This window comes from Balaenoptera ricei, chromosome 1 (assembly GCF_028023285.1).
Source record: "Balaenoptera ricei isolate mBalRic1 chromosome 1, mBalRic1.hap2, whole genome shotgun sequence".
In the NCBI taxonomy this organism is placed as follows: Eukaryota; Metazoa; Chordata; class Mammalia; order Artiodactyla; family Balaenopteridae; genus Balaenoptera; species Balaenoptera ricei.
In genome coordinates this window covers 111,919,511-111,983,800 of record NC_082639.1, presented here as the reverse complement: position 1 = coordinate 111,983,800, position 64,290 = coordinate 111,919,511, and the positions used below count along the sequence as shown (strand labels likewise).

The 64,290-nt window shown below is 48.4% G+C and overlaps 3 protein-coding genes across 4 annotated transcripts; 1 reads left to right on the top strand and 2 right to left on the bottom strand.

Annotated features, from left to right (window-relative positions):
• Nucleotides 1-9,741: 9,741 nt before the first annotated feature.
• On the bottom strand, nucleotides 9,742-16,088 carry SLC27A3 (solute carrier family 27 member 3). The gene is made up of 10 exons (XM_059932182.1): nucleotides 15,294-16,088; nucleotides 14,727-14,936; nucleotides 14,225-14,383; nucleotides 13,525-13,649; nucleotides 13,055-13,249; nucleotides 12,858-12,948; nucleotides 12,550-12,748; nucleotides 12,204-12,301; nucleotides 11,948-12,078; nucleotides 9,742-11,628 (listed from the first exon to the last, which is right to left on the bottom strand). The coding sequence occupies exons 1-10, from the start codon at nucleotides 15,940-15,942 to the stop codon at nucleotides 11,452-11,454; spliced, it is 2,034 nt and encodes a 677-aa protein (XP_059788165.1). The 5' UTR covers nucleotides 15,943-16,088; the 3' UTR covers nucleotides 9,742-11,451.
• Nucleotides 16,089-17,376: 1,288 nt separating this feature from the next.
• Nucleotides 17,377-55,501, bottom strand: INTS3 (integrator complex subunit 3). Of its 2 annotated transcripts, XM_059932168.1 has the most exons (30): nucleotides 54,754-55,501; nucleotides 47,164-47,247; nucleotides 46,095-46,178; nucleotides 39,618-39,731; nucleotides 39,337-39,421; nucleotides 37,917-37,983; nucleotides 35,136-35,280; nucleotides 33,915-34,044; nucleotides 32,533-32,630; nucleotides 31,162-31,353; nucleotides 30,114-30,201; nucleotides 29,526-29,605; nucleotides 28,975-29,066; nucleotides 28,524-28,630; nucleotides 27,655-27,774; nucleotides 27,146-27,275; nucleotides 26,627-26,681; nucleotides 26,309-26,412; nucleotides 25,735-25,779; nucleotides 25,396-25,515; nucleotides 23,655-23,808; nucleotides 22,535-22,603; nucleotides 21,587-21,662; nucleotides 21,032-21,145; nucleotides 20,593-20,641; nucleotides 19,346-19,513; nucleotides 18,909-19,009; nucleotides 18,719-18,791; nucleotides 18,358-18,514; nucleotides 17,377-18,241 (listed from the first exon to the last, which is right to left on the bottom strand). In XM_059932168.1, the coding sequence occupies exons 1-30, from the start codon at nucleotides 54,910-54,912 to the stop codon at nucleotides 18,164-18,166; spliced, it is 3,138 nt and encodes a 1,045-aa protein (XP_059788151.1). In that variant the 5' UTR covers nucleotides 54,913-55,501; the 3' UTR covers nucleotides 17,377-18,163. The 2 variants fall into 2 exon arrangements, with proteins under 2 accessions (XP_059788151.1, XP_059788141.1); XM_059932158.1 differs by having other exon boundaries at nucleotides 18,719-19,009.
• Nucleotides 55,502-60,082: 4,581 nt separating this feature from the next.
• LOC132371026 (tubulin alpha-1B chain-like) lies at nucleotides 60,083-61,497 on the top strand. Its single transcript, XM_059932147.1, has one exon. The coding sequence runs from the start codon at nucleotides 60,107-60,109 to the stop codon at nucleotides 61,457-61,459; it is 1,353 nt and encodes a 450-aa protein (XP_059788130.1). The 5' UTR covers nucleotides 60,083-60,106; the 3' UTR covers nucleotides 61,460-61,497.
• The last annotated feature ends 2,793 nt before the right edge of the window (nucleotides 61,498-64,290 follow it).

The following is a 64,290-nucleotide window of genomic DNA, read 5'->3' as shown; positions in this document are numbered from 1 at the left end:
AACCACTTTGGAAGCTTTTTTTTTTTTTTTTTTTTTTTGTCCAGATGGGGTATGCTTCCACCCATCCTGAGACAGGGTCTAAACACTAGCAGGTATCTGAAGTTTTCTGCAGCTCAAAGCAGTCAAGTCTATTGGCCAGTCCTTGGTGGGGCAGGTTTCTCTGCGTTGGGTCCCTGTCTGGGGAGGTCTAACAGCAGTCTTTGGGTTATTTTTAGCACAAATCATGCAATTCTGAGTGACTCGCTGAATGGTCTTTTGTAGGTTAGGCCCCATTGCATAGTTTTGACTCCACTGTAAGGTGGCATCTCTCCCATAATGGGTACCATTAGGAATGTGCTGCAGCACAGTGTCCAAGAGTGCCCGAGGGATCAAAACAGTTCCTTGTGCGCTACATTTCCAGCCAGGCGAGGTGTGATCAGAATGAAACCCTACTCTTTGGTCCTCTCTTTGTCCTTTTCTGAATACACCAGCTGGTATTATGACAAGTCAATCTGTGGGAGAAGTGATCCTATCATGGCTCGATAACCACCTTCCTTTGCTGCCTTCTTTGCAGCTTGGCCAGCTAACCAGTTGCCTTTTACATGGTGAGGGACATCAAGGTGAGGTCCCCTCGTTGGCCTTCTGGAGGTTGTAAGAACGAACGATTTTGTACTTCTCAGGAGACTCCAGTGACTGGGATGGATTGAGAGGTTTTCTGTGCCGCTTTGGCACTCACCACAGAGTATGCTGTACCTGTATTTATCAGAAAGTCAATCAGCTCATTCCCCACTGTCAATTTTACCTGGGGCTCCTGTGGTGAAATTGGAATTGGGTGCCTCAAGTTCAACGGTGCCTCAAGTCCAAGGGAGCCCCTGGGCCACTTCATTAAATCAGGGTGTTTCTCTCTTTCCACCTTATTGTTGCAGGAAGGGGGACCCCCTTCCACGGTCTGAGAGTGGGTGCTTGTCTAACACTCGGAGATGAATTGTCCGAGGAGACACACGTGCTGACAAAGCAAGAGACTTTATTGGGAAGGGGCGCTGGGGCGGAGAGCAGCAGGGGAAGGGAACCCAGGAGGGCTGTTCTGCCACGTGGCTCGCAGTCTCGGGTGTTATGGTGATGGGGTTAGTCTCCAGGTTGTCTCTGGCCATTCATCTTGCTTGGCCCATATTTGGCCTGACTCAGGGTCCTTCCTCGTGCGGCACGCATCTCTCAGCCAAGATGGATTCCAGCGAGAAGGATCCTGGGACGTTGGTAGGACAATATTATGGACTGGCATCTCTTCCCTACTTTTGGCCCCTACCGAATTCTCCCAGTTAGTTTTTGGGGGCAGCACCATATTCCTTATCGGAACCTCCTGTTGTAAGACAAGTTGTTATCATACATCGTGCCTGACCAAGGCAGGCAGCTTTGGTCAATGGTTCCCTAGCAATATGAGAGGCTCCAGTTTTTTTATTGTTTTTCTTATGTTTTAGCCTAGGGCAATCTTTTTTCCAATGTCCTTCCTCCTTACAGTAAGCATATTGTTCCTTCCCCAGTGGTGGCTCACCTCTCTTTGGGTTACTTGCTTTCCAGGAATCCAATGCTGCTGTCAGAAAAGTGGTGTTACATTTTGCATCTTCTTTCTTCTATCATTGTTCCCTGTTGATGCTACCAACTGAGAAGGTACATTGGGAATGAACCCATCTAGGGACTTCCCTGGCGGTCTAGTGGTTAAGACACTGCGCTTCCACTGCAGGGGGCATGGGTTTGATCCCCGGTCAGGGAACTAAGATCCCACATGGCCACACGGCCAAAAAATAGAAAAAAAAAAATGCACCACCTAATTTTTGCAACTTTCTCCGATATCTGAGGTGCTTTGCCCAGAAAGGGATAAATTTACCATTCTAGTATTTTCAGGGGCCTCAGGATCTGCAACAGTGTAACATCTGTAGAGCTGGTAACTATTCATTTGTTTTTTGCTGAATTTCTTGAATTTTGTTCAAACTCTTGCTTTGGTTCCCCTTTCAAAGTCCTGCCAAGATGCATGTATGGTAGTGCTCTAATAAGGGCATTCCTCCCTCATTGGGGTCCCGATTTGGTTCAGCTGTGGGTACTGCCGAGTGGGCTTCAGGTGTACCATTTGGGTCTGTTAGGTGGAGCTGGTACGCTTCTTACCTGGCCATACCAGTGACCATTCTCCTTTCATCTAGAGGATCCTCCCTATAAGAAGGGTCACCAATTAGACAAGTCTGAGGTGGAGAAAGCCCATAGAAACATAGCCAGCTGGCCATTTGCATTTAGATCCCCTAAATAACTGCGTAAGGGAAATTGTCCTGCTCTGGGAGTGGCTCTTTTTTTTTTTTTTTTAAGTTCAAACGCATTTTTATTTATTTATTTATTTATTTTTGGCTGTGTTGGGTCTTCGTTTCTGTGCGAGGGCTTTCTCTAGTTGTGGCAAGTGGGGGCCACTCTTCATCGCAGTGCGCGGGCCTCTCACTATCGCCGCCTGTCTTGTTGCAGAGCACAGGCTCCAGACGCGCAGGCTCAGTAATTGTGGCTCACGGGCCTAGTTGCTTCGCGGCAGTGGAATCTTCCTGGACCAGGGCTCGAACCCGTGTCCCCCGCATTGGCAGGCAGATTCTCAACCACTGCGCCACCAGGGAAGCCCTGGGAGTGGCTCTTGGCCCCAACTGGGTGCCTGGTCGGGTCTTAGATGGTGATACCAAACCAGGTCCCTGTGCCCCAGGAACTAAACACAGGATTTTCTAATTGAACCCTGTAAGGAGGGGGAGACAGTCTGACTGCTTCCTGAGCCCCAGCGTTGGGAATTGGGGCTGGATAGGAATGGGAGGCGGTGGAAGGGGTGGACGTATTGGCATAACAGCTGGAGCCACTGGGACAGCCAGCTTGGCCGGAGGTTGGAGCAACATACCCTCACCCTCATTCCCTTTCTTTTCTTCCTGTATGACAGATTTTCCCTTGGGTTTCTTTTACCATAAAGTGACAACTGTCTGACTTTTTCTCACCCTGATGTAACAGCACAAATGCTTGCACAAAGAAGATTTCATTATTCTTCCCCACTTCTTCACAGAATAGGTATAGAGCCATTCAAAGACCACCGTAAAACCATAAATAGCAATCGATCATCTCTAACCATTAGAAGGATACCTTTTGCCTTGGCATCCACCAGCCGCACTGGGTTCTGGGGTGGGGCTTTTGGTGATTTTAGAAACCAAGTGGAACCTTTGTCTTCTCCCTGGGAATGTCCTTTCCTCCACTGACATCAGTCTGTAAGTGGAGAAATGGTACCAAAACAAAATGAAATGAAAACCCCAAAGAATAGAAAACCCTAAATAAACCCTCAAGTTTGGTCTTGGGGTTTTACATATCACAAGAACCATCAACTCAACCCCCATGTAATGTGACACCTCGGAGAGCTGTTGGATCCAGACCAACAACACAGGAGACCACAAACAACGTAATTAACACAGCAAAGGTGACAGTACATGGTGCACAGGGTCCCAAGGTAAACCTGCCTAAACCCCTTGTGGAGATGCTAACAGGTACTACGGCTACATTGTTGCAATAAAATATCATCTTCCTCTCAGTCATGGCTTCACAGCTGTCATCAGGTCACTTATCCAAAATGCGCCCCAGAGGACTTTCTTTACAGATAGTTGAAACATTCCCCAATTTTTAAAGACAGAAATACAAGACAAACAGAACCCAAGTGGCAGGACTTCCGTGGTGGCACAGTTGTTAAGAATCCGCCTGCCAGTGCAGGGGACACGGGTTCAAGCCCTGTTCCAGGAAGATCCCACATGCCACAGAGCAACTAAGCCCGTGCGCCACAACTAGAGAAAGCCTGTGCTCAGCAACGAAGACCCAATGCAGCCAAAAACCAAAAAACAAAAAAAACCAAATGGCGCACACATGTGCTAGCATCCAGATTAACAAACGAACCGGTTCCAAATTGGGTAAAAAAACCCAGCAATTATTTCCTCTAACAGGGTACCCCACTCGAATACAAAACAAACTGGCTTATTCCAGAGAAAAAAAGCCCCAAACAGAGGTAATCAAGTTCCAGCTGCACACCAGAGCGAGCGACTTACCCTACCGTATTGAGCCCGTCGTCTCCCAGATGTTGATTCTTTGCTCCAACTGCCAAGTGCTGGGGCAGCCAGTGCCATTTTGGGGAACTTTGTGGGGAAGATCCTCAGGACAAGTGGTCCTGGTAGCTGCTAGGGCCTTACCCGAAAATTCCCCAACTGGGTTGGCTGGCCACTAGCAGCAAGGGTCCTAGATGGTTTCACCAAAATTTTTTACCAAGTCCAAGCTCATACTGCTTGCCGAATGACAGGCCAATCAATTGAGAGATGTGTTGCTGGGACAAGTAACAGCGACTTTATTCGGAAAGCCGGCAGACCGAGAAGATGGCGGGTTAACTTCCCAAAGAACCACCTTCCCTGAATTAGAATTCAGGATTCTTTTATACTAATAGGGGAGGGAGTAATGTCCTGGTTCCAGGATGTGTTAATTTCTCTCTTCTTGAAGCCATTCCCAGGTGGGCCTGGTCAGGATGTTTTCTGTGAGCTAATCAAAGGTATTTTAGCTTAATTCTCTTTTCCTGGAAGGCAGGGTTCCCAGAGATGGGCCATTATGTATAATCTAAGCTTATAGGCAACATCCCTTTAGTGGTTAACTTGTAATAGAATACAGTTTCTTCCCTATTATAGTAACAATAATTTCTTAATATCACCTAATAACTAGTCCATAATAAAACTTCCCCAATTGTTTCAAAAATGTCTTTTTACTCTTTTTTTTTTTTTTTTCAGTCGGAACAAGGTCCATACGCTACGCTACATTTGGTTATGTCTTAAGGATCTAATTGAGGCAAGCCCGGCCCCCACTCCGCCTCTCTCATATATCATTGAGTTGTTGAAGAGACTATTTAAAATTTCCAGTAGAAGTACCTGTATTCTGAATCTGTTTGATTTCTTTGGTGTTATTATATATGTTCCTCTGTAAATGGATGTTGGCCCTAGAGGCTTGGTTAGCTTCAGGCTCCACTTTTAAGAAAGAAAACCGGGCTTCCCTGGTGGCGCAGTGGTTGAGAATCTGCTTGCCAATGCAGGGCACACGGGTTCGAGCCCTGGTCTGGGAAGATCCCACATGCCGCAGAGCAACTAGGCCCGTGAGCCACAACTACTGAGCCTGCGCGTCTGGAGTCTGTGCTCCGCAACAAGAGAAGCCGTGATAGTGAGAGGCCCGCGCACCGCGATGAAGAGTGGCCCCCACTTGCCGCAACTAGAGAAAGCCCTCGCACAGAAACGAAGACCCAACACAGCCAAAAATAAAATAATAAATAAAATTTAAAAAAAAAAAAAAAAAAAGAAAGAAAACCTTATAGGCAGTGCTGTGTGCTGCATACTGCATCTCTTCGGGAGGCAAGCATTGCCTCGTGGTTCCACTTTTAGTGATTCTAAGATTGAGTGCTGGTGGGACTTCCCTGGTGGCGCAGTGGTTGGGAATCTGCCTGCCAGTACAGGGAACACAGGTTTGAGCCCTGGTCCGGGAATATCCCACATGCCGCGGAGCAACTAAGCCTGTGCGCCACAACTACTGAGCCTGCGCTCTAGAGCCTGCGAGCCACAACTACTGAAGCCCACGTGCCTGGAGCCCATGCTCTGCAATGAGAGAAGCCACCGCGATGAGAAGCACGTGCACTGCAACGAGGAGTGGCCCCCCGCTCGCCGCAACTGGAGAGAGCCCACACGCAACAGCGAAGACCCAACGCAGCCAAGAATGAATGAATGAATAAATAAATAAATAAGACTGAGTGTGGGCTTCCCTGGTGGCGCAGTGGTTGAGAATCTGCCTGCTAATGCAGGGGACACGGGTTCGAGCCCTGGTCTGGGAAGATCCCACATGCCGCGGAGCAACTGGGCCCGTGAGCCACAATTAGTGAGTCTGCGCGTCTGGAGCCTGTGCTCCGCAACAAGAGAGGCCGCGATGGTGGGCCCGCGCACCGCGATGAAGAGTGGCCCCCACTTGCCGCAGCTGGAGAAAGCCCTCGCACAGAAACGAAGACCCAACACAGACAAAAATAATAAATAAATAAATAAAAATTAAAAAAAAAAACAAAAACTTAAACTTTAAAAAAAAAAAAAAAGATTGAGTGGTGGCTTCAGGTGGTGACATCCTGATCGCTCCCTTGTAAAATTCCCCATCAGCCTTTCATCTGATAGTTTTATTCATTGATGATAATTCCCTGCCTCAATTTCATTAGGGGTTGCAAAATGGTAATTTTCCAGTTCTATAATTCCTTTCTCACTCATTAACTGGAGTTCTTTTGTAAAGAACTTTCCCTCAACAACTAGGACAATTTGGTAACCCTGAAGTACAATTCATGCAGGAAAGGAGGGACAAATGCTTAGTTCTTTCCTTTAATTGCCAGTATTCAGAGTAAGGAGTTGGTGCTCTACCCAACGTGTTTCTCTCCCCCTCTAGCCCTTTATCCTCCTAGCCCCTTTTAGTATCACTCTGAATGGCTACATTTTGTATGTTCAATGTTTCAAGGGCCTTCATTAATCTTTTTGACAGTTCAGATTGCCCTATCTTAGGCAATGGGAGCTCGGTGTCCTTTTGCTGTTACCCCATTTCTTGATATCTTTGCTTTCCAGCACAAGATGCCCCAGTGCTCATCCTGAGTATTTCCTGCCGACCTGGAACCAACCTTTCCTCCAAGGACCTGGATGCTGGGAGATCTCACTGTTGTCAAACTGCCCGTTGCTTCTAGGCTTTTTCAGTGACATTATAAGATTTTTACTTCACTTATTTTATTTTATACTTATATCTTCTTTTCTCTTTCTCTGGAAACAGTGACTCCTAACGTTTATTATTATACAATATGCCATAGTTTCAAATAACACCAATTCTACTAACATGTACACTACCAAATGAAATGTAACATATCTTTACATCTTTTTTTGTCCTTAGGGAAAAACTAACTCTTGCAATATTCTCCCTGTATAAAAAAATAGACAAACTGTACTTCATCAAAATTTAAAATCTTTGTGTTTCAAAGGACACCATCAAGGAAGCAAAAAAACAAACCACAGAATGAGAGAAAATATTTGCAAACCATATATCAGATAGGGAATTTGAGTCCAGTATATTAAAAAAAAACAAAACAAAAACAAAAAACAAAACAAAACCCTCTCACAACTCAACAGTAAAAAGGCAAATAACACAATTAAAAAACAAGGAAATAATTTGGAAAGACATTTCTCCAAAGAAAATATTCAAATGGCCAATAAGCACATGAAAAGATGTTCAACATTATTAGTCCTCAGGGAAATGCAAATCAAAACCACAATAAGATACCATATCACACCCACCGTGACTGCTACAGTCAAAAGACAATAAAAAGTGTTAGTGAAGATGTAGAGGGACTTCCCTGGTGGTCCAGTGAGTGGGACTCCGCACTCCCAATGCAGGGGGCCCGGGTTCCATCCCTGGTCGGGGAACTGGATCCCACATGCATGCCGCAACTGAGAGTCCGCATGCCGCAACTGAGACCCGGCACAGCCAAAATAAATAAGTAAATACATATTTTTTTAAAAAATGTAGAAAAATTGGAACCCTCATACATTGCTGGTGGGAATGTAAAATTGTGCAGCCACTGTGGAAAATAGTTTGGTAGTTCCTCTCAAAGTCAAACACAGAGTTTCTATAAGACCCAGCAATTCCATTTCTAGGTATACACACAAAAGAATTGAAAATATTTTGTCCACACAAAGACTTGTACACAAATGTTTATAGCAGTACTGTTCAAATAGCCAAAAAGTGGAAACAGCCCAAATTTCATCAACTGATGAATGGATAAACAAATTGTGGTATATACATCCAAGAGAATATTATTAGGCCATAAGAAGGAAAGAAGTACTGATAAATGCCACAACGGGGATGAACCTACCTCGAAAATATTACGCTAAGTGAAAGCCACTAGGTACACAAAAGGTCACATATATGACTCCGTTTATATGAAATGTTCAGAATAGATAAATCCATAGAGACAGAATGCAGACTGGTGGTTGCCAGGAACTGGGTGACGGAGGAATGCTAATGGGTAGGGATTTCTTTGGGGGTGATGAAAATGTTCTAAATTAGATAGTGGCTATGGTTGCACAAACCTATGAATACAACTTTACTCTTTAAAAGGGTGAATTTTATGGCACTTGCATTATAGCTCAATAAAAAAAAAAAAAGTTTCCGCATTTGTTCCCTAGAGGCCCAAAGAGGAGAACTTTAGTTACCTTGACCCTGCCCCTCCATTCTTAATTTTACCGGGAGCTCGGGGCGGCGGCAGTGCGCAGGCGCCTTTCTGCGTCGGAAGGCGCGGAGGGGCTCGCCCCGCCCATGCAGGATGACTCCTCCCATTCCCCGGCCTGCCCCGCCTCCCTCTCGCGCGGGGACGTGGGCTGCGGCGAGTCCGCCGGCGCCAATCCCTGCTTGCTGCCCAGGTTCGGTTTCCCCGAGTGTGCTTAGCCGCCACCTGGAGCCTGCCAGCGCGTGGGCGCTCGGGAATGAGCAGGAGTGGGGGCGCGTTACTGCCTTTCCCCGCATAATCGGTTCAGGCAGCGCCCAGTCTTGGGAGCTTTCTGCCAAGCCCTACAAGGAGCGGTCACCAAGCATCGCCGGGCGGCCCCTCCTGACACTCCCTGTCCCTGCGCGCGGGGAAAACTGCAGCCCAGCGGCGGGGTAGGGATGAGGCCCTAGAACAGGAGTGGGCAGTCTTTCTGTCAAGGGCCACATGGTAAATATTTTATGCTTTTCAGGCCATATGGTCTCTGTCACAACTACTCAACTCTGTTTCTGTAGTACAGAAGCAGCCATAGACAGTATATAAAGGAATGCCCGTGGCCTGTTCCAATAGAACTACTCATGGACTCTGAAGTCTGGATCCCATACATGTGATGAAATAGTCTTGATTTCTTCAGCCATGTAAAAATATAAAAACCATTCTTAGCCACCGGCTGTAAAAAAGACAGCGTGGTTTGCCTACGTCAGTGCCCTTTTACAGGTTCCCGGTATTTGTCAAGGACACGTGGCCTAAGTAGCCCGGGGAATCCACAGACGCAAAGCCGAGACCATTGCCTTGGTCTGAGGATGGGGTGAGACAGTTCTCTGATTCCACCACCCTCCCACTCCAGCGTCCAACGTCTCAGGGACAAGACTCATCAGAAAGGGAACTCACCACCTGAGGACCAGCCTATTTGATCTTGGCAAATTTCTCATAATTCCATTTTATTTTATTTCACTGGACTTTTTTTGGGGGGGGTAGGAAAACTTAATTCTTTTAAAGTGCATTTTACTTTATTTTTAATTGTGGTAAACAGAAAACCTAATTCTTTTGGATCCAGACTGTGTGTTCTTGCAGCTGTCAATTTCTAGCACTAGTTATATAGCCTCTGTGACAAAGCTGGTTCAAAGAGCTGCGACTCTGTCTGGAGGGCAGCGTGCCAGGCCCAGCCACCTGGATCGGCCCATTGGAACAGAAGCCCCTCCTCTCACTGTCCTTGCTAAAGTGCAGCTGCACAAAAGCAGGCATCATACAGGGACAGCTGATATATTACACTCAGTATTTGTGTGTTTGCAGAGGGAGACGTGGGGACAGGATTTAGGCCAGTGCTATTCAGTAGAAATATAATGTGGCTGATGTGTAATTCTACATTTTCTAGTAGCCAAATTTACAAAAGTAATAATAAACAAGTGATATTCATCTTAATATATTTTATTTAACCCAATACGTCCAAAATAGTATTTCAACATGTAAGCAATATAAACAATTATTAATGAAATATTTTATTTTATTTTATCTTTTATTTTTTGGCTGAGTGGCTTGCGGTAACTTAGTTCCCCAACCAGGGATTGAGAACCTGGGCCCCAGCAGTGAAAGTGCCGAGTCCTAACCACTGGACCGCCAGGGAATTCCCTGAAATTTATTTTATTTTTGGTGCTAAGTCTTTAAAACCCGGTGTGCATTTCACACTCACGGCACATCTCGCTGCAGACCAGCCACATTTCAAGCGCTCACTGGGCACATGCAGCTGGCGGCTACCATATTGTACAGCACAGATTTCGACCAAATGAAACAGGGATTGTGTGTGCCTCTAGTCTGTTGGTGACTCTGAACTGCGTTTGTTGGTGGAGGGTGGGACAAGGTGTATGTTTTGGAACAGGAGGGTTAGCCATAAGGACCCAAAATTGGTGATGGGGTGCATCCCTAGACTTCTCAGGTTGGGGAGAGGGGTTGGAAGGGGAAAGATAACCCAAGGGAACATAGTAGAATTTTTTGAGGACCCACAGCTTAAAACAGGGGGAAGGGGTTTTAGTTCTAAGACAAGCAGCAGTTTCAGCATTGAGAGCTTTTAGATGATTAACTTTTTTTTTTTTTTTTACCTATCTTGAATCATAGTTTTATTTATTTATTTAAAAAATTTTTTTCTTTTTCTTTTTGGCCACGCAGCTTTCGGGATCTCAGTTCCCCAACCAGGGATTGAACCCAGGCCACAGCAGTGAAAGCGCAAATCCTAACCACTAGACCACCAGGGAACTCCCTGATGATTAACTTTTTTGACGCCTCATTTAGGGGCCAAGGACAGGCCTTTTTCCTTTTGATTCCCCCATCCCTCTGCCACCACGTGCATACATGCACTCTGAGCCCTGCTCCAAGAGGGGCCTCAGTCAAAGTCTACCCAGAACCTGAGGGGCCCCACCCTGGGCTGCTACTTCTGGGAATATAGGACTAAGCGTGGGTAACATCGGGAACATTTGAGTTGGGGGGCTGAGTGGCCACACCCTTCCCCCTCACTGGCTGGCTTATCAAAGCCAGCCAGTGAGGGGAGAGGGAGGTTCCTTTAACCCAAAATCAAACCTCTGTTTTGCCCGGTTGAGACCCTTCCCCAGGCCCCAACCACATGTGAGTCTGTGGAGATGTTTTGGCTGCCCACAGGGGTAGCATTTGTGCCTCTGTCCACTTCGGCCATTTGAACCAATCCCTTGGGTCCTCCGGCTCCCCAGAGAGAGCAGTGGAGGCCCTGCACTCAGGGAGTGAAACTAGGACAGGATATCCACAAGCACAGACAGACATCAGTCATCAGGGGTTTTCCAAGGACAAGGATCACACGGGGTCACCTGAGAGGAAAAACACTGAGGTCCAGACACTGAGCTCAGGTCACGTGGTCAGGGCAGGAGCGCCTGTGGCTCCGGGCAGGAGAAAATGTCTGTGGGAAAAGCAGTTCCACAGACAGACAGGGAAGCGAATATTGTAGATGAGAAAGACAGAGCCAAATGGGCTCTGGCCACATTTATTACAAAATAAAGATTACAAACCTGGTATAGAAGAGATCCCTGACAGCGGCTGATACACCTGCAATAACCCCACCCCACAAAGTCCCTCCCTCAGGCGCACTGGTGTGGAGGCTCTCAGATGCGAAGGCCCCCGGCCAGGAGGGCACTGTACCGGGCAGGTGTGAGAGGCAGGTAGGCGCCCCCAGCCTGGTCCAGAATGTAGAGGGGGTCGGACAACGCGCTTGGGTCAAAGCCCTCCTTTGCCATCCGAACCTTCTGCTGCTTGAAGGTCTCTGTGGTGGCCAGTGACTCCTGGGGAGGGGGAGGGGTCAAAGGGGGCTGAAGGAAGGGGTATTCTGCCCCAGTGGCTGGGGGGAATCGCCTGAGTTTCGTTAAGGGGCAGGTCTGGGGGAAAGGGGGATGAGGTCAGGGTTTAGGGGAGGGGGTGAAATGGAAGAGAAGGGGCCAGGCCTGGAGGATGAAGGGGGTGAAAAGCATGTGTCTGGGAAGGAACTGTTCTTTCTCTTCACAGAGTGTATTACGTGGGGGTCCCTTTGTGGGGTTTGGGAGCCACTGACTGCTGCAGATATACGGGGTGAGGTAAAGGGTCAGGGCAGGAGCGGCTGGTTACCTGAAGCCTTAGGAATCGAGGCCGGGCATAAGGTGGCAAGTTCTCAGAAACATGGACGTAGAGCTGCACAAGGTCCAAAGAGTGGGGGGGACGCAGAACCAGGGCTGCCATCCCAGCCCTGCCTTCGTGCCCTGGTAGGTGTGGGGGGCAGGGTCAGCCGTGGTAGCTGACCACCACGAGGCCTCATGCTCCCTGCGCCCAAGTAATACCACTTCAGGGTGGTGGGCCGGGTCCCCCCCGCCCCATGGCTGGGCACCTGGCACAGTGACTCCGTAGACGTTCACCTCCTGAAGAAAATCCAGGGCCTCCAAGGCCTCAGCCACCTCGGTCGTGGCCACATTCTCCCCCTTCCACCTGCCAGAGAGCAGAAATTGGAAACTGGGAGTCAGGGGTCAGGGCCTAATGAGCTTGGTGGGGAGAGAAAGAGGTCAGGGATGAGAGCAAGGTGCCAGAATGTCTTGGGGAAGATGTGTTTAGGAGGTTGGAGATGAGAGGTTAGGTGAGAAGCTGGGTTGGGGCAGATTAGGGAGTGGAGGTTTAGAGGGTTTGGGTCACAGAGACGGGATGCCCAGGAGAGAAATCAGAAAGTTAGGGGCGGATACCTGAACGTGTCTCCAGTACGATCGTGGAAGCGAAGAAAGCCTTGGTCATCGCAAACCAACAGGTCCCCAGTGTTGAAGAAAACATCCCCAGGCTGGAAGACATCCTTCAGCAGCTTTCCCCGGGCCAGCTCTGGCCCCCCAGCATAGCCCAGGAATGGTGACTGCTGGTTCACGGGGGCCACCAGCAACCCTGGCTCACCTGGTAGAGTCACTGGGGTCAGGGGGGGGCCGCCGCCCACCACACTCTCCAAGTCCAATCCTCTGCCAGCCAGCTCCACCACCCCTACCCACCCCGCCTGGACACAAACCTGGAGATGTGGCCACACAGAGCCCCTGGGTGTTCCGAATCGGCTCCCCTGTGGTGACATCATAGCGAATCAAAGAGAAGGGGAAGACATGCTGGGGGAAGGGAGACCCAGGCACTGGGTCATTTCAGTTGCACGAGCCCCCTCCCCAGCAGCCCCCCGACGTTCCACAGTTTCTCCAGTTTCCTCCTGTAACTCACCCTGTAAAGCCAGGAGGCGCGCCCCACAGCACCCCGCTGTCCTGTGTAGTTGAAAGTGGCCACGTTGCCCTCTGTCAGTCCATATGTCTCCAGCACCTGCAGGGGCCCGAAGCGCCGCACAAAGCGCTCCCAGGTGTCTGGCCGCAGCCCGCTGCCCACCACCAGCCGGACCTTATGTCCATGTTCTGCCTTGTTCTGAGACAAGTGGGGAGAGGGGCAGGGGCTTCAACACCAAGATGCCAGCTCCCCCAGGTGCAGCCCTGTTTCCCTCTCTCCTTGCACCACTTCCACTGTGACCTCCTTGAGGTGCCCTAAGCACCAGAATCCTACCAGCCCAGGCTCCTTACCCTCCCCTTCCATTTTCTTCTTGCTTCCTCTCCCTCCAACTCCCAGACAACCGTTTCAGTGTCCCCTGCCAACTGCCCATCTCCCTGCCTTCGTGGCTCTGCCCAGGATCTGTGCCCACGCACCGGGGGCTGGTTGACGAGGTATCGGCATAACTCCCCGATGTACTGGAACACAGTCACCCCGTGCTGCTGGCAGTCCTCCCAGAACTGACCAGCTGAGAACTTGGACTTCAGCACCACTGTGGCCCCTGCCAGAATCGGAGAGGGCGAGGAGGAAGGAAGGAGGTGAGGTTAAGAGCTGGGGGGTGGGGGGGTGAGGAGTCGTGACCCCCTCCTTCTCAGGCATCAGCCTTCACTGTACTGTAGTTCCCCGGAAAGGCCTGGCTGTGACAGTCACACTTTCCAAAGGCCAAGTTGGCCCCCATCATTTCCCACCTGTGATTTGGAGAGGTAAATGCCCTCTCCCTACTTCCCATCCCCAAGCAGTCCATCGTCCGAACACTGCCCCCAAGTCCCAACCCTCTTCTCCATTTGCCTCTTCCTGGGCTGACACTCACGGCCCTCCCCTCCCCTGGCGCCCGGAGTTCTGTGAACTGCATGGCCGCCCTAGTTGCTCAGCCTGTAGGTCTGTGCAGGTGACGCTTCTCCACTGAACCAGGAGTTCCTGGAGAGGAGGCCCTGCCTCCTTCCTCTGGATTCTCTACCCTCAAGGACTCAGGAAACATCCCCAGGTGAGCACACCACAGTAGGTACTTAATAAATGTTTGCTGGCATAAACATCTGCCAGAGGGCTGAATGGGGGGTTGGGGTGGGGGAGACTGACCAATGCCCAAGCATCCCACGATGCCCAACAGGGAGCCAGACATGTGGTAGAGTGGGAGGGCGAGGTAGATCACATCCTCCTGGTGGGCGCCACACAGCTGGTAGAATCCTTGGCATTGCAGGACCTTCAGATGACTGATCCGAGCAGCCTTGGGGAGGCCTGGGGGATGGGGGAGGGGGAGATCAGGGGAAAGGTCTGAGCTCCAAGCCTTGTCTCCCCCTTTGCCCCTGTTGGGTTTCCCATAGAAAGCGGCAGAGGCAAGGCTGAAACTAAGAAGAAGGCAGGCCAGGCCGTCCTAGAAATGTGGTAAGTTCGGGGAGGTGGACAATGAAGAGGGGTGGGAGGGTTGGCGAGACAGGAAATATGGCCGCTGGGATCAGCCTCCTCTCTGGGGGCTTTGGAGGAGTGGCCTATGAGCTGAGGAGGTCACAGTTCCTGTTCCCAGGCCCCTGCCTTCCTTGTCCTTAGTTTCTGGGAGGTAAATATCGTGTCCAGCCCTCACCTGTGGTGCCAGAGGTGAAGATATACAGGCACGTGTCCATTATGTTCTGGGGGGCAGACAGGTACCCGGGCACTGGCCCATCCGCTTCAGCCGAGGCCTCAGCCAGAAAATCGGTGATTCCAGCAGGATGGGTTTCAGAGCCCGCAGCCCACAGGTGGAGCCCCATGGCTCTCAGGGCCGGCAGGTCAGGCTCCAGGGACTCCAGGAACTCTGGATGGGGCGGGAAAGCATAGCTCCACCGCTCTACCGCTACCAGAAGCCTTCCCCACACTTTACCCCATTTGTTCCCCCACCCCCACCTCGCAGAGCTCCCGAGTGAGGCTGAAGAGTACGGTACGGACGTGCCATCATGTGTCTGGGACCTGGAGCCCAAGTCTTTGGAAATCCTTGGGAAACCAGAGACCCAGCTTTATCCCTTCGCGAACCCAGAGACTCGGCTCCTCACCCTTTCCGAACCCCAGGGAGACAGTGCGGCCTCCTTCCCAGCCCACTCCTTCTTTGCGCCCCTCCGACACGCCCCTTTCTGTGGCTGGCCCCGCCCCCGTCGGTCGAGCGCTCCAGCCTTACCTGGTGCCAGCACGAGCGCGCGGGCGCCGCAGCTGCGGAGACAGTGCAGTAGGGGACCCCGGCGCAGAGCGGTGGGCACAAAGGCCGCACGCAGGCCGGCCTTGGCCAGCCCGAACCAGAGCCACAGGAACTCTGGGCAGGCGGGGAGCAACAGCGCCACGGTGGCCCCAGGTGCCAGAGGGGTCGCGCCATCCCCTTCCCGCACGGGCCGCGCCGCTCCGCTTCCGGCCGCCGCGTCTCGTACGCCGTGCACCGCCCGCTCGCCTTCCCCGGCGGCCCCCGCGCCGCTGTCGCCGCCGCCGGGTCCCCCGTCCCAGCCTCGCGCGCGCAAAAAGGCGCGCGCAGCCCGGTTGCTCTGGCGCTCGGCCTCCGCATAGCTAAAGCGCTGCGCGCCGTGAATGAGAAAGGTGTGCGCGGGGCGCTGCCGGGCCATCTGCGCCAGGCGCCAGGCCAGGCTGCAGCCCCCCTCGGGACCTTCCGGGTCGGCGGCAGCCGCGGCCAGGGCGCGCGCTCGAAGGGCCCGTTTGCAGCGTAGGGCGCGCACCGTGAAGGCCAAGTCTGCCGCGAGCCAGCGCAACTGCGGCCATAGGCGCAGCTTCAGCAGCAGCAGCGGCAGTAGCAGCAGGGGTAGCAGCAGGAGGGCGGCCATCGTGCCCGCTTCCTCGACTCGGCACCGTCTGGCCCCAGCCGCTCGCAGACTGCCCAGATACTCCCTTTTGAAAACCTGGGGCCGCTGGTTCTAGTGCTTAGACCTCTCCTTCCCGGGAGCGCGCGCGCTGGCACACGCCTCTTCCCACCCAGCCCCCCACCCCACCCCCCGCCACCGCCTCCCCACGGGCGGAGAGCAGAGGCCCGGGAGGAGTGCTAGTGGGGGCGGCCCCGCACGCCCGGCCCTCCCCACAGCTACGCTCCGCCCTAGGCGCGCTCCCTCCCGGACGACTCGCAGCCCGCACCCTACCAGGTCCTGGGCGGTGCTCACGCCTTCCCTCAGTCCCAGGATCGGGTCCGTTTTAGGTTTTCTCCTCAAGGGAGGTCTAGACATCTGGCTGGACTTTGGACCCCCGGCCAGAGAGCCAGGGCACTAGGATCCAAGTCCATCTTTCCCTTTCTTCCCATTTTCACCCGTGACAGGAGGGTGGCACTGCTCTCCCAAAAGAGACTGAAGAACTCGGCCCCTTGCCCACATGGTGCTGCACGTCCCGGCACGAAAGCCGGAGCCATGCCCTCCCTCCAGCCGCCAGCAGCAGCAGCAACCCCAGAGGGGTGGGAGCCGAGAGTGAAGTAGGGGAAAGGTGGAGGCCCAGACAGCCAGATTTCTGGAGGGGCCACGGCGGAAGCCCCTCCCTTTGGGCAAAGGTACAATAACTGGGGCCAGCCAGCTAATGCTTTCCATCCTAGTTTTAATTGGGGCAGAGAAAACTGGGGAACGAGCGAGGAAGGAAAAAAGAAGGCCTCCGGCAGTTTAAAGGAAGAAGTAGCGGCTTTGAGGGAAGGGAGGACCTGGATTCTGTAAAAGACAAATTTGCAGGCTGAACAGGAGGAGCTGTCTGCAGTCGGCCAAACTTCACTCCTCTCTCCTCAGCCTGCCCCTCACAACCTCCCAGGACAGCAGGGGAACAAAAGCATAGCCAAGGAGCTCTTTTCTGCTGGTACACATGGATGGGCAAGTGGCCAGACTGTGGAAGAGAGTTCTTTTTCCCAGGTATCTGAACTCTCTCCCTCACCCCCAAGCATTTAGTCCTCCAGTAGTTGGTAAGCACCAGAGTATGACAAATACCAGCTTTTGGAAGCCTCTGGTTTCTTGAGAGATGGGTAAAGACAAACAGCCTTTTGGGAGGTGGTGCCAGCATCAATTTCTGCCTGGACAGGTCAGTGCCTGGCCTGCACAGCCAGTAGCAGCAAGGATGGGGGCGTAGCAGCAAGAAGGATGGGGGGGGGGGTAAAGCCAAGCCTTCTGCTCCAGACAAAGAAGGGGGTGGGCAGGAAGAGAGAAGGGGAAGCTGTGAAGGGGGGGGGGTGCCCATTGAATCAAGACCACCTGTACGTGCACAGGGTAAGTGGGGGCAGCAACTCCGGCACAAAAGAGGTTCTGGCTTGTTTTATTGTCATTTAAAAACAACTTTTAAAATGCGATTATCTCTGCCAAAAAAAAAAAAAAGAAAAGACAGACAGAATCAAGGAAATGTGACCATTTGACAGTTCTGTGGAACATGTCTCTGGGACTCCCTGGACTCTGGCCCGACTTGAGGCGCCAGCTTCAGGCCAGCACAAGCCTCCAGGTGGGGCTGTGGCCTCCCTCTCAGGTTCCTTCCTGAACACTTGTGGCATCTGGCCCGTGGAGAGGAAAAGGCGACTTGACCATGTCACAGATTAAATGCCCACTTCATACTAGTGTATGGAGGGCAACTATAAAATGCCTGTTCAGAGCAAATCAAGACCTGAAGGGGGAAGTTGGAAGGGGCACCCACACAGTTTTCACTCTCATCCTAGCCTCTCTGGCCAGCTGCCCCTCTGCCATTTCTCTTCTCTACTGAAATAGTTTTGGGGGAAGCTGGGGGAGGGGGCAGGAGGCTGAAGACTTCCACCACAGTCCAGGTTTTGTACAGCCTCTGGTTTCAGTGGGAACCCCAGTATCAGTGGGAGCAGCAGTGTGATGCAGCTGGAGGCCCCAGAGAGGAGGGAGGAGGGACTGGGGGCTGCACGGCAGCTTCTCAGCCTGCGCTGAAGGAGGCAGCTCGTCCTTCTCCCAGGGTGAGCTCTGGGATGGGGACAGGGTGTTTCCCCTACGATCTCCCCAGCCCCTATTAACCTCTGATTCACCAAGGAGGGGAGGGCAGTCCAACTGGGGGTGGAATGGGGAACACAGGGCCTCAGTCACTGTCAGACCCCACTGCAGAGGACCCCTTCCGTTTCCGCTTGGTGGGCTTTGGTTTTGTGTCTTCTTCCTCCTGGAAGAGATGGAGGGGAGGGAATCACTAGCCTGGGCAGCGGCTGGCCCCAACTCTACCTGCACCCCAACTCTCCTTTTCCTCCTGTGCATGGCTTGCATGGCCAGGGGTCTCACCGAGGCACTGCTGGAGCCTGACTCTTCCTCAGCATTGGGGGGCTGTGTGGCATTCTTTCGACTTCGGGGGCTGGACAAAGCTGCTTTTCGCCGGCTCTTGGGTGGCTTGGTGGAAGAATCCTCATATTCCTCGGCCAGGGAGAAGAGATCGCTGAACCTGAGGGAGAGAACAGGCTCTCAGAGGGTGGGGGTCCTGGCCCCGTGGCCATCCTCCCACCCTTTTCTCTGCCCCCATGCCAGGGTCTCCATTTGTTCTCAACTCCATGGTCTTGCTGGTCACTAAGTTTGTGTCCCCAGCAGGCCACCCTCACCCAGGCCTTCTCCCACTACTTCCCAAGGCCCAAAGTGCAAGGAGCCTCACTTCATCTTGTGTGCTTCGTCACAGCTCGCCTGGACGTGCTGCAGAGCCTGCAGAATGGGGGTCTGGCTGAAAACTAGAGGGAGAACAGGGAAGGAGGAACAGTGAGGTGTCTGAGAGCTGCCCCACTCGGATCCACGGGTGGTGTGAGCCAGGGCAGTGCCATGCACTCGGAGAGGGCAGGAAAGCATACAGTTCTGCTTGGTGTTGGTCAGGTTGAGACGCAGGTTGTCCAAGTGCTCTAGGATCTGCTCCAGAGTCAGCTGGGCCAGCTTGCTGCTGGAACTCCTCAGGCTGCAGGGAAGTCACAAGAGCCAGAGACTGAGCCTGGGGTGATGGCTGCAGGTGAATGAGACACCCTCCCCCACTGGGGTCCCTGCTTAAGGCGGCAGCAGCCCATACAGAGAAGGGGACAGGAGGGCTAGGAGGGCCGGGCAGGGTAAGGGAGGTGTGGCTGGAACAGGGACCAAAGACAGGGCACTAGGAAAGGAGGGGAAGGGGCCACAGTGGTCCTGCACGCCAGGTAGCTTCACACCACTAGATGTCGCCCACAAGCCAGGCAGGGACCAAACTGGATGGCCCTGGTGCCGGCCTGTGGACAGCGGGCAGCCCTGGCATGGAGGGTCCCACCTCTGCCTCTTGCGCGGGAGGCTGTTGTTCTTGATGAGCAGGGACTTGATGTGCTCAGCCAGCAGCTCGTCATGCTTCATGCACCAGTGCCTCAGGATGCTGGTGGTGAACTGGTCGTCTGGGTGGCAGGGCCGGCTCAGCACCATCTTCACCATCTCCTCGCTGGGCCTGGGGGGCAAGGGGAGTGGAGCGCCCTGCTGACACAGCTGGCCACAGGAACCCCTGAGGCTCTCCCACCGGCTTTTCCCCCAAACCTCGGCCTCCCCATCCCTGCGCCACCCCCAACTTGCAGTAGCTTCCTACTCTCACATCCCTCTCCTTCTTCTCTTTGGGCCAAGGAATGCCTAGTTTCATCCTCTGCAGAAGCCAGGAGACAAGAAGTGAGACTCTTCAGTTTCTGTGACAGTAGAAGGTGCGTGTGTGCGCGTGCACGTGTTGGCAGGGAGGCCCACTGAGTCTCCCGCACTTTGCCCAGGACACTCAGGAAGTGGGCCAGGGAGGCAGGAGGACAAGCGTGTGGTGTGTGCGTGCTCCTCAACCCCTGCCCGACTAGGTGGGTGGGCCACCCTGGTGTCTAGCCCGAGGAAGGTACAGGGGAGGCGGCGGGAAGCCACAGCCCCCACGCAGCCCTCCAACCTTCCTGCCTCCTTTAGGAAGCGCTGGACCATTTCTACTTTCCCAGCCAAGAGAGGAGAAAAGGTGGAAGGAAGGCAAGAAGGTAGGAAGGAAAAGATATACAGCTGTGGCCCCATTTATCTGGGGCTTTTGGAAAAGTGCCTGTGATGGAGGGAGGGGCCTCTGCCTTCTCGCCCTCTCCGCCCCACCCCTGGCAGGGAGCACGGGGGTCCAGCTGGCTCTGCTCTCCGCAGGTTGAGCGAGAGGATGGTGTCTGACCCCTATACTCTGACCCTTCCTCCTCTTGGATTAGCCGTATGGTGGCCTCAGGAGCACGGGGGAGGGGGGCAGGAGCCACCGGGGATTAGAACTGCTGTGGCAGCAGGAAACAGGGATGTCCGGTCCCCACCTCTGAGGGCAGCTCCTGGTGGGCAGGGGGGTAAAGTCGAGAGGAAGCCCAGATCCCAAGGGAGCTGCTTATTTGTAAATCACTTTGGGGGAAGGGTAGAATAAGCAGATGTCAACAATAGGAAAAAACACGGCCAAAGGAGCAGGACAGGAGTCCTTTACATGGCAGCATCTCTTGGTATGTTGAGATTGAGGACTAAAGAGCCCCCGAGGGCGGAACTCACTTCTCTCTTCGGAGTTGAAGCAGTAGGCAGGACAGGGCCTCTGGGTGCTCTGTGGGGGAGGGTAGAGGCTGTTCAGAGGAATGCAAAATTCCAGCAAGAAATCCTGGCACCTCTCCCACCCCCCAACCAACAGCCACTGCAAGGAGCAAAGATAATCTTCAACAAGAAACCAGGAAGAACAATCCCCTAACCCACTCCTCTAAAATCCCGAGCCACCTGAGCCCCAGTCTAGCACCTGGCTCAGAGGAGGCCTGCAGGATACACCTAAAGAGCAGACGCGACTGACAGGGAGCCTGCCTTTTCGCACTTGGCACTTTGGTGGGAAGGGGAACGGTGGATCTGGGCTCATCTAGAAAGAAGCCCAGAGGCCTAAGCCTTGCAGCAGCTGGACTGGGAGTGCCCTCTCCCTGCCGTGTTCCACACCCACAACCCGACTCACCTTTGTACTTGAGGTGCTGCAGGATGGGGATTATGGTCTCCAGGGGGATGTTGTGGGCCAGGAAGAGCTGCCAGGCACAGTACTGCTCAAAGGTTTCCCAGTCCAGGCTCTGGACTGAGGAGACAGAGAAGAGATACTCTCATTCATATTCTCAATCTCCCTCTCTCTCTCTCTCTCACACACACACACACACAGACACACACACACAAAGACAGGGCTAATCCACTGACTATCAGCACCCCAGGCAGGGATGGTATAGGGGTGGAGACAGTGATCCTAAGACTACAGAAACTCTCCCTTTCACACAAAGCATAGTTCCAAAGTCTTCATACAGCTTCTGTATTCCCATCAGCCTTGAGGCTGGAGGGCCAAGGGACTTTTACAGAGCAAAAAACAGATCCAGACAGACATTGCCTGAGGCCACACGGCAGGGTGGAATGACATTCTATCTCATTCTCAGCCCCAGAACCAGCTTTCCTGTTACTAGAAAATACACAGGGCTGCCACCCCTCTCTCTTCTCCCTGGGCACCTCAGGGCGTTGCGTGCTCACTTACTGAGTATATTGAGGACTGAGTCTTTTCGAAACATGACCAGGTTCCCCATCATCACATGGCAGACCAGCTCCTGGAGCTAAGGGGGAGGAGGAAGAAGGCAGAACCCATTGGTTCTAAAAGAGGCCAGGAAGCTAGTATGGAAGCAGAAGCAGGAGGGCTCATTCAGGGAAAAAACCAGAGGAAGTGAAAACCTAGTCAAAGGAATGGGGAGGAAATGGCACATGACGGATGCCAGGGGCTTTGAAGGATGAAGGGGACTGGCAAAGGAGTAACTGGCTTCAGTGATAAACACAGGCCTATTCGGAGCAAAAACAGTTAAGAAAAACTACCCCTTGTGTCCTGATGGCAGAGGGAGAACAGGCAGCTCCTCTACTTGGATGTAGTCTGGGCCTCTGAGCCATCCCAGTCTGTGCTGAGGGAAGGGCCGTGGGGGGCGGGATTACAGGTGTGGGTAGGAGAAAAGCAAAGGAGGAAGGGCTCTTGAGTGCTACGCTTCCCCTTCTATGAAGGGGGCAAACGAGTGGAGAGAAGGAGCAGAAACGGGACCCCAGTTGAGGCCTGAGAAGGGACACAGGCCAAGCTACAGCCTCGTAGGGACCTATGCATGATAGAAAGGTCAAATAGAGATGGTCTGACCATTTTCATTCTGAGCCAAGGGGAAGACCGACTGAGAGCTTAAAAATGCAATCCCCTCGGCTTCCCTGAAGAACGGGGGTGCCCAAAAATATGGAGAATAAGGGGAACTCCAGCAACACTGGCATGGCCCCAGCTCGCCTCCCAGGGGCTCCGCTTTCCTTCCCAGCCCCCAGGGCCTAAGGTGCACACAGCTGCAGCCAGGAGCAGGGTGCCTGAGAACACAGGCTCCCTGTCTGCAGGCCGAGGGGGAGGCAGAACCCCGTTTCCCCAGGCCTGCCCCCAGGCCTCTCGGGATGACAGCTCTGTGTTCACCTGTGCTGAGTCAATAACAGCCACAATCATGTTCAGCAGCTCCCCACTCCGCAAGGTCTCATCTGGAAACTGGAGGAAAAAGAGGGAAAGTAGGGCAAAAGTCCAAAATGCACCCCTCAGCGTTCACCTCATAATTCTTCGCCTCTCCCTACCACATGCTCAGGGGATGCTGGGCTAGCCAGACATGGGGTCCTAATATAAATCCCTAAACAAAGATCCAATAGTTATGAAGCTGGGAATTTAATCCTTACAGAACCCAAGTTTTTAAATCTGAGTGTGCACACAGTGCGTGTGTGTGTGTGTGTGTGTGTGTAAGGAAAGGAATGGGGAGCCATCTAGAGACAAAGCTAGAGCTGAAAGGGACTGGACATGGTGGTTAGTTAGCCCTGTGTGGAGTGGTGACAGAATTAGCATTTGCATCTCTGGCAGCAAAGAAATCAAGTCTATACTGACCCTTGCCAAAGACGAGGTGTAGAGAGTGTGTATATTTGGGGAGCATGCAGGGTATGGGGTAGGCAGGGTCCCTTCTGGAGAGGCCAGTTCACCAGGGAGGGAGCTGGGCATCTGCACCCCTCCTCCCTCCAGTTTTTGGCTGACTCACTCTTCCTCCTGTTATGCCCTGATTTCCCTGTTCCTGGTAACTTTCACCAAGAGGAGGAAGCGCTGATACCTCCTCCTATGTCCCAATTCCTAGAGGAGACTCTTCGTGAACCAGGGAAATGAAAGGTGAGTCTCCACTACAGAGGCCCCGGTCTTTGAGAACCATTAGAGAGATCGGAGGGTGAGCCATCAGATGGCGAGAGGGCTTTGGATACGTGAACATGGATCTGGTCGGGGGCCCTGTCCTGGGTCCAGAGGATGGGGCCAAAGCAGAGGAGACAAGTGTATAATCCCAGACCCCAACTCACACAACAAGAATTCTAGGGGTTTTAGACATTTTTCAAGTTGATAAAGAGAGGTAGAAGGAGGGGACGGCTGTGGTGTGGGAGGAAAGGGCCTACCGAGGCCAGCAGGGATGGGGAGAGGAGGGTCAGGGTTGTGTGCCGTGAGATAATGCAGTCTCCCGTGAGCCCGCCGGCACTGCTGCCCCATCCCCGTGGATACGGATAGAGGTGCTGACCTCTGTGTAGATGGAGGGTGTGAGGTGGCACAGCAGTCGCACGTCGTCCTCCTGGCAGGCCTTCATGTCCATCATTAAGCAGGTGTGCAGGTCGCCCAGCTGGGTGGCCTGGGCAAATGACTCGTACAGGTTCATCTTCCCTGCGGCGGCTTTGCTGCAAGACCAGTTGGGCCTCAGCCAGCAGCCTGACCCCAGCCCCCAGTCTCAAACATCTCCTAAGTAGACCCTCACTCTAGAATCCCTTTGCTGCCCAAGATGCCTTGGGCTAATCTGTCTCATGGCGCCCCCCTGCCTTCCCCCCAAGGACTTGGTGACTTATGGGAATTAGGAGACACTCTTCTTTCTCCCCATCTTTCCCCAGTGTTCCAGACAGGGCTCAGACCATAATTAGTGAAGAAGCTACTATCTGGTGAGAGTAAAGAACAAGAGAGAGAGGGCTCAGGTCAGGTTAGAGAAAGCTTTCTCTCTTGCTCTTCGGGCTCTGAGCAATGAGGGCAATAACACATAGCGACCCCGAGACCCCTACCTCACACCATATACAAAAAACTTAACTCAAAATGGGTCACAGGCCTAAATGTAAGAACTGAAACTACACAACTCTTAGAAAAAAACATAGGAGTAAAGCACAAGTGACAAAAGAAAAAAGAAAGTGGACTTGATCAACATTTAAAACTTTTCTGTTTCAAAGGATACCATCAAGAAACTGAACAGACAACCCATGGAATGGGAGAAAATATTTGCATACCATATATCTGATAAGGGACATGTATCCAGAATATTTGAAGAACTCTTAAAAATCCACAAGAAAAAGACAAATACCCAATTAAAAAATAGAGATTCAAACAGAAATTTTTCCAAAGAAAATATGCAAATGGCCAATAAGCGCATGAAAAGATACTCAACATCATTAGCCATCAGGGAAATGCAAATCAAAACAAGGATGAGATACCACTTCACACCCATTAGGCTGGCTATAGTCAAAAGCCAACAAGTGTTGGGGTGCATGTGGAGAAATTAGAACTCTCACACACTGCTGGTGGGAACATAGAATGGTTGTGTCACTTTGGAAGACAGTTTGGCAGTTTCTCACAAATTTAAAAATAGAGTTACCATTGGACTCAGCAATTCTATATACTCAGGAAAATTGAAGACATCTGTCCATGCAAAAAGTTGTACATGAATGTTCACAGCAGCTCTATTCACAACAGACAAAAAAGTGGAAACAACCCAAATGTCCATCAACAACTGAATGGGTAAATAAACTGTGGTATATCCATACAGTGGATTATTTAGCCATAAGAAGGAATGAAGTACGGATACACGCTACAACAGGGATAAACCTTGAAAACGTTAGGCTAAGTGAAAAAAGCCAGTCATGAAAAATCAAACACTGTATGATTCCATTTATATGAACTATCCAGAATAAGTAAATCTATAGAGACAGAAAAGCAGATCAGCGTTGCATGGGCTGGGTGAAAGGGAGAATGGGAAAGTGACTGCTAATGGGTATGGGGTTTCTTCTTGCGGTGATGACAACGTTCTAAATTAGACAGTAGTAACAGTTGTGCATCTTTGTCAATATACTAAAAACCACTGAATTATACACGTTAAAGCTGTTATTAACACACACACACAGAAGGACCTGGTGATGACAGGAAAGGGGGATGGGAATGAGGTATGGTAGGACAGAGGCTCTCCAGGATGCTTCCCGGCACCTTCTTAAACGTGGGGACACACCCACCTGGCCCTTAGGTAGTAAAGCAGGTGGTAGCCAATCTTGGGCTGCTTCTGATACAGCTCAGAGAGAAGGTCCAGAAGCAGAGAGAAGCTGCTGTTGTCTTCCTGCATCTGGCATAGGTTCCTGGAGTGGGAGATGGGAGTACAGAGGACAGCTTTACCTAGGGGAGACTCTCCTATGGCACTTCAGGGGGCATGGCTATCTGTGCCCACTGCATACCCCTCCTCCTGGAGAGGGAGTCCCATTAGCCCAGGACAGAAGCATAAGCGTGCTGACAGGGAGGATGGATGGCAGAGCAGCATCTCCTACAGCTGGACCTAAACATGAGGTAGAGAGGCTTACCTAAATATTAGGTAGAGAGGCTTCCCCACAGATTCCTCCAGGGACCTACAAGAGGAGGGTGATATATGAGAGTCCGTGTGAGGGGAGGAAGGGTGGCTTGCAGGCAGATATTATGGAGAACCAGCTTGAGGCTAGATGCCAGCCTGCTCCTTTCCTAACCAACGTTAAACTTCCCACTGACCCAGAGGCTTTGCTCACAGAGAAGTCAGGTTCCTAACACTGAGCCACAATCTGGTTGTTGTCATTGCAAGTGAGATTCTTGCCCTTCAGGGAGGTTCCAGGCAAGGGTCCGATCCCACCCGAAGCAGCAAAGGCGGGGGCTGCTGGGTGCAGCAGCAGGGGCAGGACGCGCACGAGGGGTGCCAGTCCACTGCCCCAGTACGCTCGCTGTTCGGCAGGCAAAAATAAATCCTCGTTTAAATGAATCAGTATGTGTGAGAATAAAAACAAGTGAAGAGATTATTCTTCCCAAGTCCTCAGCAAGGTGCCTCTAGGACTTGGGTCATCCTTCTAGTTCCCGGAGGCCGGGGGGTGGGGGTGGGGTTGGGGAGCAGTCAGGAAAGATGAGCCTTACTCCTCAGTGATCTCCTCGGGCAGCACCTCCCCTCGGAAGTGGCCCTTGAAGAGCTCCTGTAGGCAGGAAGCGAGGACAGACAGCTGCTCCGAGTCAAAGTCTTCCTGGGTGGTAAGACAAGGAGGGACTATCACCACCCAGGCCCAAGCCTCACTGCCCCCACTACCCAGAGCTTTCTCCCTCCAGGATCAGCCGGCCCCTCCCCCATCAGAGGGGGACCCATCTCGAGTAGGGGAAGGAGGCAGTCAGATGCCTGCGGGGCTTTCAGCTGGGCAGGCTGGGCTGCTTCCTCCCTTAAGGGGGTGGGTTCCTCCTCACCTCCAGGACCTGGTCCACGATTTCCTGCATGACCTCACACTGGGCCTCTGTATCACTGCAGTGCAGAAGGGAGAGGAAATCTCAGGGACGTAAATGATAGCAGAGGGCAGGACACACACCCAGAACAGCGTGCTCAAGCACACTCCGGTGCACAGAGACAAAACAAAGGAGCTCTGTGGGAATCAGGGCTGTGGCTGAGGAGGCCTCAGGGCAGAATCTGCTGCTCTCTAGGCAGAGGCCAAAGACAAGGGAAATCCCCAGAGCCCTGCTTCAGGTCCCAGAGGCTCTTCTACTCAGAACCTTGGAGTGAGAGCCCGGGATGCTGGGGCACACGGCTGCCCCCTCCCAGCCCACACCCCCCAACCAACACTGCAGAAGGCATCTCCCACGCAGCTTCAACCACCCCTCCACACACCCCCACCATGTCCCCTCCAAACCCACCACTCTGCCACCCCACTAAGCTCCAGGAAGAAGCCCAGGGCTGGACCTCCGGAGGTTGAGAGCAGGGCCGGCACCCACCTGCCCTTCTGAAGCTGGAGCACTTTGTCCCTCAGGGACTCATCCAGCTGGTCAAGGTAAGGGGTGATATCGACTGGCTCTTCCACCACTGTCTCCTTGATTGGGTGGAAGCGAAACTCTCTCTTCTTTCCTGAAGAGAGTGATTTAGGAAAGAAGTCACTTGGCCCAGACACGAGAAGCAGAGACAGCCCCCTGAACAGTGTGGCCCTCCTGACATGCGCCTCGTGTGCACCATTCACTCAGAGCTGTGAGTGCCTGAAGCACTTCCCTGAGCGTGTGCGTGTTCTAGCCTCAGGAAGCAAGAGAGGGCAGGGACCACTTCTCCTTTTTACCCTCCTGCTGCAGTGCCAAGTGCAGGGTTCTGCACCTTGGAGTCTCATCCAGGAATCCTGTTAACAAAACTAACTCGGAGAGGCAAAGATGACAGAGAGACCGCAGAGAGGCTGCTCCTGCCAACCAGTCCTCTCGGGATTGACACAAGCCTGAACTACCTTTGCTGCCAGCCTCACCTTTGCTGTTGAGATCCTCCTCATCGTCACTAAAGGCTGCCTCTGCGTTGTCATAGCAACTCTCATCCTTGTCTGACATGTGGTTGTCCATCTCCATGGAAACTGGCTCCTCAATTTTGACTTGGGAGTAAAGAAAGACAAGGCATTTGATGGCCTCCTCTGTCCCATGCTCCTGGGAAAGGGAGACTAAAGGACAAGTGGGAGGATAAGGAGTTCATGACCTAAATGGAATATGAATTCCGGAAGGACAGGCGTCTTGTCCTCAACCCTCCAGGGCTTTTGGTGGGGATTTTGCTAGGAAAGAGAGCAGCACAGAACCTGACTCCTCTATGCTCAGCTGAGGATCAGCGAGTAGATAAGACCAGGCACAGTCCCAAGTGCTCTTTAATTTAAAAGTAAGTTGGGAAACTCTGCTTGGCTTAAGGAAGGGGTGTGTGTGTGTGTGTGTGTGTGTGTGTGTGTGTGTGTGCAACTGGAAGCAAGATTTGAGACCCAATATGACAACCTCTCATCAGAGGCCAGGACCTGGGAAGAGAGAAGAGATGGGCAACGCTTAAGTGAGATAAATGCACATTCCATTCCAGTAGGTAGAAGGCCTTCTACCTACTGAGGAGAGGTTAGTAAGAGAAAAAAACAGGAGTTAAGAGAGCTCAGTGAAAAGCAGATAAGATTAGATGGAGAGGGAGAACCAAGGAAGATGACACAAAAATGAATAAAAGAAAAAACTAGGGAAAGAAAAATTGAATGGGACAGTGTCACAGGGTAGAGCATTGCACAGGGATGACATCCTAAACAAGGGCTCTAGTCTGAGCACCCTGGATGTCTCCATCCCTCTTTTGAAACAGGTGATGGAATGGATGGGTCTGTACCTTCCACAGGTGGGCTGGGAGAACTGCAGAACTCAGGAAACTTCTCCCTCAGCATGGCCCGCAGCTCCTTATCCAATTTAGGGTTGTCAAATAGGGGAGCCAGATGCCTAATGCGGAACATGAATGAAGGTCAGTATCAGAGCTCCTCACTTCTAACGCAACATGGAGTTAAGCAAATAGGTTTAAGCCCAACTGGTACAATTGGGCCATACTCAGATCCTTGGGAAGGGTCACCAGGGCACAGGGAAGGCATGTGAAGCCCTCTGCAAGAGAGAAATTCCTCTAAGAGTCAAGAGGACGTATGTCTAGCAGTCTGTGGTGGAGCCAGTACTTTTTATACCTCTTGAGGGAAAGGGTCAGCAGTGGTACAGCAATATCTGGATGTGCCCGACCTAGTGAAAAACGAGAAAACAACCCATTTCCCTGCCCCACAGACACATAAAGTCCTTACGCCAGGACCCGTTTCTCCACAATGTGATTGAGGGAGGAAAAGACACCCTGCCGCACATGGCCCTCCAATGGTGGATAGAAGTTGGGAATGATCTGGAAGGGAAGAAGAGGAGCAGCAAATGAGCACAGGACTTTCCATCCAGAGTGTTCTGCTGAACTAGATCTAAAAAGCTGCTTTGGTTTTAATCAGGAGACACTGGGAAGTATGGCTGCAGAAAGGACTGGAGTGTTCCTGATTGTCCTGTGCTGCTAAAATGGGAAACTCTTACTCAACCTGGCTGCTCCTCAAGGAGACCAGATTTTACCTTAAGTCATCATCCTTGAAGCTGAGAAACCCAGTGGAGACATGGAAAGATTCAACTGGAGACAGTGGGAATGAGGAAAAGAAGCATTCACTAACTTGGGAGATAGGACCCACGGCCATGACCCACTTCTGCTCCCACGGTCAAGGGGCACTGGGAAGACCTCTGCACTGACCAACAAGGTTAGAAGGGACACACACTTAACTCTGCTCAGGCAGCATGGGGAGAAAAAAAGGGCTATGGCACTTACACGGCACATGAAGTCCAGGAGTGTGGCAGTGATGGCTGGGTGGGGCTTCATAGAGTGATGCATGACCAGGATGGCTGGCTCTGGAGAATGTGCAATTAAAGGTCCCCCCACATCAGACAGTCTATTTCCAGCTCCATAAAATGAGGTATCAATATGTATGAATGGCTCCAGAGAAAGCTATGTCTATCCCCGCCCCCCTCATCCTGCTGAGCAGACCCCAAAGCAGACAACCCCCAAAACAGCTCATAGCCCTCATCTCCCTTCTTGTCCCTAGCACTCAGCTTGGAGGAGGGAGGCAGGAGGAGACGAGGAGCAGGAGATAGCACAGCCTCTTCCTCGGCCTGGGCCCTCCCCACTCAAGTCCAAGCCTAAGGCTATGGGGCGAAGGAAGGGGGTGGAATGATCGCTTAGCCTCATCAAAGCAATTTTCCTTTTAGGTCAAGGGAGCAGTGATGAGGAACAACGGAACTGCTCCCAGATAAGCTGCCTCCACACCACGCCGCCCTGAGATTTATGGCCGCTATCACTGAGACAAGGCAGCAGGGCCTGGGGGATGGGGAGTGGCGCTGCCTGGTCCCGGTCACATACCTATGTTCATAATGCTGTCCTTGTCTGGGCTAAAGAACAGCCAGTCGTAAAACAAAGCCAGCTTGGCATTAGAGGCAGCGACATTTGACTGGAAAAAAAAGAGGAAAAAAGAGGGCTAGTTTCATCAACCAGCTCCCTTTCCTGCAGAAGCCCAAGGCAGATTCCAGGGCCCACGTGACTGCTCCATCCATGAAATTCAGTTTCTAGTGAGACAGGGTGGACCTCCCGCAGGATTGAAGGCACCCAAATCTGTAAATGAGTATGAGTACCCTGTGGTCTCACCAACCAACGGCCTGGGTTCTCACGCATTCAGGGGAACACATCCTTGATCCCACAGGGAGAACAGCTGGGCCTGGGGGGGCGGTCCCCTGATCACCCCGGAGCTGAGACACTCAGACTAGCCCCTCGGCTGCCTGTGCTGAGCTCCCCAGGCACATTCCTGAAGGAAAGACCCTTAGGCATAGCTTGTTATATCTGAATCAGCACATTCCAAGGACCCGGTCAGACGGGGGAGGGGGAACTCTGTCAGAAGAGGTCAGAGGGCAGCTAGATGCCAGAGAACAAGTTTCCCACCCCGGGCACAGGGAGGAAACGCTGGGAAGGAAATGGCTCCACTGCGGATTCACTATGTTTGGAGAAGGGAAGTATCCAGAGCTGATGCCAAAAGGCATGGAAGCGAGGGTCTAAGGAAAACAAGACCTGAATCTGAGTCAGGAACAATTCAGAGGAATAATCACATGTGGTTTCTGGAAGTTGATAGGAAAGACAGGGCTGCCTCAGAAACCCAGGCTTGGAGATTGGCAGTAAAGGTGTAGATGAACCTGTTCAACCCTAAACCCACATGGGAAATAAAAAGTGTAAGTAAACTTCTAGAGACACTAAGGGAGGCGGGGCAACGGCTGAGACACTCAGGAGGAAGAGAGCGAAAGAACGGTCCTTAGCGGTCGGGTGGCCCAGACGGTCAGGAAGAAGCATGGAAGTGTGAGACACAAGGGAAAGAGGGGCCCTTCACCACCCAACAGCCTCCACCCCACGCCCAGCCCCTCACCGTGCATGTTGTCAGGAGCCAGCCAATGATGGCCCATCGGGGCAAGATATCTGAACTCAGCACTTCATTAGAAGGGTGGACAACCCCACAGATGTAGCGAATGAGGTCACAGCGCAGAGACTGACTGTCTGGGGTTGACAGGTACTGGCGCTGGAACCAATCCTGGTATCGCTTTTGTTGACCAAACCGCACCTGGGGGAAGGGGACGTTAGAAAGAAAAACTGGGAAGGGAGGGTGGGGTCTCTGGACAGAGGGAAATGAGCACCATTCAACTCTAGGCTTGACCTAGACCTCAATTTCTTCCCACAACTTATTCATTAATTTGTATTGTCTCTCAAGTCTCCCTGCCTTTGGGAAGACATCCTGATTTAAATCTTCCTTGATTTAAAAAAAAAATGTTGTCTCCTCAGCACTGACTGAAAGCTTCCTGAGGCTGAATGACCTAACAGGATCATTATCCAAAGCATACAGACTCTCCAAACCTTCTTGCATCAAGTCCTTCCCCTAAACAGACTCTAAGTGGATACAAGTAGCAACCCTAAGGGGAAAGATCTAGATTTCCTCTTCTATTCCCAATTCAACCAAAATAGAGAGCAGAAAGGTTAAAAAAAAAAGCAAAAAAACACTAAACCAACACCGTCCAATAGAACTTTCTGCAATACAACTTTCTAGATGGTGGCGATTGAGCACTTAAAATGTAGCTACTCCAACTGAGGTATTGAATTTTAAATTTTATTTAGTTTTAACTAATTTAAATTGCAACATGTGGCTAGTGGCTACCACATGCGACAGCCCAGATCTAGACAGTTCTCCTGGATGACGTGGGAAACCGTAAGTTGGCTAGAGCAGTGGTTCCCTAACACCAGACTGGCTGCAGAGGCACTGCTGCCTGGAAAGTCTGTTACAAATACAGATTCCACAAGTAGATTCTCTGGGAGAGTAAGATCCAGGAAGATGTATTCTTAACATGCTCCTCAAGCAATGCTGCCATAATTCAGCCATGTTTGGAAACCAAAAGGCCGTACCTCTCTTCCTGAGAGGTCATGGTTCACCCAGAGGAACCGTGAGTTTAATTTCCCAGAATGAGCACTCTCACTCTACCCTTTTATAGCACATTTCACACTTGTAAATTACATTATTTGTACACAAGTATTGGTTTAATGACCCCTTTAGATAGACTGAAAGCTTCACAAGAACTGGAATTGTGTGCCTTACTCAACACTATATCCCCAGTTCTTAGCTCCATGCCCAATCACACACTTGACCACCCCTCCACCCGGCAGTAACCAATGGTAAGACATCTACAGGCTGAAGGAAGAAGCCTAGGCCAGCACCTGCAGCTTCTCTTCCTGCTGCAGTAGGTTAGCTTACCCGGGATGTCATGAAGAGGAGCTTAGTCTCCATGTCTGGAGTTAAACGACATGCTAGGAATTTTCGAGATGTTCTTGACTGAAGAAGCTGTAGGATACCTGAACCAAGTGTGCAAGGGAAGAGAAAAGAGAAGACTGAGGACCAGAAGGAATAGAAAGCAGGTGGGCAACCTGAGCCAGGTACTGATGGCCAGTGGTCTTGCTCATGGGGAAATTCTAAGACATGACCAAGAGGTCGAGCACAGGTATAAGTTGGGGTTCTAACCAGCACCTGAATGATCTGCTCTAACCAACCACCATCCCCAGGACCAAGATATATTCATTCTTTTCTTCTACTGGCCATCCAGAGCCCCCTACTCATATTATTCCAGTTGGCAACATGTGGGAAAGTTAGGGAAAAATATGAGGAACCCTAGCCTCTCTTCCTGCTCCTGACGGTCCCATCACTGGCTCCTGGGATCAATGTGGGTTGTGGCATAAGCACGAGCTCTGGAGTCAGACAGACCTGGATCCAAATCCTGCCTCTGACACTTACTAGCTGTGTGGCCTTGGGCAAATTACTTAATCTCCTTGAACCTCATTTTCTTTACCTGTAAACATGGAAAGTAAAATATCCATCTTACAGGGGTGTCCTGAGGATTAAATGAGTTAACATACATGAGCCTAGCACACAGTAGGCACTCAAAACAACTCAATACATGTTCAATATAAGAGCAGTACAACATAAGGTAAAACCGGGGCTTTCTTCTCCTTTCCTGACTACTGCACTCATGTTATGTGTGCACATGTACGCGCACACACGTGCGTGTTGGACGCGGGGTGGGGAGCAAAGCTGCACAGTCACTGTTTAGACCGTGAGGACCCTGGGAAGGGGAAGGGAAATGTAAAGGGCCTTGCTGGCAGAGGCACACAGAGACTCTTTTCCTCCCCCAAAGAGGATTTTGGCCAAGCTGGATCCTTGGAATTCAGAGGCATGACTGCTCCTGGGGAGGAGCCTTCGCTTACAGGACAAATTCCAGCCCCTCTGCTGACTCAGTCTCACAAGCTGACCTCTGACACCCCTGACAGACTCAGTGAAGCTGGCAACTGGTCATCAGCTCCCCTCTTGAGCCAAAGAGCTGCCGGGACAGGAGGAGGAGGAGGGTCACAGTTCTCTGTCTCACTTTCTCTTGAATGACAGCTGGAGCCTGCCAAGTAGGGGCTGTCTGGGAGGGAAGCACCTGAACTGTTCTGTGTGCCCTGCCGTTCCTACACCCAGCTGTGCTTGGCAGAGACTGCCCAGTCCCAAGCTTCCTCAATCTGACTGCCAACGTTCTCCTGTCCACCAACCTCTGCCCTCTTGACGCCACCTCTCAAGGACAGGCTGTCCCAACCCTTGCTTACCTGTGAACTGAGGACTCAAGGCCTGAGGGTTATGGATAATATCTTTCCAAAGCAGTTCAAATTCTGGTATCCTGGCAACATTCTGAAGTAGCCTTACGAGGTCTCGGCCAATCATCAAACATTCCATGAACTAGATGGGGTGGATGGCAGGAAACAGGAAAGAGAATAGAAACATGGATTGTTTACCTGTTGCAGGGAGGAAGGAACAACATGTTCTACGGAGGGGAGGAAAGAGGGTCGAAGGGGTTATACGATTTTTTCTGGAACCAAGGGTTGGCTCCAAGCTGTTCAGGGGAAGACAGCTGAAGTGGAGGACTGATAGCAAGGATGAGAGGTTATTGGAAACTGCGGAAGCCCTGCTGGTTTTCACATTAATCCGTTGCCCTGTCCTCCGAGAATTGTTTCACTCCAGGTCAAGGGATACTAAGACTCAAAAAGGCTAGGGCTGGCAAGTTGAGCCCCAGACATCTTACCCCAGAACTTGCTTGGTCCAACAGAACATTCTATGGTAATGGAAATGATCTCTATCTGTGCTGTCCAAAAGGACACCCATTAGCCACAGGTGGCTAATGAGCACTTGAAATGTGGCTAATTCAACTAAGGAACTGAATTACAAATTTTTATCTAATTTCAATTAATTTTTTTTTTTTTAGGCCACGCTGTGTGGCATGCAGGATCTTAGTTCCCTGACCAGGGAATGAACTACGCCCCTGCATTGGGAGAACAGAGTCTTAACCACTAGACCACCAGGGAAGGCCCTAATTTCAATTCATTTTAATTTATATTGCCACATGTGGCTAGCAGCTACTGCATTCGACAGCTTAACTCTAGCATCTGTCTCTCTTGGGAGATCTGACAGTGGACAATTCACAATCCCACATGATCATGGCAATTACCCAGGTGGGTAGGTGGGGGAGACAACATAACAGTGGGAACACAAGATAGCTTCTGTCTGTGGTGTGCTGTGCAACAGTGTTCATGAAGCTGACCAGGAAAATCCCTAGGATGCCAGCGTAACTGGCAGCATTCTAGGAACCAGGGTTACTCCACACTGATTTCTCCACCCTTCTATCCTCATCTGTCTTACGGTGATGAAAAAACAACCGACCTTGAACCACCTCCATCTCTCCAACACAACATCTCTGGCCCCAGGTCACCATGCAGAACAGAAAGAGGTGTCCCATCCTGGGTTTCACTTCCCCACACTGTTTTTGTCCTCACCCGCTCCCGAAGCAGTGAGATGCAGAAGTCCACCTCCTTCTGCCGCAGGGCCTGCAGCTGGGCGGTCCCATGGTGGTCGACGATGAGGCGGAGGTATGTGTAAACAGCCATGGCAATGAGGATGCTGCTTTTCAATACCCATTCCCTGCAGGGAGGGAAGACACTGGCACCTGTACTCCGTCTAGACCCTCCCACTTCACCCCCACACTTGGCTCCAGTGCCTCACAGATGTGTGATGATTAGCACTGGGAGTAAGTTTTTGGTTCCTTAATTGCCCGCTCCTGCTGTCGTTATCTATCTTGGACTATTAACTGGCTAAGGTAGGGACAACTTCCTCCCACTCTACCAAGTGCCCAATAAAGGTAAGTGCTAAATAAAAGCAATCTCTCTTTACCACATAAGAACTTAGCTTCCAATAAAATAATTTTGTTTGTTGACTCCGTCACTCAAACATTAACTGAGTGCCTATCGTGTGCCAAGCACTGTCGAGGTACAAGGGACAAAGATAAGCCAGAGCTTCTACCTGGCTCAGACTACGAAGAAAAAGGTTTGGAAGTGTCCCTCAGTCAGTAGTTCGTAAAGTGTGGCCCAAGGACTCTGGGGATTACCAAGACCCTTTCAGGACCCTGGAGATTTCAGAACACACTGTGTCAGCTTGTCATTAGCAGCCCACCACGTCACAAACCTTCCCCTGGCTTGCTCTCTGGCCACTGATCCCACTCCCAGTCAATGAGTCACCTGCCTTAAATCATAATCTGAAAAGACGAATGAGATTTTGGATAGCAAACCTATTTTCCCGGGAGTTTTAGACGTTCCCTGAGGAAAGGGGGGAATGAAAGAATTGTGCATTCCCTGCTGCTTGAAAAGGGGTGTTAAGACACAGTGGGGAGATTCCAAAGACTCCAATGCTGGCTCAAAAGCACCAAAACTGGGGAGCTGTCTCCCTCAAGCAAGTAGTTTGTAAGGCTTTGGCACCCCTGCTGGAAGGCAGGGAACCAGAGGAAGAAGACAGGGAGTTTAATTAATCCAAGCAGGCAACATCCTGATTCCGGAAAAGTGCTCAAGCCACCTAATTAAGAGACTCTGGCCTTTTCCTTTCACAGAATGAAAGCAGCAGCCAAGGACACAGGGATGGGTCTCCCTCCCGCACCTGTTATCTTTTAATTCCACGGCCCTAGAAACACTTGGGAAGGAGTGAGAGGGAAGGTGTGGAAGAGGACAGTTTTAAACTTCTAGGGACTCACTTGCATCAAAGGATGTGAGTTTTTTGGAGGGCAGGAGAAAAGGTAGGGCAGTTATCTGACACCTGTACACTAAGACTGCACTCTAATTGCCCGAATGAGCGGAATTCTGCTTTAAGGTATGGGAACAGGAGGTATCTGGCACCAGGGACAAAATGAGAAAAATCACTTTTTAGGAAGATTTGCTAGTAGAGGTGATGAATGCATCTGAATCCTGGGATGGGGTAATGAACAGAAAGAGAGATGAAAGTGAAACCCTCTGACCCAGGACGTTAGGAAGGCACAGCGACCTAAGAGAAGCAGAGACCTGGTAAGAAACCACTAGGATCTCGTGTGCTGTGTGCTGGTACCGAAGACGGAAGAAGTGCCGCCGGCCGCACCTGCAGCTGCGCATCCAGGCCCAGGGCACTAGGTGGCACTGCACGGCAGACCTGGCACAGCTTTCAAGCTCCGGCAGAGCACAGAGCGCAGAGCACAGAGCGCAGAGCACAGAGCGCAGAGCACAGAGCAGAGCACAGAGCACAGCACAGAGCGCAGAGCACAGAGCAGAGCGCAGAGCACAGCACAGAGCGCAGAGCACAGAGCAGAGCGCAGAGCGCAGCACAGAGCGCAGAGCACAGCACAGAGCGCGGAGCGCAGAGCGCAGCGCAGAGCACAGAGCGCAGAGCACAGAGCAGAGAGCAGAGCGCAGAGCGCAGAGCGCAGAGCGCAGCGCGCAGCGCGCAGAGCACAGAGCAGAGCGCAGAGCGCAGAGCGCAGCGCGCAGCGCGCAGCCGCCTCTTTCACAAGTGTGAATAAGGGAGGAGGCCCATTCTTCTAAACCATCGGAAGTATGGAGGCTATCAGCCCTCTCATTCACGTGACTACTCTGCTCTCCTCTCCCAGAAATAGACGCTGAAATCAAGCAACAGGAAGACTGAGGCCACAGGACTCAGAGGTAGGCCTCACCCCCAAACAAGTTCATATATGGAACAGCCCTCATATTTTCTGGTCCTTTACTTTTGACAGGGAAGGGAAAGAATCAGCTGGAAAGCCCAACATGCCCCCTCATGCCCTCTGCACCACTGGTCTCAGTGACCTCCTCACTCCCACCACCCCCTGTGCCACTTCAACAGAAGGGGGGCATGGGTAGGATGGATAGTCTTGGAAGGGAGAAAAGGGGTACCTGCCAGGCCTGGGTGGCTGGCTGGCCCTACTCTGCTGAGCTCATTCTCCCCCACCTCCCCCCAAAGATAAACATTCCATGGAGGTCTGGATCAAAAATAAACCCTTATCAGATGAAACGAGTTTTTCCTGGGCTCCGAGAGATTTTAGCAAAGACCTTCTTTCCCACTCCTTCATCCCTGGGCCATACCATGGCATTAATTCCTTCACTTGCCACCAATACACTGGTCTCTCCCTCCCCCACCTCATCCCCTCTAACCTAAGGTGTTCTTGGGCCACTAACAGTCCTCACACAACCCTTGCATCCCCATTTCCCACACTCACACCCACTGAGGCCATATCTGGCTCTTGCCCCACCCTTCACGATAGACTCTACCTCTGCTCCATCAGGATATCCAGAACACTCTCTGCCAACCAGATATTTTTTGCCGTAACATCCCCACCTGATCAAAGGGGGAGAAAACAGAGAATCAGAATGGCTCTGATTAGTGACTCAGCTAATCCAGTACACTTCTTCACCATCCTACTGGTCAGTCCCTAACTGTTATCCCATCACTGATGTTCTGAGTGCTGGAAAAACTGTCTTCTGTTCTGTCACGCTTTAAAGTTTCCCCCTTTGACTCCAGAGAGAAGGGAAGGGAAGGTTTGGGATTTTTCCAGAAACCAGAACTGCTACTTTGCCATAGACAGGGGGTTGGAATGGGAATAGTGTGAACCCTGAAAGGAAATGTCTGGGAAGGAGATATGAAAAGCCCATGCTTGGAAAGAAAGGATGGTATTTCAGACAGGGCCTGAGAAGTGCAGGTGGCTAGCAAGAGCTGCAGTCCAGCCACTGGATGTCCCCAATCCTCTGTCAGGCTCAGGACAGGCCAAGGGTTTCTTGCTTCCACGTATCACAGTCTTGAGTGCTTGCTATGAAACTTCCTGGGGCTGAATTAAACATTCAGTAATGCCAGACCAAAGTCTTAGGATGAGAAGTGGGGACTCCCTATTTGGGAGAAGCCAAACAGGGAAGAAAGTACCAGGAGAGTGGATAAAAACAGCCAGCACAACAATGCTACGCCTTGCCCCGGGTCCTAATTTAAAAATTCCACGGTCACAGAGTCACACATCACATAGATTAAGGTTTATACACATCACAACAGGAGCATCGGTGTTGTACAAAATCCTGAAGAGGAAGCAAAGAACCAAGGGGCAATGGTGAGATAGAGAGGCAGGGTCATTTTTAAACAAACACATGTAATTTTGGGAATAGAAGTAGCAGGGGCAGGCCTCTTGGATATTCAGTGGCTCAGACAGATGTCACTGATGCCAAGAAGATAACAAAACCTAAATGTCAGGGTCTGTTCTGTGACACAGTTCGTCCCTCAGACTGGCCCCAAGTGTTCAGAACATTGAGGTGGAGCCAGAGAAGATGCCTGGGTTTCTGAAAGTACAGTGTGATGAGAACCAATTATTTTGCCCTTACTTCTCTCCCCATTCTTTCCAGATTCTTTCTGATCCAATATGCCATGAAACCCCAGAGTGAGGACTGGTTACAATAGGCCACCTATTTTATACCAGGCCTCGAGTTTGGCAGGAAGGAAAAGGAGGCAAGACTTATTGCTTCAAAAGGCCCCCAGTAATTTTTCAATTTCTTTCTGCAACATACGTGGCCAGAAGATGCCTGGGTCAAAAGGAAAGAGTCTAAGCAATCCAGGAATCAAGTCCCTTAGGTACTTAATCATTCTCCATTGCCTGGATTTACGCTCTGGGCTGCTCTCCTTTCTTCTTTACGTTCTTGCCATCCAACTCACCGGCAATCTGCTTCATGAATGTCATGCAAACACCATCGGCTCCCAGAACCCCACTCTTCACTAGTTCCCGTACCAACCACACCAACTAAAGGAGAGAGGAAAAGACAGATGAAGAGAAAGGCCTGTGAATTTGAGAAAGGGGCTAATCCAATCACATTAGAATTTAGGTGTACAAAGGTAGTAGTAGTATGTTACCCCCGATTCCTCCTTCCCTTCCCCTTAGGAGAGGATCCATTCTGTTACGTCTCTGAGCTGGATTTCTCTTCTCTTTCTGGCCTTACCTGAGTACGGCAGGTATCCTGCAACTTCAAGTACTTCTCCATAAGTATCTGGTTGATTTTATTCAGGACAATATTCATGCCGTCACGACTCACCAGAGCCAAGTCCCGGTAACACTGTGAGAAGTGAGGTTTGTGAGCAGCCAGCAAGCTGAGGATAGGCTCCTGATCCCACTCACAGTGGGCCCCCTACCCTCTCCAACTTAAATACCACCAATGCGATATGAGTGGCAATGAAAGACTTTCCACTCTGGAAGGCAGCTATGTTCACCACCATACCACCAACGCGATATGAGTGGCAATGAAAGACTTTCCACTCTGGAAGGCAGCTATGTTCACCACCATACCACCAACGCGATATGAGTGGCAATGAAAGACTTTCCACTCTGGATGCCATCCTTCCACCCCAAGCCTACCACTTGCTCCATCACACAGGGTGGGGAAAAGGGACTGACCTACTCTAATAAGGCAGAAAAGCCTGCTAAGAAAGGCTCCCTGTCCCCTACCTCCCTTCTTAGGAAGCGTCACACTGTTTGATGCCACCAGCTGAGCAAAACCAGGTGGAGGCCATCTGCTTTTCATCTGCCAGTAAAAGGTCACTGCAGAATGGGTTTGGTTGAATAGCTTGGAAAGGATCTCAAAGAGATTTTTAGACTTGTATTGACACAGCCAGATGAAGCAAAAGGCTAGGAGTATTAAGGAAAGAGGCTCCAGGGACCAGGACCCTGGAAAGAAAGGGCAGAACCAAACCAAACTTCCTTAACTAAACACTTTTCTCTGGGCTGCCCTTTGCTTCTGCCAAGTATTGAAAAAGGAGGGGTCCTTAAGCACACCCAACTCTGGGGGAGGTGAGGGAAGGCATGCCAATTTCCTCTGAGAGCTCTTGTTTCTCTTCCCGCTAGAGCTTTTCTCACCCTGTCTCTCTAAAGAGACCAGACTCCTGGAGGACCATCTTAGGGGACCTCATTAGCAATCTCCTTAGCCTGCTGAGTTCTATGCTGTCAGGGTCTCAGCACAAAGGGTAAAATTTAGATAGGCAGTATCCTACAACCTCAGAAGGCCAGTAGCAAGGACAGCATCAACAATAATAGCAATTATAATAGGGAACATGCACTGGCGTAGTGCACAAACTTTATATTCTATTTATTGCGTTTGAATCACATAATCACCCTATTTATTATCATCTGTTTTTACAGATGAGGAAACAGGCACAGAGAGGTTAAAGTAATTTGCCCCAGGTCACATTAGAGATAAAAGGAAGATTCAAGTCCCAGCACTGCAACTCTAGACTCCATGCTCTTAACCACCCCATACCACCGTTAGAAATAACTAAAAGGAAACGAGGCTGCTGGGGATGGAGGTAAGCGTTTAGAGTGGCTTAGCGACTACTACATTTCTAAACACGTTCATCCTAAGCATTCAAAAGAGAAGTACTGATACTCCTCAAGACCCCAGCTCCCTGGCCTTGGTGTGTCTACGGACTCCTAAGACATTAGCTATTGCTACTTCTACTTCCTCTATTGCCCTTAAGTCAAAACAATCTATCTGATAAAAATAAGAACACTTAGAGATTCCCCCATGTGCCATAAACTTTTCATATCCAAAGGAGAATTTGATTATCCTCTGAATTCATCTGCAGAAGGAGGGCTGGGAGATCAAAAGTACAAGCAAGGGAACAAGAAAGAGATAAGAGAACCCAGTGACCTACTGCCAACGTGCTGGTCAGTAAATGTGGTTCAGCCCTGGAGCCTCCCCTGGAGGATTGAGTCACAGAATGGGCAGAGGATTGAGGGAAGCAGAGGCAGAAGGGAAACCTATGTCAGGCCAAAGATAGAGACACTACTAATTAGTAGTGGAGGAGCAGAGAGGAGAACAGAGAGGAGCCCTGTCTGTTCAAAACAAAAGCAGAAATCCCAGAAATGCAGAAGAGACCCAGGACAGGGAAGGAGGACAGCCCCTCAGGAGACACAGGGTCAGATGAAGCAAGCAGATTCTGTCTGCCTAATTCCATGCTCCATCTGGGACCTTATCAACCACACCTGCTGGTAACACATGGCAGCTGGGTACCAGGAGTATCATATTCCTGATGCTGCAGTTGTCTCTCCAAACTCTGCCAGTTTGCTGCCTGGCTTGGAAGATAAGTAGATGGGGAAAAAAACTCAGTGGGAAACAGAGGATCTCAAAAGAAAGGAGAGGTGACAGAATGGTGCTGAGGTAGCATATCTGTCCTGTGTTGGGAGTAGTGATATTCCAGCCTAGGCCCTCATAGCCCCCAGCTTTCTTTCTGGAGCTGCCTGCTGAGAGAAGCACCTGAACCAAAAACTGCCAGGGCCTGGACTTGACCTTTGATGAAGAGGGAACTTGGCATCGATGTTAAATCCTTTCCTATCACCTGTATCTACTGACTGCGAGAGGCTGCACAGAAGCTAAGGCCTCCACCTTAGCCTCCCACCACACTGCAGTCCCCCAGCCAGGCCTGCTCCCAGCTATTCAGTTCAGACATCAAATAGGAAATAAACTCAAAGAATATAAACACAAAAGCTGCCAACGCAAGTTAAGAAGGTAGAACTGGAACAAAATCCACGCCATGCATGTTCCACTCTCCACCAATACCTGACTGCTCTCTCCTTAACTAAGTTCTCGTGTTAGCTCCACCTACTAAGAAGTCCCAGAGAGCTGGTCCTAACTCTTTGAACCTGCCTGCCAGCACTGACAGAGGCTGCTCAGCTCATGCCTTCCCAGAGCAGGTTTCTGATGTGTTCAAGACTCAGTTTCCACTACCACCTTCTCCGGCATCCCCACCTCCCACCTCTCAGCCCATGGAGATGTAGGAACAGCAGAATCTCCAACCCACCCTGAGGTTTCTGTTCCAGTGACAGAATTAACTCCAAATAAACCCTTAGGAAACACTCCCCTTGTTTTAAGCTGAAGCCTAAAACAATGCATTAGGATCAGTCCTCATCAGTAACGCCTACCTAAAACTTCTGCAGTACAGAAAGCATTTTGTAAGATAATCACCCTTTTAAGGAGAAGGATTAAAGCACTAAGAGGTCACAGATTCTTCCACCATACTCTGACCTGGCTCAAGGCCTCTGAATGAGTCACTACCTGATAGTTCCTCACTTGCCTAAAACTGTATCCTCCTAATTCCCGTCTCCACCCCCTTTGTCTGAAAAGGCCTGACCTGGGGGCCTGTCAGCCTAGGAGGCTCCCAGGTAGCGGATGTACTTGGAAACCTCCAGCATGTGCACATAATCCTGGTGCAGCTATCAACCAACTATGAGACCCAAGGTGAGGGCCTGGGCCACCCTCATGGGGCTGTCATAGAGCAAAAAGAAGACAAGGTGCTCTAGTCCCTTGTCATGTGTGGATGGCCAAATTCATGACATAATAAGCATTTATAATGCATAGCCCTGTGGCCTCTCACTGCCAGGTCAGGCAAAGAGCTAGAAATACCACAGGGCCCTGCCCCCTTCACTGAAATTTACTGATGTACCCTAGCTGATTCAGATCTCACTCGAAACACAAATAAAACCAGCGGGCAAGATGAATTTGCATTGAGATGACTAAATAAGATTTTAATTATATGTATAAAAACCCACGTGAGAGAAAACTAAACCTTAACCCCAACCCTTCACCCCCATCTTTGCCAACACTTTCTTTAAAATAGAGGGGCTGGGCTGGATCACATTACTGGTTAACAACACCAGATTGGAGACATTCATTTGTCTTCAAGGATCTCGATGATAAATTCAGTATGAAAATGAAATGCCAAATTTTTTTTTAAAAGATGTTTTTGATGTGAACCATTTTTAAAGTCTTTATTGAATTTGTTACAATATTGCTTCCACGAGGCATGAGGGCTCTCCACTCCCCGACCAGGGATCGAACCTGCACCCCCTGCATTGGAAGGCGAAGTCTTAACCACTGAACCACCAGGGAAGTCCCTGAAATGCCAATTTAACTCAACAATGTCCCAGCCCAGAAATGGCCTGGGAAACCAAGGCCACAGGTTCCCAAGGCCATTCACCAACTTGTGAATAGTTGCTGCCCTACCATCCATCCTCACCCCAGATCCTGCTCCAGTTGCCATGAGGAGTACAAATACATCAGGTTGCCACGCCCGTAAGTCCTTCCCCTGAGGTTAATTCAAACAGCTAGGCCAGGGGACCATGGGCATCCGTCCTTGTCCCTGGGAATGATTTTCCCTTGGTTTTCCTTGAACAAACGACAATGTGTCTGACCTCCAGGTTTCTTACAGGTACACTGGGAGTGGTTTGGGGGAAGAGAACAAAGCCACCAGTTTCACATGGCTTTTTGAGAGGATTAAATGAAATGTGTCTGGGACTTCCCTGGTGGTCCAGTGATAAAGAATCCACCTTCCAGGATTTCCCTGGTGGCGCAGTGGTTAAGAATCTGCCTGCCAGGGCAGGGGACACGGGTTCGAGCCCTGGTCCGGGAAGATCCCACATGTTGCGGAGCAACTAAGCCCGTGCGCCACAACTACTGAGCCTGCTCTCTAGAGCCCGCGAGCCACAACTACTGAGCCCATGTGCCACAACTACTGAAGCCCACGCGCCTAGAGCCCGTGCTCCACAACAAGAGAAGCCACCGCAATGAGAAGCCCACGCACTGCAACAAAGAGTAGCCCCCGCTCGCCACAACTAGAGAAAGCCCGCACGCAGCAACGAAGACCCAATGCAGCCAAAATAAATAAATAAAATAAATTAATTTAAAAAAAAAAGAATCCACCTTCCAGGAGGGAAGGGGAAGCTGGGGCGAAGTGACAGAGTAGCACTGACATATATACACTACCAAATGTAAAATGGATGGCTAGTGGGAAGCTGCTGCATATCACAGGGAGATCAGCTCGATGCTTTGTGACAACCTAGAGGGTGGGATAGGGAGGGTGGGACGGAGGCGCAAGAGGTAGGGGATATGGGGATATATGTATATATATAGCTGATTCACTTTGTTGTGCAGCAGAAACTAACACAACATTGTAAAGCAATTATACTCCAATAAAGATATTAAAAAAAAAAGAATCCGCCTTCCAATGCAGGGGACGCAGGTTCGATCCCTGGTCGGGGAGCTAAGATCCCACATGCCGCAGGGCAACTAAGCCTGCGCGCCACAACTACTGAGCTGGCGCGCCTCAACTAGAGAAGAGAAAACCCGCATGCCACAACTAGAGAGAAGCCCGCGCACCACAATGAAGATCCCGTGTGCCGCAATGAAGACCAGACAGCGCCAAGAAAAAACAAATAAATGAAATGTGTCTGGATAGAGCCGAACACAATGCTGAACACAGAGCATGTTTGTTTCCTTCCACACTCCTTTTGTTCACGGAAGGGGCAAGGAGAACAGTGAATTCCCCCTCTCCAAGCTCTTCTCTGTTAGTGTCATGCAGTTAATGCCAGGTACCAGACATATGTTTCTAAACCATCATGCAAGACTCAAGGACAAAGAAAGTGGAAATCTAGAGAGGCAAAAGACAGGATTTTGCTCCTTTATTATAGAAAGAATGGAATCCAAAGAGATCATCCTGCTCAGTCCCTCGCCTCAAGGAAGGACTTCTCTTAAACCATTCTACATAAAGGAGACACTTCTATTTGTGAAGAACCCCAGACTAATTTTCATACAGTAGTCCTCACGAAGTCTGACTCCAGTGTACCCTTAATCACTACATTATTACTGCCTCACCTAACATTAAGCTGTCTTATTTATTTATCTATCTATCTATCTATCTATCTATCTATCTATCTATCTATCTATCTATTGGCTGCGCTGCGAGGCTTTCAGGAACCTGGGCCACAGCAGTGAAAGCCCGGAATCCTAACCACTAGGCCACCAGGGAACTCCCAAGCTGTCTAATTTAAATCCTACTTGCTGCAATGTTAAACCTGGTTTCTGTTCACCTGCACTGATAAAACCTGCAAACTACAAGTCACACTCTTCTGGATAAGAACTCTCAATGGACTTGCTTATATTCGTGCTCTTCTCTGGATTAAATCCCAACTCTTTTAGCCTTGACTCATAAATCTACAATTTTTAAGTCTTTATTGAATTTGTTACAATATTGCTTCTGTTTTATGTTTTGGGTTTTTGGCTGCCAGGCATGTGGGATCTCAGCTCCCCGCCCAGGGATCGAACCCACACCCCCTGCATTGGAAGGCGCAGTCTCAACCACTGGACCGCCGGGGAAGTCCCTAAGTCTACAATTTAAAACTCTTTAAATGCTTTTTCACTCTCACAACTGCCTTTTCTTGCCTTTTAGCTTCAGAATCTGGAAAAAGAGAAAGGACTTTAGTCAGAGTGACCAATTTACTGAGTGAAAAGGGAGTTGCAACTGTATTTGGAGAACAAGATGATCTAGCCCTGGTCAAAGGGTGTGGTACTATTCCAGTTAAACCATAAGTTCCACCGTATTCTCAGCTCATATCTGAGAAGGGAGTGTGGGTCCAGAGAAGGGAGTCTTACCTTCTGGGCTTGGGCAGGTTCGGTGAGGACAAGCGTGAAGAGGCCCAGGCAGATTTCCTCGTGCTGGGGGGGGCCTTTGCATACCTGGGATATGAGGAAAGAAAAAACTAGTTGTCACTCACGGGAGGAAAGTTCTTGAGCGCAGCTGCTCCCAGAAAATTTGGGACTCTTGAGTGACCTGCAAAGGAGAATCATCAACTCTTAAATCTGATGATTTCCTTCTCCTAAAAGTGATGGGGCATCTGTTTTAGGAGAGAGGTGGAGGGAAAGGATGGATCCATACTGCTTTCTCCAAGGCTTGATGAAGGGTAGAGGCAGAAAATAAAGAGTGTTTAAAATGAGAAAAAAAAAAAAAAAAACCCTACTCCACACCTTTACCAGACCTTAACAGGCTTTAGTAGAGAGGGAGCTGCAAACAGTCATTCATGGATTAACAAGTGCACCTACCAAGTCAAGACCTTGGGCAAATCACTGAACCTCTGATATTTGTAAGGTGAAGACATAATAAGAATAATTACTACTAATAAGTAAGAAATATTTACTGAACATTCACTATGCGCCAGAAACTACTCTAAATCCTTTACATGTATTACTTTAAATCCTTTCAACCTCACAGACTGATTAAGAAATGTAAAAGATCAAATATGTGAGAATGATTTACAAAGAAAAAAGCCACCACAGAACGATGAGTTATTTTTTAAAGTTGTTATTCAAAGACACCTAAGGCTCCAACAGATGGGATTCCCACATTAAGAAAGAAAGAGAGGAGAGGGGGAGGGGGGTGGTGGTGGGATGAACTGGGAGATTGGGATTGACACATATACACTAATATGTATAAAATAGATAACTAATAAGAACCTGCTGTATAAAAAGTAAATAAATAAATAAAAGAAAGAAAGAGAGGAGTTGGGAAGCCTGGTTCAGGAAACCAAGACATTAACTTCAACCCCCTAGTTCTTAACCACTGAAGTCTTTCCATCTTTTTTTTTTTCTTTCTTTCCATCTTTTTGATCATGTCTGAAAGCTTTCAAAGAAGCAGAAATGGGTACGGGGAGAGTATTATACTCACGTAGGCATTGAGGGCGTCATTGGCCTCTCTCTCTGAGACACCAGTAGTCATCGATGTCACAATGCTCATACATCTTTCCAACCTCTGTGAAGGGGTGAGAAAAAATTCAGAGTGCTCCATACCACCACCTGTGATGTATTTCTGGTCCCCAATAAAGTTTTTTAAAAATTTAAATCTCATCACGTCTCTAGACCTAACTACCAGTTTACAAGTCAAGTCACCATGAGGATATAATCAGCAGAGTCCAGAATGTACAAATCATGACAGGCTTCCTGATTTCTTTAACATTTAAATTGCAAGGAAAAAAGCAGGGAGGGAGAACCCCATGTATTAAAAGAAGCTTAAGGGAATTCCCTGGCAGTCCAGTGGTTAGGATTCTGTGCTTTCACTGCCGGGGCCTGGGTTCGATCCCTGGTAGGGGAACTAAGATCCCACAAACCACGAGGCATGGCCAAAAAAAAAAAAGAGCCTTAAGATTTCAACCCCTTGAATAAAATAAGAATCCATGAGTCCGTGCTGATAGATAGATATGTACATACATGATAAATAAAGGGAAAGCTCTTCCTTACAGTGGAATGCCAACTAAAAATGCAGAAGGAATGACAGGAATAATAACTGATTCAGGCAAATATCATCAATGAATGCTAAAACCAGAGGCAAAACTTTCACAAGAGAATATTTACATAGGTTCGAAATACTTACTAATTACAAAGGGAAAATAACTGTAGGAAATCCTGAAGGATACCACCTTAACCTTAAGTGATCAGGGTTAATATCCCAAATAACAAGACAAACTGACAGCTGACATACGTGCCTTGATATGGTGCGCTGAAAAGGCTAAACATCACTTCTATGGTTTTCTTGCCCAAAATGAATAATCTCAGTCTAATCATGAAGAAATTTCGACAACCCAAATTGAGAGAGATTTATAAAATAACTGGCCTGTCAAAGTGTTTAAGGTGAAGGACAGAGATAGGACTAAGAATTAAAGAGATAGTACACCTAAATGCAATGTGTGATCCTGGACTGCTATAATGGACATTATTGGGACAACTGGTAAAATATGAATATGTACTATAAGAGTAACGTATCGATGTTAAATGTTCCGACTTAGATAATAAAACAGGGATTATGTAACAGAGGATCCTTGTTCTTAGGAAATACTCCCGGAAATCTTTATATCTTAAGTGGCATTGCGGCTGCAACTTACTCTCAAAACGTTAAAATAATAATATGTATATGGAGAGATCATGAAAAACCAAATGCAGCAAATGTTAACAATTGGTGAATCTGGGTGAAGAGTATATGAGAGTTCTATGTCTTACAATTTTTCTCTAAGCTTGAAATTATTTTAGTTATTAAAAAATTAAAGGGATATATCAACTGAATGTAACAAATGGGTGATCCTTGTTTGATTACTGATCTGAAAAACCAATTATAAAAAGAATTTATGGGAATTCCCTGGTGGTCCAGTGGTTAGGACTCTGTATTTTCACTGTTGTGGGCCCAGGTTCAATTCCTGGCTGGGGAACTAAGATCCCGCAAGCCATGCCACAGGGCAAAAAACCCCCCAAAAAACCCAATAAAGCACCTGAGGAACTTAAGGAAAAAACCTTTAAAAAAGAAAAAAAAGAATTTATGAGAGAGTCAGTTTGAACAATGAGTATATTATTACATTGAGGAATTATTGTTAATATTTTTAGGTATGATATTGTGGCTATGTTAAAAAGAAAAAAGTCCATCTCTCATAGACATATATATGAAATACCTACAGATGAAATGATACAGCTTGGATTTGCTTCAAAATAATCCAGAGGAGACTAAAGGGAGATAAAACAAGATTGCCATGTACTGATAAGTACTGAAGCAGAGTGATGGCCCCAGGGCAATTATACTATTCTATTTTTTTATGTTTGAAATGTCGCTCCAAAAAGATAAAAACAAACTTGTAAAAAAAAAAAATGAGTGTAGGAAAGAAAAGGACTAATGAAGAACAAAAGGCCAAACTAAAACCTTCCTGGGTCTCTAGTCAAACAAAGGTGGGGAGAGCTGCATTAAAGTCCATCCAAGGACCATTCTTAATTACAAAGGCTAACTCTGAGACAGCATGTGCTCAACCTTCCAAGGAGATCTTAAGTCACTGATCCTGTTCCAAAGCATTTAATACTAAACATTGAGAAAATATTGACAAAATGTATCTCATTTAAGTCAGTGAGCCTCTCCATTATTACCACCTAAACTACTTCCTGAGTCTTTTAAAATTTTATCTTGAGGATTAACCCCAAAACTGTTTAAGAAAACCACTTCCCAATTCCCAGTGATAATGATGCTAGCAAAACAGGGACAAAGGCAGACAATTTACCTCCCCCAATCCTAAAGGTCATCACAAAACATCTTGTTGAGAACTACCACATTGTCAAGAACCGACAAATAAGGACAACAGGAAAGAGGTCTAGGAATGAAAGACCACCACGTTTCTCCTTTGACCATCATCCTGAGTTTGCCTACGTCCGTCCCTACCCAAGAGCAAAGTAGAACTGAGTGTTAAGACGAGGAGCTCCCATAGCCACAAAAATTCAACCTAAATTAGGCCCAAAGCCACCCAGGTTTGACAACGTCACTACCCAGCATCAGGTCTGACTATCCTCCAAAATAGGTCAGATAAGCGTGCTTAGCCTTAATCAACAGCACCTACGTACTTGTGAAAAGGAGCTGTGAGATCACAGGAAAGCTGAGTTGTAAATCTCACAACCCACCTCTCCCACAAACTCTGAGATCCATCATTACCTAGCCCAGCTCCTATAAGATAGGGGGAGGGAAGAAAAAAACCTCAGGTTGTATTTTCTCTTTTTAAATCTTATCCCTCTCCTCCTAAGATAGTTATCAACGACTGGAGGACCAGTTCCTCCAGTTGCTAAATCCAGGGTGTTCTTGCTGGGAGCTCTGCGAGGCCTTGCTTACCCGGCCTGGCTTAACAAACAGTTGCAGAGTGGAGGAAGACGGTGAGCAAGCAGCAGCACAGCATCCTAAAACCCTAGATATTACTTCCTACTAAAAGGAAGAAATATCTGTTGAATCAACAGAGATGCAAGGGAAGTCAAAAGAGCAGCTGGCTGAGGAGCCAACTGACAAGCAAGGAAGAGGATTCCTCCACCACTGGCAAGTCTTAGGCTAATCTTAGGTGAGTTACTTAACTTACCAAGACTTATTTAATCCTTTACTTATAATACCCTGGTTTTCTTACCTGAAAAATAGAGACAAAGCCTATATCACAAGGTTGCTCTGAGGATTAAACAAGATAACATACGTGAAAGCACCTAGCAGGTAGCCTCAGTTGAATTAGACTCTATTCCATCTGTGAAAAAGCTCAGCGATCACACAACTAAGTCCATGAGGACCAGACCACCCCCCACAACGCCCCCTGCCACTACTTCTAATGGCATGTCCTCAAAGATCCCTGAAAGCCGAGCCCTCCTACTACAGGACATGGGTAAGTCCCTGACCAGGCTGCAAAGCTTCCTCTCCTACTTTTGCCTTCTATGAGAGAAGAGTAACGGGAGAGGGGAGGAGGTCTGACGGATGGACCCTGCACCAAGGTCCTCACACAAAGCTGGACACACAGCCCTATGGGGTGGCCTAGTTTCTAGCTATGATGTAACACAGAGACCTTGGACTAAACCAGGTTTCTCTAGGCCTCTCCTCGATATTCTAAGCTCCACTCAGAGGCCTGAGTCAATTCTATGGGTCACTGCCCAGTCAAGAAATAAAAGTGGCCTCTTGGAACAGGGAGGCCCAGCTAAGGATGTAGAAAGTGGGAGAGTCCAGAATTTGGAGGCGTGGATAAAAGCAATGAGGAAAGAAATGTGAGGGTCAGTCCTTCCTAGGCAATAGAAGTATATAAAAGATGCTGCTCTTCCTGAACTACAGAAACTACTTTTCCAAACAGAGATGGGAGAACTAATTACAAATCATTCAGAATGATTGAAGGACCACATCCCCTCAAAGAGGGCTGCAGGAAGCCAGATCCCTACAATCAAGTAGCAGTACCCCTCTTCCCCCCAGTCTCCAGAGGCCCTTAGTAAAGATGGAATCACACACGCAGCTGCCAACAATTGCTGGCAGAAGGACTCTGTTCAGAGTAAGCCCTTCACAACAGCACCTCAGAGAGCTGAGTAAATATTTACCATCTCTAGGAGCTTCTAAAATAATTTTTCTAGTACTAAAACTACCTGACCATGGTTTCCATGACAACAGCAGTAGATGGAGTGGGGGTGGAAAGCGGGGAGGTCTTCTAGTTTGCAAGTATACACCTGAAGCTGGAGACTGAAGTCTGAGGATTGCTCTAACCTCTCAGTTTCCCCTCCCTCGGCCAGGTGAATACACAGTTTGTTAAAAACTGTATATTGGGCTTCCCTGGTGGCGCAGTGGTTAAGAATCTGCCTACCAATGCAGGGGACACAGGTTCGAGCCCTGGTCTAGGAAGATCCCACATGCCGCGGAGCAACTAAGCCCTCGAGCCACAACTACTGAGCCTGCGCTCTAGAGCCCACGAGCCACAACTACTGAAGCCCGCACGTCTAGAGCCCATGCTCCACAACAAGAGAAGCCACTGCAATGAGAAGCCCGCGCACCGCAACGAAGAGTAGCCCCCGCTCGCCGCAACTAGAGAAAGCCCGCACGCAGCAAAGACCAATGCAGCTAAAAATAAATTAATTAATTAAAAAAAAAACAACTGTATATTAAATACTGCCCCTTTATGGGAAGTCAGTGGCCTTGAGGGACTAAAATCCAAAGGCTTAAGGAAAAGAAGATATGATCTGACCTACAAAATCCCCAAGGACCCACATTAGTAAAGAACTACTGAACGAACTGGGTTCCAAGTATTCTACAACCAAGAGTCACTTTTATATGAAATGAGGATTTAAGGGGAAAAAAATTAGAGGTGACTCAAAGCCCATTCCCTGGAGAATCTTCACAGACCGGACGTGAATTACTCCTTAGAGAAAACCTGGAAGGGACATACCTCTAACCAAATGCAACCCTGAGACCTGTCCATAGCTTAAGAGGAAGTTCTAACTTGTTTGGGCCACAGCTCCTGCTTTTAGCCTGATTTCAAAGTGGACAGGGTCATTCTCCACAGAGGAGTGACCGGGAGCTTTGAAGCCTTGTGAAACTAGGAGCTACATGTTCTAAACCCCTCCAATCTTTGGCACTATTTTCATCTCATTCCTCAAATCTGGATGGAGATGAGCAAGAATTCCCCATTCAAAGAGAAGAACAGGGCCAAAGAGAAGAAAGGATACAACAAATGCTTCCTTGGGTAGAAGAGGCACAGTCCCTGCCTGGGATGCTCTTCACCAGTGCTTTATACTCCAGGCCTCTAAGGGCCTTTCCTCATCACACCCAGCTGTAATGACTCCAGTCTCTTCACTACCCTCGCGGGGTTTTTGTGTTTACCTTTCTTGTGAGTGTGTTAACTCAGTCTTTAGACGATAAGCTCTGGAAGGCAGGCCTTGGGTCTTCCTCATTCTATTTTCCTATCAGACTCAGCACAGAGTAAGTATATATCTGGTCAGCAAGCTACTTACTGCCTCTGTGTTCCTGGGCAATAGGTGGGCCTATGCTGGAAAATAACCAAGCCAGAACAAGCAGAGATCAGTTGACACCATGTTTTGATAACTTCTGTGTGCAGAGATCTGTGCGGAGACCCAGAGGAAGAAACCAATAAGTCTTGACCTTAGAGACACTCTGGTCTAGTGGGAACCACATACATGGGGTTAAAAGCAGTGGCAAGGCTTGCTGGAAAATTCAAATGCAAAGAACAAAGGGCAAAGAAGGAAAAAGGGGAGGCCGACACATTCTGGGAAACACCTACACCACAAAGGATATCAGGAAAAAAAGGAGACCCTCCCTCCCCCTTCTCTCTGGAAACAGTTGAAAGTTCACTCTCAAGACAGTCCAAAAAAGCAAGAAAATAAATGCTTCCTCTCTTTTGTGGTCCCCTTCTGCAATATCATTTCGCTTACTAGCAAACATGTCACTACTCAGAACAGGATGCTGTGGTACAAATTAGAGCAGGACGACCTTTCCAGCAATCAGGGTGGGGAATAAACAGAGTTCCACCACCCTTGGGGTCTCTTCCCCTCCACCCAACTGGTGTAGGGATCAAAGGTAGTCAATGACTTTCTTGCTACAATTCTAGAGTTTCAGTGCTAGAACACAGGGCTCAATAAATACTTTGACAATGACAGTGGCCATTTCTAAAAAAGCAGGTAATTTAAATTGCCAGGCAATCCTGGCAAAGTCACTTGTATTTATTTTGGGAATACATTACTTTTAGAAGTATTGTTTATGTTCCTAATTATATCTACCTTAGCTGATAAAAACAACAGCAGAAAACAAACTTTGATTCATCTAAATGCACATAGAATTATGGGGGAGAAGCATGATGGGAAGCCAGCCAGTCTGTGAACAGACACTTGCGATGGATAATTCACAAAATTGCTATCCAGCTGCTCCTTGATTCACAAAGCTCATTTTTGCATGTGTGTTCCACCATCTTGTATCTGCACCAACATTTTTTTCAAATTTAAACTATGAACTCCACCTAGCTGCTTGACCACCCTCTAACATCTGATAAAGAGCAGTGACAAAGTTAGAAGCAGGGAAATGGCCAGTGAAGAGCCAGAGCCTAATAATTTACTCATCCTGTCCCTGGATAACCACTAAGTTGAATGCATTAGGTCTTGCAAACAGTCCAGCAATCATGTCCCACTTCTGGGTCTCACATTCCTAAGTATGTCTTTTCATGTATAGCAGTGGAAAGGGATAAATGATCAACTCTGGATTGTCAGGGACAGGGTAAGAGGAACAAGTCGGGGAGGGTCAGGTCAATTATTCAGTAGTCTAAAATCCCCATTCAGGCCCACTGCATCGCCTCACCCTACCCTCTTTCTCAGCATCTATGTGTTCCCTCCTTTGTGTGTGTGCTATCTGGTTCTGAAGGAGAGTCCCCTAGGTCCCATTCACCCCGAACCTCACCCCACTACCTAACAAAACACAACTCACTTTTCCTTAAGTCCTCACTCATTCTAAATGCCCAGTTAACATCACTGGCAATTGACGGTGTCTACATGAAGTCAATACTGTCTAACAGGAGGGTCCACGGTCTACTGCAAGCTCCTCTCAGCCCCCCAGATACCTACACACACATACATTACTTCTCAACTCAATATATGACCTAAGATGAAACAGGGTAACTATTAATAATTGCTGTGGCCTGTAATGGGAAAGGAATGTCAAAAATAAATTCAGTTGATCTGGATGCTGTCTGTATCCCTTCCTGATCAACACCCGCGCCCCCCCCCCCATTTTCACACTAGTAGCTGCTGTTGCTGTTTCGACCTGTCCAGGAAGTTGGCCCACACTTCCTCCTTCACTTCCTCCTTCACGAGCAGGAAGTCTATAGCAGTGTTTGTGCTGTCTTAGAAAACACGTGAAGGCCTCCTCCCCCACCCCCACCCCGTATTCGCTCCAGTTTCCCTCCTCAACCCCATTTCTTAACTCCCTTCCCCACCCCCCCACACCTACCTCCTCTAACTCATCCTTGGCATCCAAACTGGTTGAAAGTAGCAGCCTCCCCCCTCCTGGGGCTCCTGCTCCCGCTCCTCCTCCACCTCCCGCTGCTCCCGAAGCAGCAGCTGCTGCTGCTGCTGCTGCTGCCGCCCCCTTTCCCTTCTGTAACTCCATGGCTGCAGCTGGGAGACGGGAAAAGGCCAGGGAGTGGATGGATGGGAAGTCCTAGAAAGGGGGAATTGGGGATTGCCAGGGACTGGGGGGCAAGAGGGACAAGTGGGGGAGGGGAAGGAAAGGTTCCCTGGCCACTCCACTCCTCCCTCCTCTCCGACGGGCCGCTCCTGTGCAGGACGCAAGGCAGACGGGCCTCCAGGTCCTGCCTCTGGAGTGGCAGTGCTGAGGAAACACCGTTAGCTCTTAAGTATGCTGGGGTAAGGGTCTGCACCCCTACGGGAAGGGTAGGAGAGGCTTCTGTCCCTGAAGAAGTGGAAGAGCAGCCCTTTCTGCCTTCTGACCCTAAGAGAAGCAAAGAAAACCCTAAGTTTCTGCCTCAGGAGGTGGGGGAAAGAGGAGTCCTGCCCCTGAAGCATGGGGTAGGAAACCTTCCTGGCTGGTGCCCCAAGGGTTGGGGAGCGAGGTTCCTTTGGTTCCGGCCCCCAGGAGTGAGGGTGATGCAGTAAGCGCTATAGGAGGACACGGAGGACCAGCTTCTCCCTACACCACACAGAGGCGGCCATGGTGGAAGGGCGGGGGGTGGGAAGACCAAGGGCGACGGCGGGGGAGGGGGAGGAATCGTGGAGGCCCGCGCCGGAAGTGAGCAGTCGCGGTCCCTGGCCTCCGCCAATAGCGGCTTCCGCGGTGGCGCTGAGTCTCGAAGGAGTAGGCCGACGTCGGCCCGCTGGCCTTTTCCCGGGCTGCCAATGGTATTGAGCAGAAGAGACACCGGCCTGATGGACAACCGCGTGCCCAATCGCATCCCTCCTTTGCTCTCGGAGGGCGGGGCAGAACGACTTCCCGGAGGTGGGGTGGGTGTGAGAGATTATCAGGAAGGAGAGAGGCTGCGCTTGCGTATATTAAAGCGCGTGCGCGGCGCTGGCCTCCGCCCTCTTTTCCTCCCTTATTCGGAAGCTAGGGTGGGTACGGGAACCTGGCGCTGTTCCTAGGTAGCTTTGGGAAACCCGAAGGCTAGCTACGAATTGATAGTGCATTCACTATCAATTCATAGGAAGTGGAGCCCTAACCCTTAAGCAGTCCCAGAGCAAGTGTCATCGGATGGTGTGGAGCCAGCTCCCGGAGCTAAGACTACGTCACACAAGCCAGTGTATGCGTTCATGCAAATGCAGTTATCAGCCGGACGTTGCCAAAAAAAAAAAAGTTCATGGGCCCACTTGTGCACTAGAATCGTGTACTGATTCATTAGAATCGTGCATGGATTCATTATTAGACAGGCTTCTGGAAGCCCTATATTGTTCTCCTGCCTTATCTGTGTTCGTGTCAGCATTTGTCCCCAGCAGCCCAGTGTGGAAGCTTGTTTTTGACATTCATTATTTTCTTCCCATATTCAGTCACTAAAGGCTGTTTGATTTTTTTTCTTAGAAATGTCTCTGAGGCTTCCATGGTGGTGCAGTGGTTAAGAATCTGTCTGCCAATGCAGGGGACACGGGTTCGAGCCCTGGTCTGGGAAGACCCCACATCCCGCAGAGCAGCTCAGTGCACCAAAACTACCCAGCCTGCGCTCTAGAGCCCACAAGCCACAACTACTGAACCTGCGTGCCACAACTACTGAAGCCCGCATGCCTACAGCCCATGCTCTGCAATAAGAGAAGCCACCGCAATAAGCCCGCGCACCTCAGTGAAGAGTAGCCTCGGCTCCACGCAACTAGATAAAGCCCGCACGCAGCAGCAGAGACCTAACACAGCCAAAAATTAAAAAAAAAAAAAAAGAAATATCTCTGGAATTTGTTCCTCTCTAGTATATATATATATATATATATATATATATATATATATATATATAGTATATCTTTAGGGGTTACAATGGATTCTAATCCATTCAACATCCTGCCACTTCTCTAATCTTACTAAACTACCCTCTCAGCCGCTTTCTAAATTTCCCAAGTCCTTAGTAAACCTATCTGACTCTTCCCTACCTAATCAATATAGTCTCCCAAGACTTTAAATTCCTATAATTAAAAAAAAACTGTCAGTAATAAAAACTCATAACAATTCAAACATTAAAGTTGAAGTGAACCCTCTTTTTTCCTTTTCACCCCTCCAGTCTTACTTCTCTTAAGTCATCAGTGTCACTAATTTGTTGTATATCTTTCCCTACTTTTTCAAACATGCATAAACACGTATCCACAGTTTATTTCTTTGGTTGTTTTCATTTGGCTTTTAACAAAAATAAAATCATGTTTTACAATTTCTTCCTTCTTGCTCAATTAACATTTATATCCTGGCAATTTTTTTCCCCAAATCAAAACATGGAAATCTACTTTATTCTATTTAACAACCTCAAAATATTCTCCTCCTCTCCTCTGAAGAAACTGAGCTCTTCCCTGATCCTGCCCCTACCTAGTTGATTTCTAGAACAAAAGACCTTCCATTTGTCAAAATCCAAACCTGTGTTGAAGGTAATTGAGATTGCATTACCTGTGTTGAAGGTAATTGAGATTGCATTACCTGTGTTGAAGGTAATTGAGATTGCAAATAGAAAGTTTTTTTTGGAGGCAGGGGAAACTATAGTTATCATTAATAAGAATCAAATAATAAGGCCCTAGAATCAAGAAAAAATAAAATTAAAAAGACAGTGCTGCAGAAAGTTCCTCCATCAGGGAGAAAAACAACCCAATGCCTAATAATCCTGAGAGGCTTTTGGGTTGTGACAGTGGAGGATTTCTCCCTACCTCAGACAGAATGATGAATTAAAGAAAGGATCTGGGTAAAGACTAAAAAGGCATGCTTATAAAATATACAGAAAAACATAAAGTTGAGACTACTAGCTAATAGACTGGATTGCCGGATTGCACTGAAAAAGTTGTTAATGAGATCAGAGAATGAACTGAACATAAGAGGATATTTAATAGTGAAAAATGTGCTCATTTACATGCCTAGGCCTTATTCTATTGGGTTAAAAGCCAAAAAGTGCTTTTGGTTTTTAAGTAAAAGTAAAAGACACATTTTTCATTATTCATCAAGAACTTTATTGAACAATGTATTCCCCGTTTTGTTCCACTACCTTCTGCCATTTTTCAGGCAGTTTCATAATCCCATCTTCCCAAAACTTTTTATCTTTTTGAGCAAAGAACTGTTCCAAGTGCCTTTTACAGTCTTCCAGGGAATTGAAATTTTTTCCACTAAGAGAATTTTGTAAAGACCGAAATAAATGGAAATCCGAAGGTGCAATGTCTGGTGAATATGGTGGATGAATCAGAACTTCCCAGCCAAGCTGTAACAGTTTTTGCCTGGTCATCAAAGAAACATGCGGTCTTGTGTTATCCTGATGGAAGAGTATGCGTTTTCTCTCGGCTAATTCCGGACACTTTTTGTCGAGTCCTGCTTTCAGTTGGTCTAATTGGGAGCAGTACTTGTTGGAATTAATCGTTTGGTCTTCCAGAAGGAGCTCATAACGGAGGACTCCCTTCCAATCCCACCATATACACACCATCACCTTCTTTGGATGAAGACCAGCCTTTGGTGTGGTTGGTGGTGGTTCCTTTCACTTGCCCCACGATCTTTTCTGTTCCACATTCTTGTACAGTATCCACTTTTCATCGCCTGTCACAATTTGTTTTAAAAAGGGAACGTTTTCATTACGTTTAAGTAGAGAATCGCATGTGGAAATATGGTCAAGAAGGTTTTTTTCGCTTAACTTATGTTGAACCCAAACATCAAAGTGATGAATATAACCAAGATGGTGCAAATGATTTTCAAGGCTTGACTTGGATATTTTGAGTATGTTGGCTATCTCCCGCATGGTATAACGTTGACTGTTGTCAATTAATGTCTCGATTTGATCGCTATCAACTTCAACTGGTCTACCCGATCATGGAGCATCGTCCAGCGAGAAATCTCCAGCACGAAACTTTGCAAACCACTTTTGACACATTCGATCAGTCACAGCACCTTCTCCATACACTGCACAAATCTTTTTGCGTTTCAGTTGAGTTTCTACCTTTCTTGAAATAATAAAGCATAATATGCCGAAAATGTTGCTTTTTTTCTTCCGTCTTCAATATTAAAATGGCTACATAAAAATTCACCAATTTTGATAAGTCTTTTTTTAAAAGCACACTGATATAACAGCTGTCACATACAATCTAACAAAATTGTTTTGAATGAAGTTAAAGACAACTAAGTGCTACTAGAGCCATCTTATGGAAAAAATGGAATGAGCCTTTTGGCCAACCCAACAGAAAGGATTTAAAACAAACAGGGATAAATGTGAGTTCCTGAAATTAATATTAAAAAATTAGTGAAGTGGGACAGGTAAAGATTTCTTAATAGACACAGAAATCATAATGGAAGGATGGATGAATTGGACTTCATTAAAATTAAGAACTGTCCATTAAAAGACATCATTAAAAGAATAAAAGACAAGCCATGGACTGGGAGAAAATATATGTAATGCACATATGTGACAAAAGACTGGTATCACAAGATGATAGATAGATAGATGATAGATAGATAGATGATAGACAGATAGATAGATGGTAGATAGGTAGACAGACAGATAGATATAGATATATAAAAGACAGACAACTCATTTGAAAAATGGACAAAAGACGTAAGCTGGCATTTCACAAAGAAGGACATCCAAATGGTTAACAAACATATGAAAAGGTTGTCAACATCAACAGTCATTAGGGCAATAATACTAATTAAAACTACAATGTGATACTGGAAATTCTAGCCAGAGCAAATAGAAAAGGAAAAGAAATAAAAGACATCCAAATTGAAAAGGAAGAAGTAATGTTAAATATCTATGCACAGATGACAATCCTATATAGAGAAAACCCCCAAAGAATCCATAAGAGAGACCCTAGAGCTAATAAATGAATTCAGCAAAGTTGTAGGGTACAAGATCAGCACACAAAAACCAGCTGTGTTTCTGTGCAACAGCAGTGAACAGTCCAAAAAGGAAATTAAAAAGGCAATTACGGAGGGTGCGCTGGGCCGGGGGGAGGGGCCTGCGGCTATGGCACCAACTGTGCCCGCCAGCCCCTCCCCTCCCTGGACCGCTACTTAAGTGGCTCCCGCACCGCCCTCGCCTCAGTGCGTTACTTACCTCGCCTCTTAGTTTGTCGAGGAGGGTAAACGGGACCCGGTGTCTACTCCTGTGGCCTGCGCCTGCTGACCCACAGCCACCATGCATGAGTGCATCTCCATCCACGTTGGCCAGGCTGGTGTCCAGATCAGCAATGCCTGCTGGGAGCTCTACTGCCTGGAACACGGCATCCAGCCCGATGGCCAGATGCCAAGTGACAAGACTACTGGGGGAGGAGATGACTCCTTCAACACCTTCTTCAGTGAGACAGGCGCTGGCAAGCATGTGCCCAGGGCAGTGTTTGTAGACCTGAAACCCATGGTCATTGATGAAGTTCGCACTGGCACCTGCCGCCAGCTCTTCCACCCTGAGCAGCTCATCACAGGCAAGGAAGATGCTGCCAGTAACTATGCCCGAGGTCACTACACCATTGGCCAGGAGATCATTGACCTCATCTTCCGAATTCGGAAACTGGCTGACCAGTGCACAGGTCTTCAGGGCTTCTTGGTTTTCCACAGCTTTGGTGGGGGAACTGGTTCTGGGTTCACCTCCCTGCTAATGGAACGTCTCTCTGTCGATTATGGCAAGAAGTCCAAACTGGAGTTCTCCATTTACCCAGCCCTCCAGGTTTCCACAGCTGTAGTTGAGCCCTATAACTCCATCCTCACCACCCATACCACCCTGGAGCACTCTGACTGTGCCTTCATGGTAGACAATGAGGCCATCTATGACATCTGTCGTAGAAACCTCGATACTGAGCGCCCAACCTACACGAATCTTAACCGCCTTATTAGCCAGATGGTGTCCTCCATCACTGCTTCCCTGAGATTTGATGGAGCCCTGAATGTTGATCTGACAGAATTCCAGACCAACCAGGTGCCCTATCCCTGCATCCACTTCCCTCTGGCCACATATGCCCCTGTCATCTCTGCTGAGAAAGCCTACCATGAACAGCTTTCTGTAGCAGAGATCACCAGTGTTTGCTTTGAACCAGCCAACCAGATGGTGAAACGCAACCCTCACCATGGTAAATACATGGCTTGCTGCCTGTTGTACCGTGGTGACATGGTTCCCAAAGATGTCAATGCTGCCATTGCCACAATCAAGACCAAGTACAGCATCCAGTTTGTGGACTGGTGCACCACTGGCTTCAAAGTTGGCATTAATTACCAGCCTCCCACTGTGGTACCTGGTAGAGACCTGGCCAAAGTACAGCGAGCTGTGTGCATGCTGAGCAACACCACAGCCATCGCTGAGGCCTGGGCTCGCCTGGACCACAAGTTTGACCTGATGTATGCCAAGCGTGCCTTTGTTCACTGGTATGTGGGTGAGGGCATGGAAGAAGGAGAGTTTTCTGAGGCCCGTGATGATATGGCTGCCCTTGAGAAGGCTTATGAGGAGGTTGGTGTGGGTGCTGTTGAGGGAGAGGGAGAGGAAGAAGGAGAAGAGTACTAATTACCATTCCTTTCAGCCCTGCAGCATGTCATACTCAGAACTTCAGCTTCAACATTAGCTGACAGGAGTAAAAGCTTTCTGACTAGACTGTCTTCACTTTCAACTGTGATCATGTATCACTTTTCCATGTGTACCTGTAAGATTTTTCTGTCATGTCTGAAAAGTAAAGGCTTTAAGAAAGGAAAAAAAAAAAAGGCAATTATGGGAATTCCCTGGTGGTCCAGTGGTTAGGACTCTGAGTTTTCACTGCTGGTCCTCCAAGCCACATGGTGTGGCAAAAAAAAAAAAAAAAGGCAATTCCATTTATAATATCTATAATATTTATATAATATTTATAATATCTTCAAAAGAATAAATTACTTAGGAATAAATTTAAACAAGCGTGTAAAAGACTTGTACACTGAAAACTTCAAACTACTGCTGAAAGAAATTAAGGAAGACCTAAACAAATGGAAGACACCCCATGTTCGTGGGTAAGAAGATAATATTAAGCCGTCAGTGCTATACAAAACAACTGATCTACAGATTTAGTGCAATCTCTATCAAAATTCCAACAGCCTTTTTTGCAGAAATGGAAAGCCAATCTATAAATTCACATGGAATTCCAAGGGGCTCTGAATAGCCAAAATAATCTTGAAAAAAAAAGAACAAAGTCAAGGGACTCACACTTCCCAATTTAAAAATTTACTATAATAAGCTACAGTAATGAAAACAGTGTTATTATATTGGTATGAATATAGACTTATAGATCAATGGAATAGAACTGAGAGTCCAGAAATAAGATAATAAATTTATAGCTAGTCAATTTTTGACAAGGGTGCCAAGTTCATACAATGGGGAAAGAACAGTCTCTTCAACAGATAGTGATGGGACAACTGGATTTCCACATGCAAAAGAATGAAATTGGATACCCACCTCACACCATATACAAAAATTAACTAAAAATGGGTCAACAACTTAAATATAAGAGCTAAAACTATAAATCTCTTAGAAGAAAACATAGGATAAAAGCATTATGACATTGGATTTGGCAACGGATTCTTAGATATAATGCCAAAAGCATGAACAACAAAAGTAAAAAGAAATAAACTGGACTTCATTAAAATTTAAAACTTTTGTACATCAAAGGATATTATCGAGAAAGTTAAAAGACAACCCATAGAAAGGGAGAAAATATTTTCATGTCATATTAGGGTTTAATATCCAGAATATATAAAGAACTCCTAAAACTCAAAAAGAAAAAAACAAACCACCCAATTAGAAAATGGGCAGAGGACTTGAATAGATGTTTGCCCAAAGAAGATATACAAATGGCCAATAAGCACATGCAAAGATGGTCAACATCATTAGTAATAAGGGAAATACAAATCAAATGCATGTTACAACATGGATGAACCTTAAAAACAATATGCTAAGTGAAATAATCCAGACAGGAAAGGATAACTATTGCATGATTCCACTTATATGAAATATCTACAATAGACAAATTCATAAAAATAGAAAGTAGATTAGAGGTTACCAGGGGTTAGGGGAGGTGGGAATGGGAAATCATTGTTTAGTGGTTATAGACCTTCTTTTTGAGGTGATGAATACATTTTGGGAATAATGTTGATGGTTATACAACATTGTGAATGTAATTAATGTCACTGACTTACACACTTAAAAATGGTTAAAATGGCAAATTTTGTGTTGCATGTATTTTACCACAGTAAAAAATAATTTTAAAAAACTACAATGAAAAAAATCACCGTTTGACAAAAATTATAGTAATAATGATTTAAGCAAGAATCAGAGAAACCCAAATTGAGAGACATTCTAAAACATAACTGGCCTGTCCAAAATGTTAAGGTCATTTAGACCTAAGACTGAAGGACTCTTCTAGATTAAAAAATACTGAGACATGACAACTATATGTAATGTGTGATCCTGGACTGGATCTTGGACTGAAAAAAAAAATATTTTCTATAATGTACATTATTGGAACAATTGGAAATTGGAAAAATTTGAATACATGCTATAGACTAGATAGAAGTACATTTCCTGATTTTGACAAATAAATAATGGTTATGTAAGAGAATGTCATATATAATTTATACATATATAAAATAATATATTAATATGTATATTTATACTTATATATATAAAATCCTAACCCTTCATGTTATAGATATAGATGTATAGATGTATACAGATAGGTAGATAGAAAGGGAGAGAAAGAGAATGATAAAGAAAATGTGGTAAAATGTTAATGGGTAAATCTAGTTGAAGGATGTACAGAAGTTCTTTGTACCCTTCTTGCAACAGTTCTGTAAATTAAAAATTACTTCAATTTTTTAAAATTTCAAAAAGAAACTTATGAGATACCACTAAACACTTACGAGAATGAAAAGACTGACAATACCAAGTGTTGGTGAGGATGTCCAGTGATTGGCACTATCATAACACTGTTGGATGGTGTGGAAATTAGTCTAATTACTTTAGTAAACCATTGAACAGTATCTACCAAAGTTAAACAGTTGCCTGTCCCAGGACATAGTAGTTCCACTCTAAGTTTACAGCCAAGAGAAATTAGTGTATGTGTCCACTAAAAGGCATGTATAAGAAAGTTCATAGGACTTCCCTGGTGGTCCAGTGGTTAAGACTCCCTGCTTCCACTGCAGGGGGGCGTGGGTTTGAGCCCTGATCAGGGAAGTTCCACATGCCAAGTGGTGTGGCCAGTAGCATTATTTATTACAGTAAAAAACTAGAAACAATTGTGAACCTAAAACTACTCTAAAAAATAGTCTTTTTTAAAAAAACTAGAAACAATCCAAAAGTCCATCAACAATAGA

Coding starts and splice junctions, on each gene's coding strand:
- INTS3 (XM_059932158.1), bottom strand. CDS start 54,912: ATGGAGTTACAGAAGGGAAAGGGGGCGGCAGCAGCAGCAGCAGCAGCA. Junction 29,606..30,113: donor GGACAGCATTATGAACATAG/GTATGTGACCGG, acceptor CACATTCTCCAG/AGCCAGCCATCCTGGTCATG. Junction 29,067..29,525: donor TCCTGGACTTCATGTGCCGT/GTAAGTGCCATA, acceptor CTTCCCTTCCAG/ATCATTCCCAACTTCTATCC.
- LOC132371026 (XM_059932147.1), top strand. CDS start 60,107: ATGCATGAGTGCATCTCCATCCACGTTGGCCAGGCTGGTGTCCAGATC.
- SLC27A3 (XM_059932182.1), bottom strand. CDS start 15,942: ATGGCCGCCCTCCTGCTGCTACCCCTGCTGCTACTGCCGCTGCTGCTG. Junction 12,949..13,054: donor GCGCCTCCTGGCTTTACAGG/GTGAGTTACAGG, acceptor CCCTTCCCCCAG/CATGTCTTCCCCTTCTCTTT. Junction 12,302..12,549: donor CGTACTGGAGACACGTTCAG/GTATCCGCCCCT, acceptor GCTCTCTGGCAG/GTGGAAGGGGGAGAATGTGG.